Source organism: Brassica napus, chromosome C9 (assembly GCF_020379485.1).
Source record: "Brassica napus cultivar Da-Ae chromosome C9, Da-Ae, whole genome shotgun sequence".
In the NCBI taxonomy this organism is placed as follows: Eukaryota; Viridiplantae; Streptophyta; class Magnoliopsida; order Brassicales; family Brassicaceae; genus Brassica; species Brassica napus.
The window spans coordinates 4,429,105-4,491,289 of record NC_063452.1 but is presented as its reverse complement, the minus strand read 5'-3'; the positions used below and the strand labels follow the sequence as shown (position 1 = coordinate 4,491,289).

Below are 62,185 nucleotides of genomic sequence, written 5' to 3'. Positions count from 1 at the left end.
TTAGAATATATAAGAAATATTAGTTTACGCTATATACCCTGGATATATCTATGTATAAAACTTAGTATCCGATTTCTAAATTAAGTAGATTACTAGAATGTGTTTTCTAATTGTAGCTAGAAAATAAAATAAAATATGATTCAACTTTTTTCAAAAAAAAAAAAATTAAGCATATATATTGTCATACTTATGTTTCCAATAGTCTTAATATTTTTTTACATTTTTAAAATTCAGTTTACTATTTTTCCCATAAAAGAAGGGTAAAACATGTCTAGAATTGCCAAAAATATCAGAAGTACTAAAAGGACAAATAAAAGTTGAGAGTGTCTCATTTTTCCAATTTTCCCTTAAAATAATTCATGGGACATAAACCTGAAAGGATAGAGATTGTTTTGGAGACAAACGAGCAAAAAAAAAAAAAGAGAAACCATAAAATTAAAATGCAACGATTGTGTTCTTTACTGGCTTACATGTAAAATTTCATGTTTATCAATATTATCAAACCTATGACTGAAAAAAATAGTTGATTGCTTTATATCCTTGTGCATATACTAAACATTCGACTACAATTGTCTTCTCCAGCTGTAGCGTTTTGTCTTCTTTTTTCTTGTATCCAACCCTACCATTGACGGCTATGAGATAGAAAAGAGAGACACCTAATGAACTAGTGAGTAATTATACTTTTGCTTTATATAAAGAACCGGCTTTAGCACATTTCAAGTTTTTTTTAAAAAAATTCTATCTATTCTACCTTATTAAATCTTAATATTAAAAATGGGATTCTTAAACTTTTATGTGGGTTATTCCTCGAGCCCTATTCAACTCAAATCTGAAATCTAGGCATTACTCTTGTTATGCTAAGAATCTCTCTAAAAATAGTTCAAGAACACTAAACTCATCAGGTTTTCATGAATCTTTCTAGTTTATCAAACTATGTATGATTAAAAGACACCAATCTATAAACAATCACATAAAACAAAAAACTATGAATTCAAAACACACAAAATCATAATCAGTTGCAGAGCCTTGGCCACTTTAGGAACATATAGTAACTTGATGAAGAAGTTAACCGGTTTTCTTGGGCTACTATTCCATGGGCCTTGTTGGTTCATGTTGGCTTAAGAAAAGTGTTTAATCAATCACAGAGCGACACGTGGTGAACTACGTACGTTAGATAACCACCACTCAGATAAGAACCAGAGAGAGCAAAAGAAAATGTGGCGGGAGATAGAGAGAACAAGAAGAACAGACTTCAATGGCGTCTCTGAAACTCTGTTACAGTTATCTTGTCTTCAAAATCCTCTGTATCTCCATTGCTTTTATCCCCTACAAATCAAGCCGCGGTAAACCTTACTTCATTCTCCGTTCACTTAAGCTTAAGAGTGTTGCTTGCTAATCACGCAACTAAAAAATTAGGGTTTCTACTAGGAACGAGACAGACTCTGTTAGAGACCAAAGACGGTGAAAACACTTGGGGTCCACGTTCAATCCCTTCAGCTGAAGAAGAAGACTTCAACTCAATCAGCTTCAAAGGCAAAGAAGGATGGATCATTGGCAAACCTGCTATCTTATTGTACACTGCTGATGCTGGAGAGAGTTGGGATCGAATTCCACTAAGCTCTCAGCTTCCTGGAGATATGGTATTTATTAAGCTTATTTCCTCAAAATGGTTTCAGTCTTTCAGAGCTTGTAGATTAAAATGGTGTTGTGTAGGTGTTTATGAAGGTGCTACATATGTTAACTAGTGATGCGAGTTGAGTCTTGCCTAGATATGTCGGATGATGAAAATGGCAGCAACATTCTATTACATACACATAAGAGAACACATAAACTGAATGTTTATAGCTCAACTCTGTTTTGTCTTAAATTGTAGCTTCAGTTTATTTGTTAATCTGTTATAGTTTTATATCCACCCGGTTTTATTTTTATTTTAAATTATAGCTTTAGCATTCAGCAAAAAAATTTCCAGCATTTTATAGAATGCTGAAAAAGAAGTAGAGTGTAGATTCAGATGTTTGCTCTCAAGTCTCTCCGGAAACCATTACCTGGGAGATATCCTCCTTCTCCATGCTTATCTAACTCCATCTTCAATCGTGGGTACTTTTGATCCTCTGTTTTTACTTGGATTATTTGTATGCTAATTTAGATGGCCTTAAAGTCTGTGACCAGTTCAACAAGCAGTTGTTGTAAGAACAAAGGAAATGCTAACTAAGAGTTGTTTCCGTTGGATAGTGCCCAAGGAAAAATGGTAGGCAGCAAACCAAAGCGGCTACAATTTCAGATTCTATTTTCATCATGTTACCAAAATACTGGAATTTTGTAAACTTGTTGCCTCTTGCTTTTCTACAGGCCATCAACTTTACAATCTCAGTTTACAATAATATTAATTAGTCATAGAATCTATATCTTCCTCAAAATTTTGCCACCTCAGTGTAAGAATGAAGAGAAGAAAGCAAGCCGATGAATGAATCTATTGGTTTTGCATTAAAGGGCATCCACATATCAAGTGTTAGCACTGAGACTCAAAGCAGCCTAGAATGTTACTTAGGAACCTGGCTCTGATACCATGTCAAGAAACCTAGAATATGATAATGGTTTTCTTGTATTGATCAAGGTCAAAAGACCAAATTATATATACATACGAGGTTTCCTAATAACCGAGGATATGCAAATCTAGATTACAAGAATATTAACATATTTGGATATATCCGAGATTATATTAACATATTCGTCTATATCCTCCAATAAAGCAGAACTGAGCACTGTGATGCAGGTCTTGCAATTTATGATATTATGCAATACATTCGTTCTCCCATAAGCACAGTCGGTTTAGGACAGCCTGCATCAATGGATTCTATCGTCTTAGCAGCGGGTGCCAAGGTATTTGCTATTTTAAATATATTTGACATTTGATTTGTCTTGTATGAAAAATAAATTGGGCTTGGTACTTCGACTTGTTATTTCGAGTACTCGTTCAAAAATGAGTTATTTACAAAATTTTTTGTCTGAGTCTATTACTTGCTATTTTCGAGTATCTATGAATTACTTATAAATTTTTTGGAGTATTTAAGAATTATTTGCTACATAATACTCTACTAAATATGGATATGAAAGTTTATTTTGTTTACTTTACTAAGGAAAAAACACGAGAATTACTAAACATAATATTTGCACATATTATAAAAAATGAACAAAAACATAAATATCTCGATATAGCAATATTATTTACTTCTCACAACAATAAAAATATTTTCTCCAAAGTAACTGGTAATATCAAGCCAAATAGCTAACTTTTTCATATTTGGTATTTTTATTCAAGTATCTAAATTCTATTAATTTGATATTCGATTTGACAACGATGAGTACTTAAAAAATCAAAACAACGATGAGTAACGAGTAATTATGCCTATCCCTAGAAGCTAATGCCTTTTGGATAATCGATGAAGTAATTGATGAAAGACTGTTGGAGTTTGTGAAAGATGTAGTTAGAAATGAAAGCAAAGTAAGATTTCGAGTTAGGAAGTAATTCTAGTAATCAAAGTAATAAATTTCTCTTTTCTTCTACCAGTTTTGCTTTGCTTCATTTAGATCACACTAAATGAAATTTTTGGTCTGCGGGATGCAATCTCTTAAACTGTTTTCGTTCTTAAATATATTGATTTGAACTATCCATAATTATCCAAAAACTCTAGATCTGAATTTTTTTGGATATTATCCGGTTTAAAATAACCTAACAGTTTCTACATCTTTCATTTCTAGGATTAAATTTTGTATTTCACTTTGGATCGGATGATGCCATTGTCTCAGGCTGCAAGGGCACAACTCAGTACAAGATAAAGAGCCTAAGAGACTCAGGAGTTAGAGCATCTTTATCCGACGAAACCCACTTATTTTTTATTTATTTATTTATTTATTTTATCTGATTTAAAAAAAAAAATTAAAAAGCGAATCAATCGTGGGCTGCTACGTGTCAGTGGGACATGCGAACAGTGCAAGGAACCCACTTAAATCGGTGCTTATTTGGGAGCTTTAAGCAACGGTTTTTCTCCTTCTTTGTGAGGCCTACACTAAAAAAACCCCCCTCAATTCATGCGATAAAGATGACCTTAAGGTTGTTGAGTCACCAGTGCCGTACACATGTTCATCGTACAGGGTCACGTGCCCCGGTTTAGTTTCGATTTTCAAAAAGTAGTTTGTTCAAAGCTCATAAAATGCCCCTGATTAAGTTAAGATTTATGACAGTGATCCCGATTAAAAATCACCTTAGATCCGCCACTGAATTAATAGCTAAAATTGGTGCGGTTATGTTTAAAACTAATTTTTAAGAATTTTATTTATAAAATACAACCTATTGATCAAAATATCTAAAACAATACTCATCATATCAACAAAAATTCTTGTTATCCTAGTTTCTAATACACGATCCTAAAACTAAAATATTTCTCTATAATAATGAAAAATTTCCAAAAATAGAATTTTTGAGAATTTTATTTTCAAATTACAACCTATCGATCAAAAAATCTAAAACAATACTCATCTATCAAAACAAAAAAAAAAAATCTTATTTTCCTAATTTCTAAATCACAATCCCAAATCTACAAGATTTCTCTATAAATTTGACAATTTTTTAAAAATAGAATTTTTAATAATTTTATTTATAAAATACAACATATTGATAAAAAAATTAAAACAATACTCATCTATCAATAAAAATTCTTGTTATCCTAGTTTCTAAATCTCAATCTCAAATCTATAATATTTCTCTACAGAAATGGAAAATTTTGTAAAATAAAATTTCTGATAATTTTATTTTAAAAATATAACATATTGATCAAAAAGTATAAAAGAATACTCATCTATCAACAAAAATTCTTCAATCCTAGTTTCTAAATCACAGTCTCGAATCTACAATATTTCTCTATAGAAATGAAAACTTTCCAAAAATTGAATTTTGAGAATTTTAAATAAAAAATACAACCTATCGATCAAAAAAATCTAAAAGAATACTCATATATTAACAAAAATTCTTCTTATACTACCGTCTAAATTACAATCCAAAATCTATAATATTTCTCTATCAAAACGATAACTTTCCTAAAACAAAATTTTTAAGAATTTTATTTATAAAATACAACCTATTGATCGAAAAATCTAAAAGACTACTCATCTATCAACAAAAATTTTTGTTATCATAGTTTCTAAATCACAATCTCAAATCTACAATATTTCTCTATAGAAATGAAAACTTTCCAAAAATATAATTTTTGAAAATTTTATTTAAAAATAAAACCTATTGATAAAAAAACTAATAGAATACTCATATATCAACAAATATTTCTATTATCCTAATTTGCAAATCACAATCTCAAATCTACAATATTTCTCTATAAAAATGATAATTTTCCTAAAATAGAATATGTAACAAATTTTATTATTCTAGTTTCTAACTCACAGTCCCAAATCTAAAATATTTCTCTATAGTAATGAAACTTTCCAAAAATAGAATTTTTGAGAATTTTACTTTAAAAAATACAACCTATCTATCAAAAAATCTAAAAGAATACTCATCTGTCAACAAAAATTCTTGTTATCCTAGTCTCTAATTCACAATCCCAAATCTAAAATACTTTTATATAAAAATGAAAAATTTCCAAAAATAGAATTTTTGAGAATTTTATTTAAAAAAATACAATTTATCATCTATCAACAAAATTTTTTGTTATCATAATTTCTAAATCACAATCCTAAATATAAAATATTTCTCTATAAAAAGGTCAATTTTCCTAAAATAGAATATTTAAGAATTTTTTTTTGCAACAAACAAAAAAAAATTGTTAAAAAATTTATTTCTCTATAAAATGAAAACTTTCCAAAAATAGAATTTTCAAGAATTTTAATTTTAAAATATAACATATTGATCAAAAAATCTAAAAGAATACTCATCTTTCTTTTTCTTTTTTTTTGTCATCAACTATACAGACTCATATTGACTCTGTAAACTTAAAAGAATACTCATCTATCAATAATTTTTTTATTATCCTAGTTTCTAACTCACAATCCCAAATCTAAAATATTTCTCTATAAAAATGATAATTTTCCAGAAATAGAATTTTTGAGAATTTTATTTTAAAAAATACAACCTATCGATAAAAAAATCTAAAAGAATACCCATCTATCAACAAAAATTCTTGTTATCCTAGTTTCTAATTTACAATCCCAAATCAAAATATTTCCATATAAAAATGAAAAATTTCCAAAAATAGAACTTTTGAGAATTTTATTTAAAAATACAGCCTATCGATCAAAAAATTTAAAAGAATACTTATCTATCAACAAAAATTATTGTTATCATAATTTCTACATCACAATCTCAAATCTACAATATTTCTCTATAAAAATGTTAATTTTCCTAAGATAGAATTTTTAAGAATTTGAAATATTAAGCTTGCTTAGATTTAATCTTCTTCTCTCTCTTTTTTCTTTTTTTTTTAAATTTCATTTGATGCTTTATACTTAGCTATTAATTACTAATAGCTGAATTGCAGATATAACCATATAGATATTTGTTTGGATCAAAATACTAAGTTTTAACTAGGCCAACTATCCGATCTTCGGCCTTGGTAGCTCTTGTACACATATAAAATGTGTAATTTCTTTGCGATTAAGGCTTTTCATATCATGTGTACCAATTTCGCATCTCACCGAGCTAAGCTAAATTGGTAAGTTGTTCTCAAGCATATTTCGCCTCTAGTCTAGTGATTCTACCTATATGATTATGATGTTCTAAAGCAATTATCTATGTGCTTTTACATGTTATTTGCTCTTGCGCTTGATCTTAAAGTTTCAGATCTGCTTTTATCTCCTTCTGTTTGCGTTAATCTACATATAGTGTATGATTTTAACTAGATTCATGTCATTGTTTCTTACGATTTGCTTAGTTTTTTTTTAATCTAACATTGTTACAATGTGTTAGATGTGATAGATGATGTTGTTGCTTTCATTATGTCAGGAAATGGAACTTAATGTTGAAAAACCTTCCGGCAGCCGGAATGATTATGAATCCTTCACTCTCAAGAATCGTTTGCAAGTCATTGTGATAGCTGCCAAAATGTCACTAAGTCTCACCTCTCATTAGTGATTAGAGCTGGTTGTTGGGGTTGTATTCAATTTCCCATATGAAATTGTTCGAACTCGTGCTGGGTTGTACACATTGTTGGTTCCAACTTTGCCAGGCACACTGGTCGTGGAACTTTTGTTGTGCATGGCGGTGATGAAATTTTGTTCACTGAAGGAGCCAATAGAAGTCCCGGAGTGATGTTCGATCGCGGTTCCTATTGGAGGTAAGGTGTGTTTCTACTATGATGCTGACATGATGGCTAGTTTTATCTCTAGTAACTACTAAATGATGTTTATCAAAATGCCTTAATAGCTTTATTTGATTTGAGGCTTGTGTGAAAGAGTCTCTTTGATTCATGATTAACATGCGATCATGAATGGAGCTTTATTTGATTGCCATCTCTACTTCTTGTATCGGTATGATATGGTTATTGAGATGAAACAACAGAGCTAGCTGATCGGTACTGAGATATTGTGCAGGAGAGTAGGCAGAGATGGTTAGTCATGAAGGTGCTATTTATGTTGCTTCTAACAAGGGATATAACTGGAAAGCTGCTGTTCAAGAAACAGTTTCGGCTACTTTGAACAGGTTCTTCATTGTGTTTCCTCTCCAAATTTAATAGAGACCAGACAAATGTCGAGAGTATCTGATTCTGTTTTCTTACAATGGTGTTACAGAACAGACTCTACTTGGATCAGTGGTGCTAGTTGCTACACTGGAACCTTCGGATCAGTGGTGCTAGTTGCTACACTGGAACCTTCAGTGCCGTTAATTGTGCACATGCTCTAAGTACAATCAGTTTTCTCATTTTAGCTGATTATTTAGCATCAGTTAGATCGAATGTCGATAGGAGTATTAGCATGTATAACAATGAATCGACTAGACTTTTGATCAAAGTAACTAGTGATAAGAATGAACTACTTCTTCGTGTGCGTGTTTTTGTGTGGTTTGGTTGGTATTTGAAACTTTCATAGACCATAATAGTATTGATACAATGCAATCTTACTGGCAACCAAGTAATAGAGCTGTTGCTAGAAGAATACAGAACATGGGATGGAGAGCTGATGGACTTCTTTGGCTTCTTGTTCGAGGTGGAGAATTTATCTTAGCAACGGCACTGGGGTAAGTACTACTGCAACGAGACACTGTCTTCTTATGATTCCAGTGTTCCAACCAGTTCTCCTTTGTCTAGATTTCAGAGGAGTTTGATGAAGTTCCAGTACAAAGCCGTGGCTTTGGCATACTAGATGTTGGTTGTCGCTCAGAGGTATACATGATGTGTTGACGCAATCATCGTTAAATATTTGTCAGATTCTTACACCAACTCTTTTGTTGTTGTTGTTGTTGTGTTGTGTAATTGCAGGAAGAAGCATGGGAAGCAGGAGAGAGTGGGATTCTATTGAGAACAAGAAACGGAGGCAAGTCATGGAACCGTGACAAAGTTGCTAACAATATCGCAGCTAATCTATACGCAGTCAAGTAAGAGTGTTTCTAACCAAACATAAAAAAACGCTTCGCTGTTGTGAACAAAGGTGAAAATCGTGTGTGTTTTTCTTTTCTCATTACTCAATCAAAGTGCTCCCTTATATAGGGGTTACAAGGAATAGAGAAAAGAAAATTATCTAAAACCTAATACAACATGAAATAGGAAAAGATCTAAAACAGATAAATGAAAACCTCCTAAGACTAAAGGCGGCCGACTCTCTCTCCTCTTGGGCCGCCGACTCTCTCTCCTATTGGGCCACAGTTTGGCCTTTGGTTACTAGCAATCCACATTGTTCATAACACTCCCCCTTGGATGCTATAACCATATGGGCTCGTATCATGCACGATGTTGCCTCATTAAAACCTCTCTAGGAAAACCAAAAACCCAAGGTGGGAAAAAATGGAAACCGTAGACAGGAAAAAGAGTACAAAGCATGATACTCCCCCTGATAGTCGTGGGTGAAAAAGAACTTGGGCAGGATGTGCTTGGTCCTGTCTCTTTTGATGTATCCTTCCTTGAGCTGAGCAATGCACGCTGCATTGTCCTCGTAGATGATCATTGGCTCCTCCTTCTCTTGTCCCACGGCCAGACCACTCTCTCTTAAGACATGGCCGGTCATGTTCCTCAACCAGACAAGCTCTCGGCTTGCCTCATACATGGCTATGATCTCGGCGTGATTAGATGATGTAGCAACTAAGGATTGCTTTGTTGAACGCCAGCATATTGCGGCTCCACTATGTGTAAACACATATCCTGTTTGAGATCTAGCCTGGTGTGGGTCAGATAAGTACCCAGCATCTGCATATCCGACCATGTTCTCTCATGGTCGGTTGGTGTAGAACAAACCGAAATCTTTTGTCCCTTGCAGATACCTGAACAGATATTTCACTCCGTTCCAATGCCTTAAGGTCGGACATGAACCAAATCTAGATAGTAAGCTCACGGCAAAGCTTATGTCCGGTCTAGTGTGACTAGCTAAGTACATTAAGGCCCCAATGGCACTTAAGTAAGGCACTTCCGATCCGAGTGCTTCCTCGTCCGGTTTCTTAGGTCCGAATGGATCCTTCTCCAGGTCTAAGAACCTTACGACCATAGGACACGGCAATGGGTGTGCCTGGTCCATATTAAACTGCTTGAGTATCTTTTCTGTATAAGTTTCTTGATGCACAAGGATGCCATTTGCTTTATACTCAAACTGTAATCCCAAACAGAACTTAGTTTTGCCTAAGTCTTTCATTTTGAATTCTTTCTTTAGACATTTGACGGTTTGGGAAATCTCTCCAGAGGTTCCTATTATGTTCAGGTCGTCCACATAAACAGACATTATAACATAGCCCTTGCTGTTGAATTTCTTTATGAATATACATGGACTTATTGGATCATTCTTATAACCCTCTTTGGTTAGGTACTCGGATAATCGGTTGTACCACATTCGACCTGATTGCTTTAAACCATATAAGGCTTTATTTAGCTTAATGCAATGTTGTTCTCGAGAACCTTTCTTATCTTTTAGCTCAATACCCTCTGGAACTCTCATATGTATTTCATTATCCAGTGGTCCGTACAGGTATGCAGTCACTACATCCATTAGGCGCAAATCAATGTTTTCTTTCACGGCCAGACTGATTAGATATCTTAATGTAGTCGCATCCACCACAGGGGAATAAGTTTCCTCATAGTCTATTCCTGGTCTTTGTGAGAATCCTTGTGCTACAAGCCGTGCTTTGTATCTCACTACTTCTCCTTTCTCATTTCTCTTCCTTACAAAGACCCATTTATATCCCACTGGTTTGACATCTCTAGGTGTCAAGATTATAGGGCCAAAAACACCTCTCTTTCTTAATGATTCTAACTCCACGTTTATAGCTTGTTTCCATTTGATCCAATCTGATCTTAGCATGCATTCTTGTATGGACGTGGGTTCTAGATCCTCATCTTTATCCATGATCTCAAGTGCTACCTTGTATGCAAATAAATCATCAACGTTGATATCTTTTCTGTTCCATCGTTTTCCAGACATTACATGGTCTATAGAGATCTCTTGGTTGTCCGGCTCTTGTGTCCCGTGAAGTCCAGCGTCCCGGACCTCACTTTGAGGGACGGCCGGATCATCGGGTGTGGTCGGTACGCTTGGCTCGACCATTCATGGTCGGCTCGACCGATCGGACTATGTCTTGGACGGTTTCCTTGATGCTCTCGGATCCAGCACCTTTCTTGGATTTCCGAGGCTGTTTGTCTTTGGAACCAATTGGTCTACCACGTTTTAAACGTTGCTTAGACTCTGTAGCCACTTGACATTGTCCATCTTGGACGTCTAATCTTATAGGTGCATTACAAGCCGGGATGTGTGATATTGTCACTCTATTTGGGTCAGCAAATGTATCTGGCAGTCTATTAGCTAGCTCTTGAAGATGTATAATCTTTTAGACTTCTAAATCACAATCTTTAGTCCGAGGATCTTGCCAAGATGTTGATGGTCTAAACCATTCTAAATCTTTTGTTATCAACCGGCTGTTATCTCCCCCTAAGGACGGATATGTGGACTCATCAAACTGTGAGTCTTCGTATCTGGCCTTAAACAAATCACCGGTTGTTGGCTCAAGATACTTTATAATGCTTGGGGATTCATATCCTACGTATATTCCCATCCTCCTCTGCGGTCCCATCTTAGTTCTCTGTGGTGGAGCAATTGGAACGTAGACGGCACATCCAAATGTTTTGATGTGGGACACGTCTGGCTCATGACCCGTAAGTAGTTGGGATGGTGAATATCTATGCTCACTAGATGGCCAGATGCGAATCAGTTCCGTTGCATATAAAACTGCATGTCCCCAAGCTGATACCGGAAGTTGAGACTTCATTAGTAATGGTCGGGCTATCAGCTGGATACGTTTAATGAAGGATTCGGCCAAGCCGTTATGTGTATGGACATGTGCCACAGAGTGTTCTACTTTTACCCCCATGGTCATACAGTATTCATTAAACGCTTGGGACGTGAACTCACCAGCATTGTCTAGACGTATAGTCTTAAGTGGAAAGTCTGGAAAATGTGCTCTCAGCCTTATCATCTGAGCAAGCTGCCGTGCAAAGGCTAGATTCCGAGTGGATAATAGACATACATGCGACCATCTGGTCGATGCATCAATGAGGACCATGAAGTATCTAAACGTCCCACAAGGTGGGTGTATTGGTCCACATATATCTCCTTGGATCCTTTCCAGAAAGTTTAAGGTTTCTTTATTAACCTTGGCTGGTGATGGCCTAGTTATGAGTTTCCCTTGTGCACATGCTGCACATGTGAGATTTCGTGGGATCACTCCTTTAAACGTGTGCCCTTGTGAATTCATCATCAATTTTTGCATCATTCCTGTTCCGGGATGGCCAAGCCGGTTATGCCATAAAGTGAATAGCTCGGAGGCATTTGCCTCGACCATACTGATCCTTGCATAGTATAGACCAGTAGACATTGCGAGCATAGTCTCTAGGATCTTTTTATTGCCTTTGGTGATCAAAGTTATGTTAAGGAATTCTTTGTTTCCTTCTTCCCATGTTTCAAGGTGGAAACCATTCAATCTTATATCCTTGAAACTCAATAAGCTTCTTCTAGAGCTTGGGGAATATAAGGCGGTTTTGATCTCTAGGTGAGTGCCCTTGGGAATCATCACATAGGACTGGCCGTGACCTTCAATCAGGCTAGCCTCACCCGCAATGGTTTGTACCTTTGCACTTTGCATTGTGAGATTCATAAAGTACCTTTTGTCTCTAAGGATTGTATGACTTGTGCCACTATCTACCACAAGTATACTCATCTCATCATTCATTTCTATAAATAAAATTTTCTAAACTTTAGAGACTTTATAAGATCTTTAAAACTCTTATCATTATAAATGTCATTACATAAAATAAAAACACCAAATCAAAGACATAAAGCAATAAGACAATGTGATTCGAAAAAACTAGTCCTTTAGACAGTCGGATGTCTCAAAATCCATCTGGTCATCTTTGTTGTCCCTGTCGGATTCATTGTCAGCATCATATCCATATCCTTTGTCATCCTGGCCATTTTCTTGGATCATGTTTGCCTCCGGGTTCTTGTTTTTGAGACTCTCTTGATAGAGTTCGAACAAGTGTTTCGGAGTCCTGCAGTTCTTGGCCCAATGGTTGTCCATCCCGCATCTGTGACACAATGACTTGGACGTGTAAGATGGTTTGGATATGCCACCTCGTCCACGGCCATAACTGCCTCGGCCCCGACCGTAATTGGAACCACGACCACGGTTATTGTGGTTTCCTCTTCGGCCGGTTGAGTAGTTGTCTCGACCGTTATGATTGTCACGCCTACGTCCCCTGTACCCACCACGGCCATTGCCGTATGGTTTCCTGTTGTCTTGGGTGTAATAGGTCTCTTTGGGATCTTTATTTTCAACCTCATGGGCTTCGGGTAATGGTGCTGTCTCGGCCGGTCTGGCTCCACTATTCTTCATAAGGAGCTCATTGTTTGCCTCGGCCAAGAGTAGACATGAGATCATATCAGTATATGTGGCAAAACCTTTTGTTCTATATTGCTGTTGCAACACAGAATTCGACTGATTGAAAGTCGTATAGGTCTTTTCAAGCATCATCACATCGGACACTTCTTCACCACAAAGCCTTAGTATTGAAACTATCTTGAACAAGGCTGAATTATACTCATCCACCGACTTATAGTCCATGAATTTGAGATGCATCCAGTCGTGCCTTGCCTTTGGAAGCAACACCATCTTTTGGTGATCATATCTGTGCTTTAAAGCATTCCAAAGATCCAATGGATTCTCAATTGTCATGTACTGATCCTTAAGACCTTCAATGAGATGATGGCGCATAAAGCTTATGGCCCTGTATCTATTCTTTTCATTCTCATTGTTGTCCTCAATGATAGTATCACCGAGTCCCTTGGACTTTAGACTTATCCTTGTATCTAGCGCCCACTGCAAGTAATTGTCTCCGGAGAGATTAAGGGCTGCGTAGTCTCTGTTTGCTATTTTCGACATCCGATTCACATTATCATACAAGATTTTAGATTCATAATGTGATCACGTGGCCGCAGGATATAAGCAAGCTCGGCCACAACACGTCTTATGCATTTATGATGTTCAAACAATACTAATCGACCATGGTGCTATCAATCATGAGCCACACGGCCCTATAGGTTTACTAATGCAATCAACCTAAGCTCGTGTGATCTATATGCTGCCCGATCTTGTTTTAATCAGTTATGAATGCAATATCATGTTCAGATTCATGCAAAACTATTTAAACACTTCTTATGATACCTAGGGTTTTCAATCTTTAAATTCTATCAACTTATGATTAAGGTTTCAAGGCCTTATGTATTTGTATGCTCGGTTAGATTAATTCAAGCAATCTATTCAATCCTAAACCTCAAATCAAACAAGAAATCAAACAAGCAAGATCAATCTTAAAATCGGACACTAGCTTCTTTAGGGTTTAGGGTTTTCGATTCCTTAATTAGGGTTTGCCATGTTTCAGATTTAATCAATCAACATACAATCAAGTTCTAATTGGAATCGTTTATGTTTCTAGTTTTAAGACTTGTCGATTTTAATCTTATGGTTTCTTTTAGGGTTTCATCAAGACATTGTTTCCATAATGATGGAATTAAGGTTCTTAATTGATCTAGGTTCTCAGATTATGTTTATACCTTTGTTTCGTAGGGGATTAAGAACCAGACCACCTGAGAATGGATGAGACTTCGAGCTGAGAAGAACGGACGCTTGCTGCCTCCTATCGGGTCACGGATGGAGTCGATCGCGGGCTGGAGGCGTCTCGACTGCGAGCTGTTCGGGGATCGGATCGTCTCGGGTCGGTCGCGGACTTCGGGTTCGACCGCGAGCTGGATTGCGGTCTTTCTGATCTGGAACGTGATCTGAGAAGCTTTGGGTTTTCAAGATGGATCTCCTGAGTTCTTGGATGAACTAAGAACAAGATTAGGATTAGGGTTTAGGTTTTGAGTCGCCGGTTTAGGCTTTTAGGTTTCGATTTTGGTCTCAGGGTTCAGAGGCTATCGTGCTGATAACGTGTTGTGAACAAAGGTGAAAATCGTATGTGTTTTTCTTTTCTCATTACTCAATCAAAGTGTTCCCTTATATAGGGGTTACAAGGAGTAGAGAAAAGGAAATTATCCAAAACCTAATGCAACATGAAATAGGAAAAGATCTAAAACAGATAAATGGAAACCTCCTAAGACTAAAGGCGGCCGACTCTCTCTCCTCTTGGGCCGCCGACTCTCTCTCCTATTGGACCACGGTTTGGCCTTTGGTTACTAGCAATCCACATTGTTCATAACATTCGCAAAATAATCAGCTTTCAAAAAAAAAAAAACTAATCAGCTTTCTAACTCATAACTGTGTGTTTTTGCAGATTAGAAAGGGTTTGTGCTTGGAAAGATGGAGTATTGCTTCGATATGTCGGACGAATAAAATGACTGCCTTTTATTACACAACACATTAGAGAAACATAAACTAAATGTTACTAATTCAACTCTGTTTTGTCTTAAATTCTAGCTTCATTTTATTTGTTAATCTGTTATATTATATCCACCCGGTTTTATTTATTTTTTAAATTATAGCTTCAGTATTCATCATTTTATTGAATGCTGAAATAGAAGTAGAGTGTATCTTCAGATGTTTGCTCTCAGGATACCATTACCTGGGAAACAATCCTCTTTCTCCATGCTCATCTAACTCCTCCTTCATCATCATCCTCTGTTTTTACTTGTAAGCTAATTTAGATGGCCTTAAAGTCTGCAATGACCAGTTCAACAAGCGGTTATTGTAAGAACAAAGGACATGCAGTGCTAACAAAGAGTTGTTTCCGTTGGATACTGCCTACGGAAAGATGGTAGGCAGCAAACCAAAGCGGCTATTACTGACCCTTGTACATGAGCAGATTCTACAATTTCAGATTCTGTTTTCATCATGTTACCAAAACTAATACTTTTGTAAAATATGCCATCAACTTTACAATCTCAGTTTAGAATAATATTTGATTAGCCATAGAACCTACTTCCTTTAAATTTTGCCACCTCAGTGTAAGAATGAAGAGCAGAAAGCAAGTCAATAAATGAATCAATTGGTTTTTGAATTAAAGGGCATCCACATATCAAGTAACCCTATATATCTCCATGATTGATATAATATGAAATCTTCTTGCCGAGCGGATTGTTCTGAGAAAGCTTCATTTTCAGCAGCAAGCAATGGCAAGCTCCAAGAAGTATTTGATTCCTTCCAGTCTTTGAGGCTGAAGCCATCAGAAACAAATATCTCTCCAGCCATGAACTCCTTGCAAGGCTACTATGGACTGAAACCAACAAACAGAAGAGCATCTAAAGGTTTATAGATGACAGCTTACAAGAAAGAAGCTTCTCATCTCCAAGCCAATGCATCAGTACCTCACACCCTTCCCATCCACTAATACTCGCTTATAACCTGCATAGAATCCAGAAGCTTGGTAGATGCAGTTATCTCCGAGTTCAACCAATCATCCAAACCGTCCAAGGAAGTGAGATGTGATAAGCCAATGAGAAGACCCCAATAATCTTAAGCTGATTTCAGTTTGAAGGAAAGCAGAAACAGCAGTAGACTGAGACCCAAAGCAGCGAGTAGAACTAACCTGTCAGCAGGTACAGAAACCTCTAATTCTAATCCCCTACCAAGCAGTTTGATGAATGCTCCTGTGGCCAGGGTGGAAATCGATTAGCGCTTTTAGTATGCAATAACAATAACATTTATCATTTAATTAGGCATGTTACTTGATAAAAACTCAATAGTTACTTACATACATCTCTTATATACGTATTTGTATGCGGTCAACAGGATGCAGAAGAGTGGGATAGCTGGAATGACGAAAACAGCCTTGGACCCAACTGTTCCTCTCTAATAATTAGTTACCTAATTTAGAAACCATAACATGTTTCCTGTGAGTCTCTGACAGAACAAACGAGTTCTCTCTCGACCTCCTTAAAATCTGTGACACAAAATTCAAAGGAAAAGACTTTTTACTTCACAATTTAAATGGATTGATATTGTGATACTATCGTGTATATATATATTCAGTTACCAAGTTAGTGTGATACTATCGTATATATATTCAGTTACCAAGTTAGTGTCTATTGCTATGAATAGATGCCAAAATGTATAGTGTATTAGATAAAATTTTTTTTTTGTAACAGTGTATTAGATGATCTAGCTTATCGTAATAAAAGAGATATCAACAGGCGCTTAGAGCATGATTATTGGAAGTTCTTAGGATGAGGTTCTTAGCGGAATATAAGAATCCGTCTCTTAATTTTTAACTTAAAAAAAGCTAAGAGTCTGCTTTTAAATATTATTCCGCTAAGAACCTCTCCTAAGAACCTCCAATAATCATGCTCTTAGACCATGATTATCGCAAGGATCCTTAAGGTTTTTTTTTTTCTAAAAAAAATAAAAAATAAACCAATCACGAGCCGCCACATGTCGGTGGAGCCCACAAACAGTGCCAAAACCCCCCCAATTACTAATCCTTATTTGGTGATTTTGAGGAGTGGTTTTTAATTTTTTGTGGAACCACGCGTCAGTGGAACCCACATTTTGTCAAAAAACCTCCCTAACGACCTTCAGATGTTCATGCTCTTAGGATGTAGGTAAGAAAAATATAAAAAGTCACTTTCAAGTATTGTTACATTTTGTCCTTTGGCTTACTCTCTCTCTCTTTGCCTTTTGCCATTTGTGGTAACTTTGTTTTCCTTATAACATATTTTCATGAAATTTCCATTTTGGATTCATTATACGTGTTGCGTCATGCATGGCAGATCAAATAATATAGTGGTCCAAATTTGATTATAAAGGGATTTCTCTGCTAAAAAAATTACCAAAAGTGTCATTACATTAAATACAACTTAATACTTAACTTGTTTAATTTTTTATAGCTTAACTTCTTTTATATATTACTTGCTAGTTAAGTGTTGGGTATATTGCTTGGTTAATTCACATTGCTGTACATATATAAAGTTTATGTTTAGGATATATATTTCTTTTGGAACAGGGTTTTCATTTATGTTTACGATATTAGCGCGCACACATAGTTTGAAGGTACAAATTAAGACATATCACGAGACGAGGATAATGCTGAGCATAAATGGTTACTGCATAAACGCAACAACACTAATTGGCCCTAAGAGATTGTTGATGTTGAAATACGTAAGCTTTATATATAAACATTAATTGCACTCTCAAATTAGAAAAACTTATGTAGTAAGAATGGAGAAAAGAGAGAGAAATGAAATTAGAAAATGGTGAGCTGAAAACATACGCTACACACAGAATTTATATAAAGAGAAACGAGAAAGTCTGATTAAGCATATTATTCCCCATTAACCTCTCTCCACTTTGTGTCATCCTACTGATCTGCATTTCCAGATCATCCCCAAGAACACAGCTCAACAAGTACTTTAAAAAAGACTCTCTCTTCTCCTGTTTCTTTCTTTTCTCTTTCTCTAGATCTATATATCTACCACTCACTCACACGTACTCTCGCTTCTCTCTAATCACACATCAAGATTCAAACTATTATTGAAATGAATCCTGTAATTACCTCTAGGGCTTTAGATTCTTATTTGTTGTTAGTTTTGTAGTTTTTTTTTTTTTTTGCAAACACTTCGTTTTTTAGTTGACTAGAGATTTATTCTTAGTTGATCTAACTTCCACATCACATATATATATTGAATCAGGAGGAAGAGGACGGGGGAAATAAGAGGAAGAGGAGAGAGATGGGAAGAGGGAAGATCGAGATAAAGAAGATAGAGAATAAGACATCGAGGCAAGTGACCTTCTCCAAGAGAAGAAATGGTCTTATCAAGAAGACTCGTGAGCTCTCTATTCTCTGTGATGCTCACATCGGTCTCATCGTCTTCTCTGCCACCGGAAAGCTCACCCAGTACTGCTCCGAACACTCTAAGTTAGCTCCTTCTTCTTCCCTTCTCTCTCTCTCTCTCTCTCTCTCTCTCTCTTCTCTCTCAAATTAGGGTTTCAGAGATCTATACATACTTGTGATCTATTAGTATCTTTTTCTGTCAACTGTAACTGAACTAATTAATGAGCACGGGAGACATACAGCTCTTCGTGCTTGTGAAGTGAAGAAACAGTTTTCATCATTAGTTTCTGAAGTAGCAGGTACCATGAATAATGTTTTAAGAATTTAATTTGGCCCAGAAGTTAAGAATCTCTCTGATGCTATATTTTTATTATTTATTTTATTTGTATATATAATTTTATTATTGGTTTATAACTACATATGGGTTATAATCTATATTTTCCTCACCAGTGAGCAAAGAGATCTACAAAAATTTGACATTTGTTGAACAACTTTCTCATAAAAAGATTTCAAGTTGTGTTTGTAGAACACCGCGTATAACCCCTTTTCAACCTATATATAAGTCTTTTTTTTAGAAATATATAAGTCTTTTTTAATTATTCGATTTAAGAATATTTAATTTTAATGCTGTGTTAATTAGATCGTTGTAGATATAAGTCAAACGAGAAGATAAACTTATTCACATGCATCGTTCTCCTTATAATATGAGAATAAAGGTATGCTATATTATTAGTTCTAAGTTTTCTAACAAAATAAAGAAGGGGAAACACCTTTTCATTTTAATTTTTTGTATCAGTTCTTTTGGACATCCTTTTGTTTGTCAAAGTATATATAGATCATAATCTAGAGAATTAAATTCGTTTTTTTTGAGTTTTGTTTTCCTCCATTGATTATCCAATTAGTCTTGACGTTGTGAGATTGAAGATACTAATTTGATCACCTTTCATAATTACCAATATTGAACAGTATGCCTCAGCTCATTGACAGATATTTGACAAAAGAAGGATTGCAACTTCCTGACCTTAATGACGACCGGGTATAACATATATACTTTGGTCTTACCAATTCAAAACAACAACAAAAATAGTTTTCGTTTATATATATAGGATGACCTGCGCCATGAGATTGAAATACTAAGAAGGGAGACATGTAAGCTTGAGCTCCGTCTGCGTCCATACCATGGACATGACTTAGCCTCCATTCCTCCACACGAGCTCGATGGGCTAGAGCATCAGCTCGAACATTCTGTCCATAAAGTCCGTGAGCGTAAGGTAGCGTCATATATGCTTACAAAAATGTATTCTCTTTAAACTATATATCGTTACAGTTTGTTTGATTTCTCCCTTTTTCTATCTCTAATGCTAATTTATTGAAGAAGGAGTTGCTGCAGCAACAGTTGGGGAATCTTAGCAGAAAGGTCGCTTCTCGATTCACTTTTTTTTCCCTTATATTTCTTCTATAAATGATAGTCATATGGCGGGTTTAATTAATATTCAATATCATGTTTATGCATATTGTAGAGGCGGATGCTAGAAGACGATAACAACAATATGTACCGTTGGGTAAGTTTGGTTACTAGCTAGAGAATGTTAATTTGTTTGCACATTTTGGATTAAATGACATATTTTACTATCCATGCCGTATGGCTATATTGCAGCTTCATGATGAGCATCGTACGGGGATTGAGTTTCAGCAAGCTGAGATAGAGACCAAACCAATGGAGTATCAACAGTTTCTAGAGCATGTTCAGTACTATAATGATCATCATCAGCAACAAAGCAGTGTTCTTCAGCTCCCTACGCTTCCTTCAGAGATTGATCTTAGTTACCATCTCCAGCTTGCTCAGCCTAATTTTCAAAACGATCCAACGATCACCAAGGTTGATTAATCCATCAACCAGTTCTACTCTCTCTTTATGGAGACAAATGAATGAAGAAGTACCATTTCTGTCTTTTATTACCTATTCTGATTAGCCAATGTCTTCTTTTGTGTCTATTTGGTGTGGCCATGGAACCTACTTTAAAGTACAATATTTCATTTGAGAAGCACAATGGACTTTGATTATATTAATCATAATAATCATTCATCATGATCACACATTTGCCAACTAGAGATCAACTGTTTAGGTAAACGCAGATGTGTTCTATGTCATGTTTCTCTGGAAATAAGGTTTATTAACATTGACAAAAAGCTGTTGTTATGGTGTTCCAAAGCTATCGGGGTATCTCCAACTCAACTCTATTTTTTCCTATAAAATAAAGTTTAGAGTAAAAATACTCCAATAATACTTTATTTTCTATTCTATAATAGTGTAAACCTATTTTTTACTCTATATATAGAGTAATTTTATTATTTTTTGTTCATCACTATATTTTTCACTCTAAAATAGAGTACCATTGGAGCAACATTCAATTCTATTATATAGTTACTCTATTTTAAAGGAAATAATAGAGTAAACCATTGGAGATGGTCTACCGTCGATAATAATACATTTTAGGTTCTAAATCAACTTATGGTCTACCGTCGATAATAATACATTGTAGGTTGTAAATCAACTTTCCTAGATAGAGATAAAGTTGTGTTAATGACATTAAAAATTCCCAGATACGATTACCTCACAATTCACTTCATCACAAATATTTTGGTGACAAATTTTTATTTAAAGAGGTTTCCAAAATTGTTTAGTTGGTAGTTTTAAACAGATTAGTCTTTAGTTAATGAGATATTTCATTAAAAATAATTAAAACCGAATTGGCATTTAAAATAGATTGGCAAATACTCAGTGTTTTAATCTAACATAAGTTGTCTATTATTATCGGTCTTATTCACTCCAACACACATTTGTGTTAGATTGGGTGGGTCTCAAGTTAGCGGTAAAGTCTTTACAGAAACGAAACACATACATAGCTCAGGATTGCATTTGCATTGGTTCACGTAAACTGTAAATTAACAATAAGAAAATCCGTTTAATAAAATGGAGTATTTGTTTAAGGTGCTCGGTGCAAGTGGTCTAGTGGTCATGAATAAATTATTGTCACGATATTAATGAAAAGAAAATCTCGGTGAGACAATCAACATAGCAAAATCTTGCGTATCCGCCAAGTGGACTAATCACTTTTTCTCGCTTGACGGCGACTAATCACTTCTTCTTAAGGTGTCAGACTCAATGGGAATTAATTAATATGTATATTAATTAAATTACTTCAGTCATATTTATATTGCAATTTGAGTATAACTTACTATAAAGTTTAATGATAACTTAATATAGTACTTATATTTTTCACTTTTTTTAACATGGGATGTATGTTATTGTAATTATACATAGCTTCTCCAACTTAAGCCAGTTTCCAAATCTTTATTTTGAAATACGGATCGAGCAAACGCAACTAATTTGATTTTTTTTCTAAAGGGTATTGATTGGTTTCTCCGTTACCACCCGTTAACGCAGACGATTGGTAACGGTTGTTGGCGTTTTGCAACAATCACTTAAACCGTTTTAAATTTCATAAATTCAAAAACTGGTTCCAGCTAGCGTTTGCGGTTGCAGACGGTCGCGGAAGCGGGAAGATAATTTTTTTTGAAAAACAATGTAAATACAAAATACAAATTTAAATATTAAATAAAAATTTTAATTAGAATTATAAAAATACTAAAATATATAAATTATATTTTAATTAATATTATAAATTTTTAAAATAAAAATATTTTCTATAATTTTTAAAAATTTAAAACTATAAAATTTCTAAATCTAATTTTTATATTTATTATAATATTATGATTTTTGATATTTTTATAATTATTGTTAATTTATTATCAAACCGCTGCTGCATTTGGTAATTAACCAGTCATAAATATTTCACAAATGCACTAATTTCTAACCGCAAAACTAGTTTTACAAATTTTTTAAAACCGCTAAAAATTGCAGCGGTTGCGGTTGCGTTTTTTGAGTCAGGCCCTTGCTGTCCACAGAGGAATTTTGGACATTTGCTGCTGCACGTTAAACACGTGATACCTGCGGATATTATAATTGAATGGCCAATAATTTTTCCAAATATAAATAAACATATAAATAAAAACTAATAAGTTTTGATGTCAAAGTCTACTTGCCAATCAATTACCTCATTGATTGTCTCCTTTTTCAATCTTTTCTAGATTAATCGTCCCAGATTAATCAGTAATAGTTTACTGTAAACAACTTACCAGATTAATCGTCCCAATTTTTTTTTTTAAATAAGGTATATACCTTTTATCCAGTGGATTCATGACTCTGCTAGCATCCATATCTCAAACCAAAAAGAACAATCACTCAGTAAATAGTAAAAAGTAGGGGTGGGCGTTCGGATACCCATTCGAATTCGGTTCGGATCTATTCGGGTTTCGGATTTTTGGATTTTCGGGTTTTCGGGTTCAAAGATTTCAGTCTCATTCGCGTATTTCTAAATTTCGGTTCGGGTTCGGTTCGGATTCAGATAACTCATTTAAATTATTTTAAAATTTTAAAATTCATTATATACTTTAAATTTCTCAAAATCTATAAACAAAACAATATATTACATATAAATTTGAATAGCATATGTCAAAGTACCTAAAATTAACACATAAATTAGTTTGGTTTGGATATTTGGATTGAGAATCAATAGATATTTTAAGTATTATTGGTATTTTTAGTATATTTTAGCTATTTTAGATATGTACTTTTGACTATTTGTATATATTTATAAGTATTTTGGACACCTTAAAAGTATCTTATATATTTTGATGTTCTTAATATATATTAAATCTAAAAATAATTAATATATATAGCTATATAAATCAGTTTCAGATATAATCGGGTACCCGAAATACTTCGGTTCGGGTCGGGTTCGGTTTCGGTTCTCTAAATACCAAAATTTTGAACCCATTCGGATATTTAATCAATTTCGGATCGGTTTTGATACTACCTTTTTAGATCGGGTTCGGTTTTGATTTTTCGAATCCGGATTTTTTGTCCAGTCCTAGTAAAAAGATTAAAAATTACCTCTTGTAGCACCTTAGCTTAAATTCCATTAACCTAGCGTGGCCCACACGCTAGGTCTTCGCCGGTGGTCAAGACTCAAGAGCGTGAACTCCACCGCGTCGTGACAAAACAAAAATGTCCCCTAAGAGAAAAGAAAAATACAGAGTAAGTGAGCTGTGAAGAGGACCCACCACCCACATGTGTTATCCTTCCTGTCTCCACCAGCTCCTTCCTCTCAATCATTAGCTTCCCTCTCCTCCCTCTCCTCCTCCTCTGAATGTGTTTCAGTAACAAGAGAATCAAGAACCACTATTCTTCTTTCAAGAATCTACTCCAAACATGTCTAACAACAACGACGGAGCTCTTGTCGTGAAGAAACCTCCGGCCAAAGATAGACACAGCAAAGTAGATGGAAGAGGGAGAAGGATACGTATGCCTATCATCTGCGCAGCTCGTGTCTTCCAGCTAACAAGAGAGCTCGGACACAAATCAGACGGTCAAACCATCGAATGGCTGCTACGTCAAGCTGAGCCTTCTATCATAGCCGCGACAGGAACCGGCACAACTCCGGCTAGTTTCTCCACCGTGTCAGCTTCACTCCGAGGAAACTCCACCACCACGAGCTGCAACTCGTCCTCGTCTCTAGATCATAAACCTTTGCTAGGTTCATCACCGTTTATACTCGGAAAACGCGTGAGAGCCGACGAGGATACATCGTCTGGGTTCTGGGCGGTTCCGGCGAGGCCAGAGTTCGGACAGGTATGGAGCTTTGCCGCAGGAGCTACACAAGAGATGTTCTTACAACAACAGCAGCAACAAGCAGCTGGACTTTTTGTCCACCACCAGCAGCAACAGCAACAAGCTGCAATGGGTGAAGCTTCGGCGGCTAGAGTTGGGAACTATCTTCCGGGTCATCTTAATCTGCTTGCTTCTTTATCTAGTGGAGCTCCCGGGTCGGGTCGGGGAGAGGATGATGACCAGCGTTGATGCCTTGATGGTGAAGTTAAACCTTTTTTTAGTTTATTAATCTATGTTTCTCTATTGTCATCGATCAATCTCTTACATTGTTTACTCGAGTAGCTTATTTCTCTATGTGTGTGTTTTAGTTTTTAGAGATCGGTTGATTGATCCCACGAGTTATTGGAGAGTGTTTTTAAGATTAGGGTTAGGGTTTAAGAATCTAGTCTAAAGAGATCGATATTTCATCTGAACCAAGATTTACTTTAGTACATCATGTAGGGTAATTACGAAACCGTGGAGGTTTTTTACCCCTTTTGTCTGTTTTTTTTCGGCTAAGCAGAGCCGTTGTCAAGATTCCAGATACTAGTTTGCTAATTGTGTAATGTGTTACAACAATTGTGGTGAGAACATTTGCGCAAGCTGTTAAACCACTTTGTTTCTTAATAAATGTTATAGACTTCGTATTGTTTGGTTTCTTTCAATGTATATATCGAGAGACAAAAGCTTATATGTGTGTGAGTGTGATTGTTTCGCTGAAATTGAACTTGGAGAATGAACATGCTATAGTAATTTTTTTCTTTCAGAAAATATATGTAGTTTTTGGTTTCAGAGGATTATTTTTTTTAAAATAAGACAAAGCAGATATGTCTGTCTGAAATCTCTTCAAACTTTTATTGCCTTAGAATTTATGTCACGTGTTTGGATGTTTGGATGTTTGGTTTGTCACGTTAGTCAGATAAAAGATTCGATTCGGACCGCGTTTTTTCAACTGTTGAAAGTTAAAACCAGAGGGTGACATGATATATTTTAAATCAGGTTCTCTATATTTTTGTTCTAGAAGCTTGCTTTTGAGTTCTAACAAGACTGAACTAAAAAGAGTTATAATGTCTTGTCTGAGATTAGCTATTATCACTGTGTTTATATGATTTAAATCGGAGTTCTATTGTATGTTTACCGGTTGATTACTATTGTAATGTAAATCCTGGTAAAGGACAAAGTTTTAATCCATGTAATAGTATGTTTAGAGCTTGAAAGTATAGTAAAATTTCTCATGCAACGCATATACAATTATAGAATAGTAAACTAGTGCTATATAACAGTCGATGACTAATGCGTAGGCAACTTTAGCTGTATAATTTCATATCTTCTATCCATCCTCCATCTGCAGAATTTTATATACAAATTAATAAACTCTTTGATCACAATTCTACTTTGATGAATAATATCAAATTGAGTAGATGGGTCTCTGTAGACAAAGAAACAAGATTAGTTATGTTCATTAGACAAATTAGGTTGCCACTAACCAATCAAATAACTAAACCAAATTTTGCCAAGAAAATAAGAATTCCATTAATGGAAAGATCTTAACTAAAAGTTGGTGTTTTTATTCCTTAATTAAGCACTAGAGGAATTAACACTCAACTATACAATATAATGCAAATAATTACAGGTGGGGGATCTTACTAATCAACCCGTATCAAAACATCCCGTACCTTTTTAATTGTCGAATCATCTAAAATGACCCCAACCCCAATAACTGATATGGTCCCATTCTTGTCTACCAAAAATAATTTCTATCGATTGGCAGAAAGAAGTGTTTTTTTTTTATATTTGGCATTTTGGACCGACACACGTAAGTAAATAGCTTCACTCTACCAACTCTTTGCCGTATTAAATGTACTGTCAAATAGTTTACCTGTAATCTTACAAAGAAAAATGAGAAGGAATTGATTACTAAAATTCATTATAGAGATACTCCGACTTTTTGATTCTACGGATATATAATGGCCCTCGCACATTTAAAGAGATGAACCCCCAAAATCTAAATCGACGTGTATAAACATTCGACACGTAAGCCGAGATGGATTTATATCGGCCTTCTTAGACCATTTCTAATAGTTCAGTTCATTTTTCACTCGGGCACTCTATTTTAAAGAGCGAAAAATAGAAAAATATTTTTATTCTAAACTCTATTTAAATTGAAAAATATAGTGGAGTTGGAGATGATTTTAGAGATTAATGGACCATATTTAGTCTTTGACTCTCTGACGCTAACTCTACTTAGTGGCGCAAATTAGTTAAAACCAATGTTTTTAAAATCGAATTAGAAACTGAATTGAAAAATATTTGGGTCACAATTTAATATAGTTCGACCGGATCAAACCTGATTCAATAATTTGGTTTGATATATTGTAATACTATATAAATTTTCAAGTAATTTTGGTAAATATGATACATAATCAAAATATAAATAAATATAAAATATACAACATTGTAAATATAAACTATTTTTTTTGTTTATATAGTTGGTTTACGAATTTTTGATGGTTTTAATAGTTTTTATTCAGTTCAATAGTTTTGACACCTAATCCAACTACGTGACCGGTCCATGGTTGAACCAGTTATTAGACTTATCAACTGGCGGTCGGTCCGGTTTTAAAAACATTAGTTAAAACTTAAAAGCATACCGGAGGGACTTATATGGGCCTATATACGGATATTAATGGGCCAGACTTCTTCTCTAACACTAACTCCACTTAATGGGCCACACTTCGTCAGACAAAGTGCATTCGCCGCAGAGCTCAGCCGACACGGAGGAGACGCGACTGAGAGAAAGAAAGAGAATGGCGTCATCATCATCGGCGAGAGGAGAACTGGAGAAGATGGGAATCGATCAGCTGAAAGCGCTGAAGGAGCAAGCGGATCTCGAAGTGAACCTCCTCCAAGACAGTCTCAACAACATCCGCACAGCCAACGCCCGCCTCGAGTCCGCCGCGGGAGCTCTCAACGACCTCTCGCTTCGACCTCAAGGCAAGAAGATGCTTGTGCCGCTCACCGCGTCTCTCTACGTGCCTGGGACGCTTGATGAAGCTGACAAGGTTCTTGTTGACATCGGCACTGGTTACTTCATCGAGGTACATTAGAATCTGTTCAGTGTTTGTTTTTTTGTGAAGAAGCTCAAGTGTTTTAATATGTGTAGAAAACAATGGAGGATGGTAAAGACTATTGTCAGAGGAAGATTAACTTGTTGAAATCTAACTATGAACAACTCTTTGAGGTAATGTTCAATAGTATATGGTTTAAAGGATGTAACTTTAATGGCTGCTCTGATCATAGGCTAGTTAAGCAATTGGTCTATTGACTCCAAAATTTTAAGAAAAATTTATATTATGCATAAGCCCCAAATTTATAAGAATTTTTTTTTTTACATAGGGCCACCCCCTACTGATTGTGAATGATATAGTCAGAAAGCCCTTTGGTTAGTCTGTTGCTGCACATTATTAAACACTCCTTAAATAGAGTAATTTTTTTTATTTTCTCTTTGGAGATGCGGTTAGAGCCATACATTCTACTAAGTTAAGTAGTGTTGTTCCAGTACTTGTTATTAGTTCTTGAATGTTGTTTCCGTATCAAGCATGGTCTCTCCTTCCTATTTGCTTTGTCTTTCATAGCTTCAATGAGTATTTATTAATGTTAATCTTTGCATTAGTGCCAAATTGTTTCAGTACCCTTTTGTTTTGAAGACCTATGTTTACAGCTATAGCTAAGCTTTCAAGAATTGTTTGTTCAATGCAGGTGTTGGCTAAGAAGAAAAGCGTGGCAGATGAAGCTGGGATGGTCTTGCAGTCTAAAGTTAGACAGTTACAAGCTGCAACCACGTCCTGAAAATTCTTCTTCTCTAGTGGCTTTTATTAGTACTATTGACGTTTTGAGATTGTGTCTGATCAGTTTTGTTACGACGCTTATGATCTCAACTGGGTTTGTGTTTTGTGTGGTAGAAGAACTTGTGCTGTAATATTAAGAGAAGAACTGATAAAAAGTTAAAAACTAGTTACAATGAGAAAAAAAAAAACAAATGTTGCTTAGTTATTTCCCCATAAAACAAGAAGAGCCAATGATGTTATTGTGTATGTAGAAAGAAACAACTGAATCAATGTTTTGGGAGTAAGCAAAGGAGTCTCATCTCCTCTGTATTTTGTTCTTGTTTGTGTTTCATCATCTGTGATCTGCACCAATGGCTTCTTGAATCGACTTGAACCCATCCCTTTTTAAGCAACTCACCAGTTCTTCCTATTGCCACCAAAAAATGACATGAATATTAGTAACTATGCTTATTAAACTTCCCTGATTCAAGAAAAGACCAGTACAAACCTTTATCAGTGGGATGAGAGCAGGTCCACCATAGGCAAACCCAGTGTAGAGCTGAACAAGAGTAGCTCCGGCTCTTATCTTCTTATAAGCATCTTCACCACTGAAAAAAAAAACACAAAAAGTTCATCTGACTCTAACTCTTGTGTTTTGTTTTCCTCACAATCTAAAAACATGTTGAGATGCTTACCTGCTAACACCACCGCAGCCTATCAGTGGAATCTTACCCTAAGTAAAGAGGTCATGAAAACAGTCAATAACCACAATCAGAAACGTTTTAGTTCCTTGGTAAACAGTTAATCATCTCTTTCTAGATAAAAAAAAACTTACTCGCGTCAAAGTGTACATCTCTCTTAACATGTTGGTGGAGAGATTAAAGAGCGGTTTCCCACTCAAACCACCTGTCTCTGTTGCCACAGGGTTGTTGCTTACAGGATCTGGCCTCGAGACTGTTGTATTCGATATGATCTACAGGAGAATTACAAAAAACATTATCATCAACACATGAAGCTTTGAATGAAACAGAAGTTTAGTTCATGAATAGAAAATAACTTACCAGCCCATCCAACTTGAGAGCAAGAGCAACCTACACAAACCAATAACAATACAATGTTGTAAGAGCCATTTTACTTGGAGAGTATTTGAGTTTTGTTTTCTCTAACTCACAGCTGCAATATCTTCAAGCTCTCCTCTGGACAGATCAGGAGCAATCTTCACAAGAAGAGGAGGAGGACCATCATCACCCCACTGCATCTCATCCCTAGCAGCTTGAACCTTCTTCACAAGATCCTTCAACTGTTTCCTCCCCTGAAGCATTCTCAGCCCTGCCGTGTTGGGTGATGAAACATTAATAACCTGTAGAGAGACAAAAAAAAGAGAGAAAAATTAGTAACAAATATGGTAAGACTGGAATCCAATGTTCTTACCAAATAATCAGCATACTGGGATAAGTTATGAACTCCTTGGACATAATCAGCAGCTGCATCTTCACTAGTCTTGTTCTTTCCAAGGTTAACCCCAAGTATACCCGGTCCAGATTTGCCTCCCGGTTTAGCTTCATCGCTTGGAGATGACGAAGTGCCTGACGTCTCCGCCAACATTCTTTTACCGTGCTGAGCACCTAACCGCTTAGCAACAACAACAATCCCTTCACTGTTGAACCCACACCTATTGATAATGGCTCTGGAAGTACAAGAACACATCAAGACATGAACCTTTGATTATAGGTAAGTGTGGATATGAGATTCTCTCACCCATCTTCACGTAATCTGAAGATGCGTGGTTTGGAGTTGCCTTCTTGTGGGACTGGAGTCACAGAGCCTACCTCAACGAATCCAAACCCAAGTCCTAGCAACCCTTCTGTGGCCTCAGCGTTTTTGTCAAAACCAGCAGCGAGGCCTATTGGGTTTGAAAACTTCCTTCCCCAAACTTCAAGTCCCAGGATCTGTGGATCAGGCCTCTTCTCTCTAGGCACCCAACCGCGTGACGCGGCCGTGACAGCCAGCTTATGAGCAAACTCAGCGTCCAGAAGAGCAAAGAGAGGGTTAACAACCTTTGTTGCTGAGAATAGCCACCCACTGTTCAGCACACAAGATGGAGTAAAAGGTTTTTATAAATGTGATTATGTAAAATAATGTTCAAGAAATCGTTAGGCAGCCGTTAGATTTTTTATATGAGATTTTTGATTAGGCGGACGTATACGCCGATTTTTTTTTCAAAAGTTGGTATAGAAAAATTGTTTCGGTTCGATTCGCCAACTAGGCGCCGCCTAAACCGATCTTTAGAACACTAAATTAACAATGAAATTAGAAATGAGATCAAAAGACAAAGACATATAATGTGTCAGACACAAGTACCAGAAGGTTGCTTCATCTGCAGTACTCACATAAGCACCTCCAGCTATAGCCAGACCAATGGTAGCTCCTGTCAATATCCTTCCCTAAAGATTTCAAGCCAAGACAAACTGATCTAACTCTACTACACCAGATATAACTAACTATATAAAGCATTTGATTATAAAAAGAGATTAATTTTAATAAGAGATTATTCCATCAAAGTTGCTTACTTTCTTGGAAAAGTGAGGGACTTTAGGTGTGGAGGAAGCCCCAGGAGCTGAAGAAGAACAGTTTCTAATCGCTCCACCAAGAGGATTTGGAGAGACCCTTTTCAATAAAAACTCTCTCGCCCATTTAGCCGACGATGTCGCAGCCCTTCCGGCCATTTAGCAAACCGAATTCAAAAAGGATTTTGACTTTTTCAGACAATCTGGATAACTGTAAGAAGATGGTTTTAGCTTTTAAGCTCACGGCTTGAACAGAGGTGACGCTATGCGTTGGTCTGGTTTCAAAGAATCTTTCAGTGTTTGCTAAAACCCTCTTGCTCCGTAAGCTGTTGCATAGCTTCCTTCCGGTTTATTTTGGTTAACCGGTGGGGAAAACTTGTGGGCAATATTTTAAAAACCGGATCCGTAACTAAACCGAAAAAGTTTTATATCAAAAGTTACTATGATTCGGCCCGATTTGATTAAAGAAATACAATTAAGTTCATTTATAGAGTAAATATATAAATAAATTAGATTCTTACCTAACTATTTCACTAATATTTTATAAATATAGTTAAATTTAATTATTAAAATTTGTATATAAAATAATTACGAAATAAAGTTTAAGTAAACCCCAAAAAGAAAATTAAATATAAACTAATATTTTAACTTTAAATATATCATTAATTTTAAATATTTATCATTATGAGTTATAATTTTTTTTAAAAGTTTAAAAATGAAAAAGTTATTTGTTATGGTAAATTATAAATAAAACCAGTTTTTATCCATCTGATCTTTACAGTTGACCTCGGTCCAACCGCCGGTTCTGTTAGTGTTTTTATAGTGTATAACATTAATCGGATCGAACCAACAGATTGATAAGGTCTCCATAGCAGAAGCGTGATTCTGGCGGCGATAGTGAGGAAACTAACAATGGCTTCTTGTCTTGTGACGACAAGCAGTTTCTGTACTGTTTCAGATTCTAGTATACGTTTGAAATCCTCCAAGCTTGTCCATCTGGTTCGGTTCCTTACTGAGACATTGAAACCCCCTTTGGTTTCACTTCATATTGAATCTGTTATCAAGCTTTTGAATTTTCATTCTTTTTTGGTTTCTGTTTAGAGTAATCAACGCTCTCTTGGTTCACGAGGTGGTTTAAAGGTTGAAGCTTACTATGGCCTAAAGACCCCTCCTTATCCTCTTGTAAGTTTACTATTGGTCTAAATATATCTCATTGCATATAGATTCTCAGTTTAGTTTGTGTCTAATGCTTCTGTAATACTTCTGTAGTACATTTGATGTTCTGTAATAAGCACATAAATGGTGGAAAGTTGGTTACTTGGGGTGAACTGTCTTAGTAATCTTAGGGAAAATTGCATCTTGATCTGAGGGCCTCTTGTGATATCCCAAAGAACATGTTTGTGTTAGATATTCTAAAAACAATCTTCTAAAATCGGTTTAGACCTCATAGTCGGCAAATTGGGTCTGAACGAAACAATCGTTCAAACCTATTTTTAAAAAATCGGTGATAATAGGTAGGAGCATAAACTGAAACATTCTCGAGCTACAAAGATAGTTATTAAATCGTTAGCACCACATAAAAACATTCCTCCTAGAGTAGCTGTTAATACAAATAACAGAAACTCTGTTATAGCCATTTCTGTACATTCAATGTACTCTACGGATAGAGGAATACAGAGAGTTGAACATAGTAAAATCAGAAACTGTTTTATAATTATACTATGTTCGAACGTGGAATTCATCATCCATTTAGTCATTTTCAAATCCCTTTTATTCGTTTTAATAGTCGAAAAGAAAAAAATAGAGCGTTCAAAAAATCGGTTTAGGGCTCCGCCTGCTATAAAGCGCCTAGCCACTGCCTAGCCCTTGTCTAAAACAATATTGTGAATTAGGATGCTTTGGAACCGTACATGAGCCAAAGAACACTAGAAGTGCATTGGGGTAAACACCACCGAGGCTACGTGGACAATCTAAACAAACAGTTAGGGAAAGATGATAGACTCTATGGATACACCATGGAGGAGCTTATCAAGGCCACATACAACAACGGGAATCCTTTGCCTGAGTTCAACAACGCTGCACAGGTTAATAACTTTTACTTTCTTAACCTGTTTGGTTGTACACATCATCCCCAGGCAACAAGCTCTGATGTTGGCAAGGTTTGTTTGTTTGTTTTTTTAAAGGTTTATAACCATGATTTCTTCTGGGAGTCTATGCAACCTGGTGGCGGAGACGTGCCTATAAAGGGTGTTCTTGAGCAGATTGAGAAAGATTTTGGGTCGTTTACGAATTTCAGAGAGAAGTTTACTAATGCTGCTCTTACTCAGTTTGGCTCTGGCTGGGTTTGGCTTGTTTGTGAGATTCTCTGCAAAGCTTTTCACTTTGTTGTAAATTTACTATAGAATGACCCTGAAAATGGAAATCTTGATTTTCCTTTTGTTCAGTGAAGAGGGAAGAGAGAAGGCTTGAAGTGGTGAAAACATCAAACGCCATTAACCCACTTGTGTGGGACGATATTGTATGTGAAGAGTCTCATTAGTTTTTCTTGTTATATACTCTGATGTTTCTACTTGATCACATCTCTTTTTTTTGTTGTTGTTTACAGCCAATCATCAACTTGGATGTGTGGGAGGTAATAATACTCTCTCCTCTCTATTACCTTATACTCATAAGTAACACTTTGAAAACAAAAATGAATCTTCTAATTACTTTCGTTTTCATCTTTTACTTTGCAGCACTCTTATTATCTGGACTACAAGGTAAAAAAAAAAAACTAGCTTCAGTTTTGTGTTCTTGATGTTCGTTCAAAAAAAGGCTAATGTGTGTTTTTATTTTTATTCTTGGGGTGGTAGAACGAGAGGGGTAAGTACATAAACACGTTTCTGAACCATTTGGTGTCGTGGAACGCTGCCATGAGTCGGATGGCACGTGCTGAGGCCTTTGTGAATCTTGGCGAGCCCAACATCCCAATTGCTTAATAAAAGATCAACCACCAAGAGGAGCATCAGAGACTTGTTACTCACGGTGTGCGTAGACTAATGAGGAATCCGAGTTGCTGCGTAGATAAATACAGTATGATGAGTATTTTCTGAAGCAGTTTTTTTGCAGTTGAGTAGAGTATGGAGAGAGTGTTGCTTCTGGTGTTGTTGTTTTTTTTTGTACTCTTGAGACTTAAAAACATAAAGAGTTGTATTACAACACTTCTATTAGAAAGGTTCTTAGCTTAGGTATCTCAGTTGAGATGTTTTTGAATGATTATCTCAACATTTGAGAACCTTATTTATTTACAGAGAGTGTTGCTTCTGGTGTTCCACTTGTACACTAGCACTTGAATCATTTTGTTAAATATATGAGAGTAAAGGTGTGGTATGTGATACAAAAAGATTTGAGGATACAAGAGTCACTCTTTCTGAGAGAGAAGGTTTTGACGTGGACATGAAACTTACCACAGGGTTGACTGTTGAGCAGGGCACCAGTAGTAGCCAAATGCGATAGGAAACGAGTGTTTTCCGCTTGGACACCATGTTGTAGCAACGTAGCACCAGTAGAGTTTGAGATAGAACTCGCCAGCGTTCGACATCTAAACCCACAACAGTCTGCGGAGAACTTTCAAGTCAGCTCAGAGTCTGTGGAGTTGTGGCAGGCGAAAATTACCGGTTTGGATATAAAGCCTCTCTCTGGTGATGCCTCTGAGCTTGTGAGGCTATGCTAAGAGTATTGGTATCAGCGCCTAACATCATTAACTCCTTGATGGATAAGAATCAAATCTGTGGAACTGCAGAGACAGAGGAGGGTTCTCCAAGTCAAAAGAATGGTTATTTTAGAGGGAAAGACAAAGAGACAAGAAGCAGTTAAAACAAAAGCTCTCAAGAGTTGAGACTTGAGGACCTTTGTGGTAATGGATGGGTCATCAAGTCTCATAGATAAAGCTACTTTCTTTGGTGTTAAAAGCAATTAGAAGAGATCAAGCATATGCTTGCCAGATTTGCTTTTTACAGTAAATACGTAAATAAAGGTATATTGAATGATTGATCGTTTAAAATATCAAATCACATACCAAAGTTATAATTTTAGAATTAAAGATAAAAAAAAGAACAGAAAGTATTAAAGAAAGCAAAAATGATCACACGGTATGACGTTAGATTCCGACAAGCTTTTTTTTTACCTACAAGTTGGCCACATAGCAAAAGCTTTTTTAACCCTAACTTTCATTTTTGTAAAGATATCTAAATGGCTAAATAGTTATATAGAAGATGCGATATGTTTTTTTTTTTTTTTTGAAGAAATACGATATGTTTCTTTGTTAACTAGAACATTCATGAAGCAATAAAACATCAAATCAAATATTACGTAACGCTTTATGAATCTGTCAGAGAAATTGAGTCATGCAGAAGTGGACGTGTTGTGGTTTTGGGAGCTTTCTTCGTTGGCATTGTGTCTTTCTGATGTCTTTATTTGTTTAATTTCATACTAAGATAATAAAGTTTTTTTTACCATTTTTGTTTCTTGTAAACGTTTGGACTAACTAAAAACTAACAAGTATGAAGTATATAGCTTTGTTGTATCTTTTTTTGCACGTTAACTGTGACTTTTTTATTTTACTCTTTCTAAAAAACCAACTTTTTTTATTTGGTCAAACAAAAGTTTCCATGATAACTGCAATAGAATCTTGAGATTAACTTTGAGTTTCTGATGGAACAGTCTTGTTCGAAAACTCTTGGAATCTTTAGATAGGCCTCAAGAACGAACGTGATTTTGTTTCAATTATTAGAAAGTGGCTATACATATTGCTATGTCTTAAGTCCATTCATCAATAACATTAGTAGCTAGCTAGACATCGATAAATTATCTACATATTTTGAGACGTTATAGTTATTTTTCATCTCCTAGGTGGTTTTAGAGTTTTGTTACAAATGACTGACTGTCAAATGACTGTTACAGCGATTAAATTTAGTTTTTTAATCTGTAAACTTGAATCTTAGTGACAAAAAAAAAGAGTAGTGACAAACTAAAATTAGAGATACATAGTAAAATTCGTGGTAGGCTAGTCAGTGATATTATGAATTTATGAACTGGTTTACGCATTAATTTCACATTTAAACTCAACGCATACGGTGAACGATGGGACTGAATTAAGGAAAACATATGATAATCAGTAAATATATTCGATCTCTTGCTCTTGTGATCTTGTCAACAATAGATAACAAAATGATTAAATACTTCAAAAAAAAAGAGTTTGTACAATATTGTCTGAATTTTCTAGGCTTTCTCCTAACATTCTTGGATAGAATATTAATAGGTTAAATTAGAAATGAAATATTTCCTCTTCAACCTTCTCCTTGTTATTGCTCGAGTGAAAGCGCTTGCTCAAGACAGTTGAAAGCTTTCTTGTAGCTCAAGAATCCCATGAACCAGAAGTCAAAGCCATCCACCGTGACTACTTCAAGATACTTCTGAGATGGTTTCTTCGTGTTCATACTTTGGTTCACTCCCTTGGTCTTACACAGAGGGATAGACACTTTGTAGTGAACTCTAGTGAGATCTCCCTGAGGTGAAGCCACTTTGATAGATCTCTCGCTGCAGAAAGCAATCTTCTTTGAGGAGATGAAGAGTAACCCTGCGATGGGACCTGCTGTTGTTGATAGGTAACATTGATAGGCCTTGAAGAGTTTCTCTTCATCATAGACTTTAAAGAGCCTCTTGTAGATCTTCTCTAAGCCTCCCATTTGAATGATCTTAGCTCCTAAGGATAGTTTTCTCTTGACTGTTTCCGTAAGTTTTGGTCCTAACTTGCTCTGATCTCTAGCTCCATCCGTGAAGCTATTGGTCCGAAGAATCGATTTTCCCTTACTTTTTTCAGATTTCTTGGAAGGAGTTGGGATTTGGAGCTTGTTGATGGACGCTGGGTCAGGTAAGTAACGTGTGGGAGCAGTCTTGACTGCAGGAAATGCAAGAACTTGTTGGACTATGCTCATTGTCATCTTGGATGCTTGAGTTACAAGTATCTTGATATTTAATCTTGATCTTGAGAGAGAGAGATATAGAGAGAGATTGTGAGTGATGGTGATGATGAAACGGTGTGGTGGGATGGTTATTTAAAGGGAGAGGCAAAGAGACAAGAGGCAGTTGAAACAAAGCTCTGAATCGTTGAGACCTTTGTTGTAAAGGATGAGTCATGTATGGGTCATCACATAAAGCCACTTTCTTGGAGAATGAGATGAGATGGTCAAGCATATGTTATGTTTTGCTTTTTCAAGAAAAATAAGCATATAGTTAAAGTAGACATAAACAAATAAATAAGAAATAAAGTTATGTAACTACCGAATCCTTGTAAGAACACAAAATGGTGAAGGAATCTCAAGAACTGGTGAAACGTTTTAGGTTTTTGATTTTGATTTCCAAATAACAAAACAACGTCTTAGAAGTGCAATTTTATTGTTCCTCTTCAAATGTCTCAAAACAATTAAAGTTTCAAATTTAGAGGATGCCATATCAAATCAAATTTTTAAGTTTTGATATTAAAGATGCCCAAAAATGTTTAAAAAAAAGGAGAAAGGTTAAAAAAAAGAAGAAAGAAAGAAAAGCTTTTTTTACCTACAAGTTGGCAAAATAGCAAAGCTTTTTTACTTTTCTTTTCTCTCTTTTTAGTCTGATTTTAAATGTTCACATATATATATGTATAAGAGATAAGATATGTTTCCTAATGAATTGGAACATAAAAAGGGATAAAATAAAATGAGATATATATTACGTAACATTCTTAAATAGGTGAGAGCAAATTGAGTCATGCAGAAGGGTATGTCGTGGCTTTGGAACTTTCCGCGCTGGCATTGCCACTTTCTGATGCCTTTATTTCTTTAGTTACATGCTACGATTAGAAACATCGGTTATAATTTATTTATTTAGCATATGAAAAGCAATAAAGAAGCAAGAACATAGTTAAATAAAATCACAAAAAGAAGATCCATTTGAATTGGATCCCACCATATAAAATAAATGTTGTTTCATCAAATCGTCACCCATGGGATATTCACATGGAGTATGTACCATACTGAATATATATGTATGATAGATACAATTTAGCGGACATTGTATTTAGCTATAGATGATTATAAATAGGTACATGTATTTCGAAAAGTATAGGTGAATGATTAGTTAGTTGTTAAGATACGAATGATTTGGTAGTTGATTTTTTTTGGTGAAAAAAAAATATATGTCACACGACATCTAAGATTCATACATATATTTTAGAATTTTGAAGTAGGTAATGTCGATTATACAAAGCCTGAATAATATTAGGTGTCTTATGCTAAACTTTAGTACCTTTAAACTATAATCCATCATAGTATTTCTACCGTCACAACCAATTAGTATTCATCATTTTCGGGGTCCATGACCTTAGTCGGATAAGATATTTCGACTATAATATACGAGCAGACAAATACGTATGTCGACACGTAATTATGAGTAATATACATGGTGGGGAAATGGTTGATTGGTCAAAGAAAAGATTACAAATATATAAAAGCAAAAAAAGAGAGAAGAAGATCCATCAAGACACATGACAGGTCACATTCAAATATGTAATTAAATAGTTTCATGTAATTGTAAATTTTCTGACGTGTTGTAATGGAATTTGACATTAACAAAAGTATATACATTAGGAAATATAAAGGTGAGAGATACAATTTGCCTTAGCTTACAAGAAATATTTGGTCACCGGAGGATACCAGGCTTTTCCGGCATGTAAATGAGTTGGCCTTGCTATGCACTACACTCTTGAATCTTGATTATGCTTTGTCAGTTCCGCGTAGATTTTCTTAACTACAAGAAAATACGTTGATATTAAATCAACAAATAATTATATACTATAAACTATACACTATGAAAAAATATGTTGACAAAAAAAAAACTAAACACTATGAAAGAAATAAAAAAACACTACACTATGTAGACTTTGTCGTATCTATCATAATATCGCATGTATCTTAGAGGGAGGGAAGGAGAAAAAAAGATGTACATATATAATTCTTAAAAGGAGAAAACAGTGCACATATTCAAGATGGCTTTATTTTTAATAGATTGTTCTTTGTTCTTACTTCTTACTCTATTTGATAATTGTTGGACAATTAAGAATTGATAGTTCCAGGCTTCTAGTTCTTTCCAGATCAGATTATTTCATAATAATTTGTTAATTGTATATGAATAAATTAACACACTTCCTTTAAACACATGTTTACACTCCTAAAATACCTCTAGTCAACACCAAAACCTTCCTATAACACTTAGATCCTCACACATCCTAAGCATTTTTCTGGAAAGTGACTAATACGGCAAAACTTTAGCATCCAGAACGTGTAGTATTTTCCCTAAGAGTACCTAAGAGCATGATTAACCCGAGATTCTTAGGATGAGTTTCTTACCGGAAATTAAGAAACCGTTTCTTAACTTTTTACTAAAAAAAGCTAAGAATCAGTTTTTAAATAAAGACTTTAATAACCGATTCTTCGCTTTTTTAGTTAAAAATTAAGAAACAGTTTCTTAACTTCCGCTAAGAACCTCACTCTAAAAACCCCGGGTTAATCATGGTCTAATAGTTTTAATATTAATTGTTGTAATATAATTTAATTAATAATTAAACTGTAAATCACAAAAATACAGGAAGCCAATCAGAAAGTTACAAATGTGACTAGAGTATCAGACTTTTTCTTGAGGTTCTCAAATAATTTTTTTTTTGAAAAATGTTCTCAAATAAGTTTAAACATAAAATCACGTAAAAACAAAAGTCAACATTTAGTATAAATAAAATCCAGCACATAGTATGTCATCACATACCATGTAACGTAAGAGTCCGCACTAGAAACTAAAACCACACATGTTATTCAATATGTTCTTTCCTATATCTTACAAATTAGTATCATATTTTTTTTTCTTTTTTTTTTGAATTGAAGTATCATTTTCTTCATTGTGATTTTTTGAAATTATATTCCATTTCGTAAGAAATATAAAACCATATATAACCCGTAAATATTTTGAATTTTGATGAAGTTATACATAGTCAACTATTCTGTTTTTATATTTAAATAATAAATAGAAAAGGAAAAATCTAAACAAATAAGGAAGAAAAAAATAAGGTCCACTGATAATAAATGGTAATAAAACTAAATACAGAGGTCAATATTAAGAATAATATGGAAAGATAATAATCTTTAAAACTAATTTTGTTTTTTTTCCCTTGAATTATTTTGTTACCTTCTTTCACAGTTTCATATTTATTTAGAGGTTTCATTTTATCTCCTACTCCATTTTTCATCTATCTCTGTAAAAATCAGAAATCATTTCTTAAAAGTTTTTTTTTGTTCACTAATATTTACTTCTCTGGTGAGAAGAAAATGTCCTCAAGAGTTAATTCTAACTACCAGAGCTTTCTCGCACATACTTCACCTCTTGTCCCTGTTCATTATCATACGCAGGTAACGTTCGTAGCCTTTTCGTCAAATCTAATACGAAGCTTTGCAAGAAGCTAGAAGAACCGACGATATGATGATATATTTGAATCGAGACAGAACCGTATCTGAACTCCTCTACTCTAGCATCAATATTCGAGATTAAAAATTATGAGTATCAATTTATAAGAAATGAAATAATACGAGGGCTAATTAAGAAAATAAGAGATTAGGTTTTTCCCCAGTCCGGTTAACGTTAAACCATTCAATGTGTGCAGCCAAGTGGAGCGTCATCTTTTTCAACGGTAGCTTCAGGAGCTGAAGCAAAAGAAGTGAGAAGGCCTCACATCGTCCTCGGAGATATCTGGTCTGCTTATGAAGAGTTTAGCTGTTATGGTAATGAAGTTCCTCTTTCTCTGGAAGGCATCGACGAAGATGTTACCTCGTACTATGCTCCTACACTCTCAGCCATGCAGATCTTCACCATCAAACCCTTCGCTGATGACGGTGGTTCTTCTTCAAGGTTAGGTTTCTCTTGTCTCTCCCCAGCATATTGTGCGTCTTATTTTTGCTTCTTGGTTACTGGGTTATAAGTACATATTGTATGTCTTGCTACTTGCTAGTGTTAGTTCTTTCAAGTAACTGCTTCTTCTTTTTTCGTTTTGTGAACGTAGGAGTTCGTCGATAGGAACAAATGATAGCTCAAGCTACCTTTATTTTCAATACAACGAGCTAGAATTGCCGCACGAGAGGCATCCACTGACTGCAAAGGTATCGTATACTTGTCTTGTGTTATGATTCTGGAGTGAATTAAATCTTGGTGCACCAGTCAAATGGAAAGATTCATTGGTAGTCTAGTAGATATGGATGTTTTCATAAAGATAAAATGAATATTCGGAGATTGGAGGATATATAAATACATGTTTAACTTGTTGTAACTTATTCATTCACACTTATACAAATTCTAAAACGGGTATTTGCTTCAATTGTGTTTGTTCCTCTCTAAAGTGTTCTTACTTTCTTGGTGTTTTGATTTGCGTTTGTTCACAGCATCTTGTGTGTTCCCTTGTATTTTTTTGCTTATATGTATGTTCTGTAGATTGAGCAACTGGCTGAGCAGCACAGTGGGTTGCATAGTCTGACAAGTTCAGATCTTTCTCCAGATAGCTGGTTGTCCATAGCATGGTATGTCTGAGTTCTCAATCATCTTATTCAGTTTAAGCCTACTTATTATATCTTGAATATGTTGCTTAGTGAGTCTCCAAAACATAGAGAACTTGCTTTCTTCTCATGATGTTATATTTGATGATAGTTGCTGTCTTACTCCAAATATATTAACTTAGTTCTTGGAGGTTACTTTAGGTACCCCATCTATCAAATTCCATCAGTGAAAAGCATGAAGAAGGAGTTATCTGCTGCGTTTCTAACGTACCATAAATTGAAACCAGACTTTCCAGGTACTTTGATCATTTGAGAACTAACATTACCTTTATATTGCAATAAGCTCTACTAAAGTAACGTCCCCTAAAACTATACATCTTGCACATATAATTCGTGCACTTGGTTTTTGTTAATTAAGCTGTATGCTACTTTAGCCAAGGAGGCTAGATCTGTAGTAGTGATACAGTGATCTTTTATATGGCAACCACATTGTATAACTAATAGAATATGCAGTTTGGTAGATATTTTAGCAATGGTTTGGTGAGAAGATGGACTTATTGAGATTGATTGAGTTGTATTATCTTAACCAGGAGAAAAATTAAAGGATCATGATTGTGTTTACCTAATTTTGGTGTTTCTGTTATAAAGTTGTTAGTCTTAAAAGATGACTTAAATCTCGATGTAGTAGTAAAAGGCCACCATTCTAGGTCGAAATAGAAATCATTTTAAGGCTTATAAATATGGATATAAGGGTTTATAACTTATTATTCATATCATTAATAAAGAAATCTTAATATCCGTGTTTGCCTCGATCTAGTTTCTCTCTAGTTATCTTGCTTTCTTCCAGTTTATTTTGTTGGTTATTCAAAAGCTTTTGGTATAACAAATCAACAAGCATTGATTGATTAAACTAGTTTTTGATTGTGGTTTCTCAGAAACATTTGTTGAGGATGATAAGAAGGTGAAAGAGAAAGGAAAGTCAAGTAGTGAAGAAGAAGTTGTGTTTCCTCCATTTGGAGCAATGACTTACAAGGCCGTTGGTAACGTGTGGAACATGCCTTGGACATCAGATCATGATGATAGAGATAGGCATGAAAAGGCTGCTTCCTCGTGGGTGGAAAAACTCGGCTTCGCTCACAGTGATTACTGGTTCTTTTTCAGATGCAAGTTCTATTGTTACCCCCGTTAGTGATGCGGTGCTGCTGGTATTTATCTCTCTCTATCTCTCTCTGATCTAGAAGATGGACCTTATCTTTATCTTTCTCTCAGACAAAACTGCATGTTATTACTCTTGAGTTTGAGGTTTTTAATTTGTTTCTTTACATTTTCAAGAGGAAGCTATTGGTTAATATTTTGGCTCAGCAAAACTCTATCCCGATTTAAATAGATTCATCCCAAAAACATTTCTAAAATGCTCGAAGGATGAATGTGTTCTCTAGTCTTGATAGTTCAATTCTTAACATGAAAAAAAAAGCAGAAATGATAATGAATTATCAATCAAGAAATGTTTGTCAATTATAAAGTCTCAATAAGAACTGGTTAAAATTTGTCATATATCAATATGAATGTCCCTATAATTGTTTAAAAAAACTAATTTATTTAGTGCATAAGATTAAAAAGAAAAATCTGTAACCAATGTGGAACTTCAGTTTCACATACATATATATATCTTACAACTTATAATCTAAAACCATATCTGAGAACTTTCAATGAAGCTATATAATCACGTACGAAAAAAAAATCATTCTTTAAGATCTTTTAATTTGTACTGCAATCATTTACGAATATGGTTGATGAAACAAAATTTAATATTAATGTAGACAACCGTATTAGAGTATGCATTCATTCAAATGTTGTAAGAGCATCTCCAATATATTACTCAATTTTCTACTCTAAAATAGAGTAACTCCAAAATAGAGCTGAGTTTTGCTCTAATGTATTACTTCATTTCCTACTCCAAAATAAAATATTTTTAGTATTATGTTTTATGTTATTAAAAAATTAGTAATATCATCTTTCATTTATATTATTTGAAAAATAGTCTATTTTCATATGTATGATCTTTTATGTTTTATATTATATAATTTTTATATGGTGCTTATCTTTTATTTTTTATATGTATGGTCTTTTATGTTTCATATTATATATATTTTGTTGCATAAAATAGTTCACTAGATGGATATTTATATAATTAAGAAATATTAGCAGTAATTTTTATAATATATATAGTGAAATAATATTTATATATTTATTTATAATAATATTTTATTAAAAACGAAAATATTTAAATATGGAGGACCATTTCATAAATAAAAAAGTTCAACTCCATTTTGGAGTAATGAGTTGGTTTACTCCATATTTGGAGTAATCATATCTATTACTCTATTTTGGAGTTGATTTTGGAGTGGGGTTAGAGATGATTTTACTGTAAAATGGAGTTTGGACTGGGTTTTGGAGTAGGGTTGGAGATGTCCTAACTATAATGTTTTGCAGTGAAAAGTATATATGAATAAATTTATTTAACTAATTTTATCCTCGCAAAATAGTATGTTTATGTATTTTAAGTTAATTATGTTTCATCAAAATGAAGGTCACTTGATCATGAGTAATAAAAATTATAATCTTATTTATAATGATAAAATACAGAAATTTTGAAATAATACATCTGGATTAAATCTTCATCAATATAATCATTGCATATGTTATAGATTAGTTATGTAAATCATATTGTTTGTTGCTGTTTTGAATCTTCAGAATCTTTGTCCTCACAGATGGTGGAGATTGGTTACAATTTTTGTGACAGTCAGAACATTCTCCTGCTGATGATGAAGGTTTGCAGTGAGGACGGCAAATGACATTGCATTCTGCCTCCGATTTTGCTTCACCTCCAATAACAAACACCGCTATGATCATAATCATTATGCATACCACGTTCAAAATTTTACCCATTTTTCTATATGTTTTGTTTTCTGTTTTTCTTCTGTATATGAAACTAAGAATGAATATGTCATAAAATGGACTTACATCTCTATTTATAAATTTGATACAATGATGTCTACAAAATTTGCAGTTAATAGAATTTAATTTTGTTTATTACTCATTAATGTATAGGTTCAATATCTTGGTGGAATTATTTTATATTACAGCAATAAGATTTTACTAATATATTTATTCCAATTCTTTATATCTATTAAAAGGAATCATATTTTGTATATTAAAATATTTGCTACCCTTCTTAGCAAAGAAACCAAATCATAAATACAATAAATACAATATTACATGATCTAAGTAGATTTTCAGAAATTTGTTTGCAGATTTTATCTTTAAAATTATCAAATTAGCACTAATTCATTGAAGTATTACTATACTTTTTTTTTAAAGAAGAAGTATTACTATACTAATACCTACTAAACAACACTTACTAGAATAACTTAAAACATATTATTTGATGTCTACATCGGAAGATTGGAAAAGATCTTAACTACTTCCTTTGTCTTTTTATGTAATTAGTTTTAGTTGAATGCACAAATATTAAAAGAAATTATTATTTTTTTCAAAATACAGCATTTGATATATAAATTAGATGCAATTAAATCAATCAAAAATAAGTATATATTATTTGATTGGTCACACTATACCCAATAACCCAATAAGAGTAAAACTTACCTAAAATTATGAAAACTACTTATGTTTTGAAACATTTTTTTACTTAAACTACTTATAATATAAAACAGAGAGAGTAATATATAGTGGATATGATTCCATCCATCAATTACTAATATCTTGTAGATTTGAGGATTATCTAATTTAATATGGTGTCAAAACCCGATCTATGCAGTTCAACCTGATCGAAAATTAATATGATGCAAAAATGCGTCCATGTCCGTATATTCTGAGATTGAGGTCAAAGAACCATCATATTAAAGGGCATATTGTGGACAAATTTCCGCATCAAAAAGTGCAAAAATATCATACATGATATATAAGGGAGATGAGCTAATTCATTTATCTCCAATTTATTTTAGCTTGTAAACTCATCTAATTTACTATGATATCAAAGCGGATTTATGCTATTCAATCGATCCATAATCGATCCATTCCAAAATTATATCATTGATCTATTCCAAATATTATGAGATTAATGATCAACAAATCATTATTTCGAGTGAAAATATTAAGATCAAAGTTTCACAAAAAAAAGTTAAAAGGGATCCTAATTAGTATATAATGGATATGCATTGTACGGCCAATTAATTTTAGGTTGCAAGCTCATATAACTTATTACTACGTATATAACCCAACAAAGGTTTTACTGTTGACACTCCCATCCTATTTAAATTTACTTGTAATATGGAGTATCCATGGCATTTCAGGCATGTAAATGAGCACTCTCGAGTCTCGCTTTTTACTTTGTGATTTCCATATAGATCTTCCTCTTTTCTCTTTCCTTCGCGTGCAAGCTTTGCAAGTTATTGTGAGATAGATCTTCTTCTTCATTATCCAAGCTTTGCAGTTTATTAATTAGAAGTTAATCAATAAATGTGTATTAAGGGTAAAGATTTGTTTCTCCGCTACCACCCGCAAACGCATTTGCGGTTGGTAGCGGCTGTTGACGTTTTGCAACAATCACTCAAACCGCTCTTAACCTCATAAATTCAAAAGCTGTTTCCAGTTAGCGTTTGCGGTCGGCGGTTGCGGGAGGATAATTTTTTTTTAAACAATATAAATACAAAAATAAAAATAAAAATTTTAAATTGGAATTATAAAAATATTAAAAATATATCTATTATATTTTAATTAATATTATTAAATTTAAAATAAAAATATTTTCGATAATTTTTAAAAATTTAAACCTATAACTTTCTAAATATAATTTTTATATTTATTATAATATTATGATTTTTGATATTATAATGCTAATGCTAATGATCTACCAATCAATGCCTCATACTCTTGGGAACCCGAACCAGGTATCAGCTCCGCCTAGGGAACTCCTGCTCATCACCAAAACCGGATCTAAAACTTAAAAGATTATAATGGTTTTAAAGTTAATTTTTAGGTTAACTTTTTTAGTTGATTTGTAGCGCATACATACATGTTGTTGGATCAGTGGTCAACATATATATGCTCCTATACAAATTATTATAACATTTGTGTGTTATATCTATATATATAAAAAAATGTTTGCCTCTCTCCTGTGCTGCCACCTAGGATCTAGGTCAGAAAATCAGGCTTCCAAGAGCCAGCACGTGTCCAGTCGATCAAAACTCACCGTTTCATTTACACACTGGTGTCTGATGGGCTTTGTTTGTAACATGTGTGTCTCGCGGGTTTGGGCCTAAATCTTAGGATGGTGTATGCGGTCCGAGAGGCACAGCTCTCAACCTGCGTGTCTTCATCCCGTATTCCCGTTGACTTGAGGAATCGACTCGATGTTTCATATTATATATATTTTGTTGCATAAAATAGTTCACTAGATGGATATTTATATAATTAAGAAATATTAGCAGTAATTTTTATAATATATATAGTGAAATAATATTTATATATTTATTTATAATAATATTTTATTATAAACAAAAATATTTAAATATGGAGGACCATTTTATAAATAAAAAAGTTCAACTCCATTTTGGAGTAATGAGTTGGTTTACTCCATATTTGGAGTAATGAGTTGGTTTACTCCATATTTGGAGTAATCATATCTATTACTCCATTTTGGAGTGGATTTTGGAGTGAGGTTAGAGATGATTTTACTGCAAAATGGAGTTTGGAGTGGGTTTTGGAGTAGGGTTGGAGATGCCCTAACTATAATGTTTTGTAGTGAAAAGTATATATGAATAAATTTATTTAACTAATTTTATCCTCGCAAAATAGTTATGTTTATGTATTTTAAGTTAATTATGTTTCACCAAAATGAAGGTCACTTGATCATGAGTAATAAAAATTATAATCTTATTTATAAGAATAAAATACAGAAATTTTGAAATAATACATCTGGATTAAATCTTCATCAATATAATCATTGCATATGTTATAGATTAGTTATGTAAATCATATTGTTTGTTGCTGTTTTGAATCTTCAGAATCTTTGTCCTCACAGATGGTGGAGATTGGTTACAATTTTTGTGACAGTCAGAACATTCTCCTGCTGATGATGAAGGTTTGCAGTGAGGACGGCAAATGACATTGCATTCTGCCTCCGATTTTGCTTCACCTCCAATAACAAACACCGCTATGATCATCATCATTATGCATACCACGTTCAAAATTTTACCCATATTTCTATATGTTTTGTTTTCTGTTTTTCTTCTGTATATGAAACTAAGAATGAATATGTCATAAAATGGACTTACATCTCTATTTATAAATTTGATACAATGATGTCTACAAAATTTGCAGTTAATAGAATTTAATTTTGTTTATTACTCAGTAATGTATAGGTTCAATATCTTGGTGGAATTATTTTATATTACAGCAATAAGATTTTACTAATATATTTATTCCAATTCTTTATTATTAAAAGGAATCATATTTTGTATATTAAATATTTGCTACCCTTCTTAGCAAGGAAACCAAATCATAAATACAATAAATACAATATTACATGATCTAAGTAGATTTTCTGAAATTTGTTTGCAGATTTTATCTTTAAAATTATCAAATTAGCACTAATTCATTGAAGTATTACTATACTTTTTTTTAAAAGAAGAAGTATTACTATACTAATACCTACTAAACAACACTTACTAGAATAACTTAAAACATATTATTTGATGTCTACATCGGAAGATTGGAAAAGATCTTAACTACTTCCTTTGTCTTTTTATGTAATTAGTTTTAGTTGAATGCACAAATATTAAAAGAAATTATTATTTTTTTCAAAATACAGCATTTGATATATAAATTAGATGCAATTAAATCAATCAAAAATAAGTATATATTATTTGATTGGTCACACTATACCCAATAACCCAATAAGAGTAAAACTTACCTAAAATTATGAAAACTACTTATGTTTTGAAACATTTTTTTACTTAAACTACTTATAATATAAAACAGAGAGAGTAATATATAGTGGATATGATTCCATCCATCAATTACTAATATCTTGTAGATTTGAGGATTATCTAATTTAATATGGTGTCAAAACCCGATCTATGCAGTTCAACCTGATCGAAAATTAATATGATGCAAAAATGCGTCCATGTCCATATATTCTGAGATTGAGGTCAAAGAACCATCATATTAAAGGGCATATTGTGGACAAATTTCCGCATCAAAAAGTGCAAAAATATCATACATGATATATAAGGGAGATGAGCTAATTCATTTATCTCCAATTTATTTTAGCTTGTAAACTCATCTAATTTACTATGGTATCAAAGCGGATTTATGCTATTAAATCGATCTATAATCGATCCATTCCAAAATTATATCATTGATCTATTCCAAATATTATGAGATTAATGGTCAACAAATCATTATTTCGAGTGAAAATATTATGATCAAAGTTTCACAAAAAAAAGTTAAAAGGGATCCTAATTAGTATATAAATGGATATGCATTATGTACGGCCAATTAATTTTAGGTTGCAAGCTCATATAACTTATTACTACGTATATAACCCAACAAAGGTTTTACTGTTGACACTCCCATCCTATTTAAATTTACTTGTGATATGGAGTATCCATGGCATTTCAGGCATGTAAATGAGCACTCTCGAGTCTCGCTTTTTACTCTGTGATTTCCATGTAGATCTTCCTCTTTTCTCTTTCCTTCGCGTGCAAGCTTTGCAAGTTATTGTGAGATAGATCTTCTTCTTCATTATCCAAGCTTTGCAGTTTATTAATTAAAAGTTAATCAATAAATGTGTATTAAGGGTAATGATTTGTTTCTCCGCTACCACCCGCAAACGCATTTGCGGTTGGTAGTGGCTGTTGACGTTTTGCAACAATCACTCAAACCGGTCTAAACCTCATAAATTCAAAAGCTGGTTCCAGTTAGCGTTTTCGGTCGGCGGTTGCGGGAGGATAAATTTTTTTTAAACAATATAAATACAAAAATAAAAATAAAAATTTTAAATTGGAATTATAAAAATATTAAAAATATATCTATTATATTTTAATTAATATTATAAAATTTAAAATAAAAATATTTTCGATAATTTTTAAAAATTTAAACCTATAACTTTCTAAATATAATTTTTATATTTATTATAATATTATGATTTTTGATATTATAATGCTAACGCTAATGATTTACCAATCAAGGCCTCATACTCTTGGGAACCCGAACCAGGTATCAGCTCCGCCTAGGGAACTCCTGCTCGTCACCAAAACCGAATCTAAAATTTACAAGATTATAATGGTTTTAAAGTTAATTTTTAGGTTAACTTTTTTAGTTGATTTGTAGCGCATACATACATGTTGTTGGATCAGTGGTCAACATATATATGCTCCTATACAAATTATTTTAACATTTGTGTGTTATATCTATATATATAAAAAAAATGTTTGTCTCTCTCCTGTGCTGCCACCTAGGATCCAGGTCAGAAAATCAGGCTTCCAAGAGCCAACACGTGTCCAGTCGATCAAAACTCACCGTTTCATTTACACACTGGTGTCTGATGGGCTTTGTTTGTAACATGTGTATCTCGCGGGTTTGGGCCTAAATCTTAGGATGGTGTATGCGGTCCGAGAAGCACAGCTCTCAACCTGCGTGTCTTCATCCCGTATTCCCGTTGACTTGAGGAATCGACTCGATGTTTCATATTATATATAATTTGTTACATAAAATAGTTCACTAGATGGATATTTATATAATTAAGAAATATTAGCAGTAATTTTTATAACATATATAGTGAAATAATATTTATATATTTATTTATAATAATATTTTATTAACAACAAAAATATTTAAATATGGAGGACCATTTTATAATTAAAAAAGTTCAACTCCATGTTGGAGTAATGAGTTGGTTTACTCCATATTTGGAGTAATCATATCTATTACTCCATTTTGGAGTGGCTTTTGGAGTGGGGTTAGAGATTATTTTACTGCAAAATGGAGTTTGGAGTGGGTTTTGGAGTAGGGTTGGAGATGCCCTAACTATAATGTTTTGCAGTGAAAATTATATATGAATAAATTTATTTAACTAATTTTATCCTCACAAAATAGTTATGTTTATGTATTTTAAGTTAATTATGTTTCACCAAAATGAAGTTCACTTGATCATGAGTAATAAAAATTATAATCTTATTTATAAGGATAAAATACAGAAATTTTGAAATAATACATCTGGATTAAATCTTCATCAATATAATAATTGCATATGTTATAGATTAGTTATGTAAATCATATTGTTTGTTGCTGTTTTGAATCTTCAGAATCTTTGTCCTCACAGATGGTGGAGATTGGTTACAATCTTTGTGACAGTCAGAACATTCTCCTGCTGATGATGAAGGTTTGCAGTGAGGACGGCAAATGACATTGCATTCTGCCTCCGATTTTGCTTCACCTCCAATAACAAACACCGCTATGATCATCATCATTATGCATACCACGTTCAAAATTTCACCCATTTTTCTATATGTTTTGTTTTCTGTTTTTCTTCTGTATATGAAACTAAGAATGAATATGTCATAAAATGGACTTACATCTCTATTTATAAATTTGATACAATGATGTCTACAAAATTTCATGTTAATTGAATTTAATTTTGTTTATTACTCATTAATGTATAGGTTCAATATCTTGGTGGAATTATTTTATATTACAGCAATAAGATTTTACTAATATATTTATTCCAATTCATTATATCTATTAAAAGGAATCATATATTGTATATTTAAATATTTACTACCCTTCTTAGCAAGGACCCCAAATCATAAATATAATAAATACAATATTACATGATCTAAGTAGATTTTCATAAATTTGTTTGCAGATTTTATCTTTAAAATTATCAAATTAGCACTAATTCATTGAAGAATTACTATACTTTTTTTTTTGAAAGAAGAAGTATTACTATACTAATACCTACTAAACAACACTTACTAAAATAACTTAAAACATATTATTTGACGTCTACATCGGAAGTTTGGAAATAATACAGCATTTGATATATAAATTAGATGCAATTAAACCAATCAAAAATAAGTATATATTATTTGATTGGTCACACTATACCCAATAAAAGTAAAACTTACCTAAAATTATGAAAAATATTTATGTTTTGAAACATTTTTTTTTACTTAAACTACTTATAATATAAAAAAGAGGGAGTAATATATAGTGGATATGAGTCAATCCATCAATTACTAATATTTTGTAGATTTGTGGCTTATCTAATTTAATATGGTGTCAAAACCCGATCTATGCAGTTCAACCTGATCAAAAATTAATATGATGCAAAAATGTATCCATGTCCATATATTCTGAGATTGAGGTCAAAGAACCATCATATCAAAGGGCATATTGTGGACAAATTCCCGCATCAAAAGGTGCAAAAATATCATACATGATATATAAGGGAGATGAGCTAATTCATTTATCCCCAATTTATTTTAGCTTATAAACTCATCTAATTTACTATGGTATCAAAGCGGATTTATGCTATTCAATCGATCCATAATCGATCCATCCAAAATTATATCATTGATCTATTCCAAATATTGTGAGATTAATGGTCAACAAATCATTATTTCAAGTGAAAATATTAAGATCAAAGTTTCACAAAAAAGTTAAAAGGGATCCTAATTAGTATATAACGGATATGCATTATGTACGGCCAATTAATTTTAGGTTGCAAGCTCATATAACTTATTACTACGTATATAACCCAACAAAGGTTTTACTGTTGACACTCCCATCCTATTTAAATTTACTTGTAATATGGAGTATCCATGGCATTTCAGGCATGTAAATGAGCACTCTCGAGTCTCGCTTTTTACTTTGTGATTTCCATGTAGATCTTCCTCTTTTCTCTTTCCTTCCCGTGCAAGCTTTGCAAGTTATTGTGAGATAGATCTTCTTCTTCATTATCCAAGCTTTGCTGTTTATTAATTAGAAGTTAATCAATAAATGTGTATTAAGGGTAATGAACTAATGATTGGTTTCTCCGCTACCACCAGCAAACGCATTTGCGGTTGGTAGCGGCTGTTGATGTTTTGTAACAATCACTCAAACTGCTCTAAACCTCATAAATTCAAATGCTGGTTCCAGTTAGCGTTTGCGGTCGGCGTTTGCGGGAGGATAAATTTTTTTTAAACAATATAAATACAAAAATAAAAATAAAAATTTTAAATTTTAATTATAAAAATATTAAAAATATATCTATTATATTTTAATAAATATTATAAAATTTAAAATAAAAATATTTTCGATAATTTTTAAAAATTTAAACCTATAACTTTCTAAATATAATTTTTATATTTATTATAATATTATGATTTTTGATATTATAATGCTAATGCTAATGATCTACCAATCAAGGCTTCATACTCTTGGGAACCCGAACTAGGTATCAGCTCCGCCTAGGGAACTCCTGCTCGTCACCAAAACCGGATCTAAAATTTACAAGATTATAAAGGTTTTAAAGTTAATTTTTAGGTTAACTTTTTTAGGTTAACTTTTTTAGGTTATTTGTAGCGCATACATACATGTTGTTGGATCAGTGGTCAACATATATATGCTCCTATACAAATTATTTTAACATTTGTGTGTTATATCTATATATATAAAAAAAATGTTTGTCTCTCTCCTGTGCTGCCACCTAGGATCCAGGTCACTAAAATGATATGGCACTAAAATGTATTTTGATTGGTGGATTATTTAATCTGATGTGGACATCTTAGGTGTTGAGCTTATTCTACTTTTAGGTGTTAAGCTTGACAACGATCTTACTTAGGGATTAACACATTTCATCATAATACTAAAAGTAGAATAAGCTCAACACCTAAGATGTCCACATCAGATTAAATAATCCACCAATCAAAATACATTTTAGTGCCATATCATTTCAAAATTTACTCTTTCTTCAGTCTCTCAAAAGCTTCCTCTTCCCATAGCATGTCTCCTCCTCCCCCTCACCAAACTCGAGCCCTACTACCGTTTATATGTTTGGCTCATATCCCAACCCTGATTTTCTCTCTCACTACCGCGATAGTAGAGATGACACCAAACTCTCGATTCCTTCTCCTCCATGACTCTAACTTCCGAAGATGCCAATCGAAATTCTGATCAGATTTTGGATACCAACCTGGACGGTAATATTAAACGCCTATTTATCCACATTTTCCCGAGTTCACTGGTGACGCCTCCTCCATCGCTGCTCCGGCTCCCCTACAACCAAGACACATTTGCTTCTCTGCCGGCACGACCACGGCTTCCAGATCCTTAACTATGTTCCGTTTAACTAGATTTTTCCATCGTGATTTGGATCGTGGCGGTGAGGTCACCGTCATGGAAATTCTTTTCATATGCAATATACTGGCCTTTTTAGGCGGTAGATCATGCATGATTCGGGACGATCACCAAAGCCGATGTATCGGCGAATTCTCCTTCAGGTCCGACGTTCATGGACCGCAAGTTGATGCATCGGATTGAGCCCATCGCAAACGGCAAACCCTAAGCTGTGTGCCGTCTCTCTCAGGGTGTTGGTTCTATGGTATTGGTATCATATGGTATGTCAATGTTTGACAAAGTTCGGATCAAGCTCTACGCCTCTTAGCGGACCAAGTTCATCATGGCTCACTATTCCAGGATAGCTTGATTCTCTCTCACGCAAGATGGACAATTGTTGGCCACAGCCAGCTCCAACGCAAGAGGTTGGGATTATTTAATCTGATGTGGACATCTTAGGTGTTGAGCTTATTCTACTTTTATTTAATCGAAAGGTGTGATCTTTGTGGAATAGTTAGATCGCAACTCTGGTTGTTATAATTTTTTTTTGTGGATTCCTTTCGGTTTTGCACCTCAAATCCCAAATTTTTAGGTGGTACTCATGAGGAAATGTGTTAATCCCTAAGTAAGATCGTTGTCAAGCTTCAACTCCAACAATCTCTCTGTAACGGCTTCATGTGGACTTTTGCTCACATGGAGAGATCACAACAATGAGATCTCATTGGCATCGAGGAAGCTTTTGATAAGTACTGTCAAGGCTTATATGTGTACGGTCCTTATCTGAATGATCCTTTGCGAATCCTTGCTATTCGCTTTGGTACTGCTTTTTTTTCATTATTATCATAACAATGTCCATTTCAGATCTTTTATTTGGGTTCTGTGATTATTCTACTGCCATAACATGTGCTAGATTTGGTTTTATTCTGGATGAAGAACTGAAACAAGCTGCTTCAAGTGAGGAAGTGAGGGTAGCTCTTGGCAAAGAGGGGATTGGCAATGAAGTATGTATCTGATCTTCGTGCTTGCTGGATATAGCTGATTCCGCTGCAATCTTTATTGTTAGAGGTTTAGCGTTACACAACTTGATTTCTTGGTGCAGATTGACTTGATGATATCTGGCGATGGAGCAGTTTCAGTAGTAATGAATCTTTCTGACATGAAGCTGTTTGGGGTTGTCTTTGCCTTACCATCTTCATCCGAGCCTGCACCATCAGAAAAGTTTAGCAGGTACATCTCATTTCTACTCTTAACATTCGGGAACTTAGCAAATCGGGTTCCATGACGCTGCTATTGCACCTTACATGGATGTAAATGTGTGTGTTTGTCTGTTTGACGGCTTAGCTTGCGCTTTTCATAACTAATTTGAAAGCTACGGCTCTGAGCCAGCTGTTTTGTTCACTAGCATCAACCCCAAAGTAGTTGGAGGTAAGGAAAATACTTTTTTCTTATGTGTCCCACGTTTAGACATGACTTATTGCCCACAAAAAGGAGAAAAACAGTTGCCATAATGAAGAAGCAGAACCACCATGCAAGTTAAGCTCTTCCATTTACTATGGAGGCCAAGAAAAAAATTCTTCTACACCGACTACCACCAAAGATACTATAAGTCGTAGTCCCACCTATCATACACATAACACCTACGTGAGTAACTTAACAAAACTTATATTATTTTCTTTACATGTATGTGTAGTCCCTATATGTATTAGTAGTTTCAAGATTCTGCGCTTCTTCTTTATCTTTAACTTATGCAGTACAAGAGAGATGGAGAGGAAGGCGATTCCAAAAGCGCATCACGAGGAGACTGGTGAGAAGGTATCATTGTTTTCCTATCCAAATTTTAAGATTTATTTCGTGACAAGGTTCGTTTTACCACATTGTGCAGAATTTATTAGTTTTCTTTGCAATAAAAATTATTTTGGTAAATACAGGGTTGCTTTATTACTAACATGCACTGCATGTCATGCAATCCTTAATTTGAGCAACTATTACGGTATTTACATATATTAAATGAAATGGATGCTCCATACGCATTAAGATCCCATGCTTTGTGGCAATTTCTTCACCTAAAGATATAAAAAATGAAATCTAAATATAGTGGATACAAATGTCAGCTTATTAAATCACCCCAAGGCACCTTTTTGTTGGTGTGTAGTTAATATTTTCTTTTAGGCACACAAATTATACAAATGTATCTATGATCCAGTCTTTGTTACCATTTTGTAGGGAATTATGAGACATCATGGTATAATATAATATGAAATTTGAAGGATCGCTATGAGATAAAAAAAAAAAAAAGAGAGTATATATAAAGAGCGTAGCATACTTTATAAAAGAAGAGCATCTCAACTCTCTCTCGAGTACATGTTGATTTGGTTTGTTTACGACGAACGCAACACTAGAGACAAGCCTATTTCTGATGACTGATGATATTGTTTTGTCTAATATTTGCCTATGTGAAACAATGCTTTACGAATAATCGAATTAGTACTTTATAATTAAATCATAATGAAGAAAAGCTCAAAAAAGCGGGTAATTGTGTTAACGCAAGTGGCAGATTATCGCCTCATAGTCGCGCCGCTCACTGACCTCACGTCGGTGGTCGAAAAATCCTGTCGTCGGCTCCATGAATCCAAAATCGATTTCCCCTTCTGGTGAACCACCTACGGCGGATCCCAAAAGAAAATCTTTCTCCTCGTCAGAAATTCGCGTGTCAAACTCGGTCCTCGATGCAAAGCTGCAGTCTTCCTCAGATCAACCCTCGCTCCCGTCAGCCTCGGCTCCTTCCTACGCCCAGAGACTCAAGTCCTCTCTGAGAAATCTAAGGAAAATCTCGAACCCTACCTTTTTGGTAGACGGTACGCCGGTGGTTCAGGCTCCAGCCTCTGTCCTTCTCAAGACCGCTGAGCTTTGGAAATACCATATTGTGGCTCATTTCCACGGAACTTGCCCTCCTCCAGACAAGATCTTCGCAGATCTGAACCCGGTGTGGGGTAAATTTGGGGATATTACCGTAAGGATGGTTTCGGAAACTTCATGTTTGATTTTCGTCCCAAACGTGCAGTCGAGAGAGTGGGTATTGCAGGTAGGCTACTGGCAAGTCGACCATTGTGCAGTTTCCGTCTTCCCTTGGTCTGTAGAGGGGTCTCTGCAAGATTTGGAGCTGAAGTTCGCTCCAACTTGGGTGATCCTCAAGAATATTCCGCCTCAGTTATACTCCCTAGATGATATAAGTGTTGTTGCAAGTGCTGTTGGAGAACCGCTTCATACGGAGAAGTCAAGGTTGGATCCCTATCATTTTGGCGACACCAAAGTTAAAGTAGAGATTGACTTATCGGTGACTCTCCCGAATGTTGTTGAGGTGAGAGACTCAGAGAACAATTCGGTTAGAATCAAGATCGAGTACCCGAAGCTTCCTCCCAAGTGCTGCAACTGTGGGAAGTTTGGGCATCTGATGAATCGTTGTCCTAAACCCCCAATGAAGAGAAAACCGCAGCTTCAAACTCAGGAGAAGGAACAAGAGAAGGTTAAAGTGGCTATGGCTCCACCTTCAGTTTCGGTATCGGCCGTGAGTGCTCAGATGGACTTTGCGAACACGACGTTGGCACAAGACAGTGAAGCTACTCATGTGCAATCCCCTGGTCCTTCTCCAAGTACTCAAAAACGAGCCAGGTCGAGGTCCAGAGCCAGGGAAAGACGTAGACGCCTCTCAGCGTTACCTTCACACCGTATCTTTTCTTCTTATAGTGAAGGGGAAGAGGGAGAGATAGTTGAGGTCTCGAAAGCAGCGGAAGTAACTCTTTTGAGACAGGAGAGAGCGAGAGATTCGGGAAAGAAGGCAGAATGTAAAAATGATTTCGGTAGCAAGGAAGAGGAGTATACTTATTCGGACCCCCCGCAGGAGGAATGCATTTGGTTGAAGCCAAAAGCGGCAAGACGTGCTCAGAAAATAAGAGAACAGAGGGCTGCTTGGAATGCTTCAGGAGGTCGGCTGTTAAAGCAAAAGATTCCATTGTCTCTGAACCGAGGTGGTACCTCGGGGAGGAAACAAAACCTCTGATTTTGAAATTTGCGGTTTATCCCTACAGTTTAAGATTATGAAGATATTTAGCTGGAATGTAAGGGGATTAAATAACACAGATCGTCAAAGAGTTGTTAAGGATTGGGTTCGGAATGGTCGTTTTAAAGTTGGAGCTTTCCTCGAAACGCTTGTTAGGGAGGAAAATGCTGCTGCAATTCGTGAAGCAGTAGTTTCAGGCTGGAGGTGTGTTACTAATTACGCGGGTTCAGAAGGAGGCCGCATTTGGGTGGTTTGGGAGCCATCGGTGTCGGTCATGGTTTACAGCAAATCAGAGCAGATGGTGGTGTGTGGGGTATATGAACCAGAGACAGGTTTATCGTATACTGCGATATTTGTTTATGGGTATAATACTGAAATTCAGAGAAGGAGACTTTGGGAGGACTTGGTAAGGGTTTCAGAAATGAGGTTAGTTAAGGAGGTTCCTTTAATTGTTTTGGGAGATTTTAATCAGATTAGAGCTGCATCAGAGCATTTCTCGATTGCATCTTATCTGCTTCCTGTGAGTGGAATGGGGGAACTACAGGAGTGTCTACTAGAGTGTGGATTGGATGATCTGGAAACTAGAGGAGTGTTCTTTTCTTGGTCTAATGGAAGGCCAGAAGATCCTATTTTGAGGAAGCTTGATAGAGCATTGGGTAATGATTCTTGGAGAAACAGGTTTTCGGATGTTGTAGCAGTTTTTGAAGCGCCAGGAGATTCAGATCATGCTCCTTGTGTAGTAGATTTTGAGGTGTCGCCTGAGATAAGGAAAACGAGCTTCAAATACTTCTCCTTTTTATCTTCTCATCCAAGATATCTGGGAGATATTCAAGCAGCATGGAATGAAAATATTTTAACAGGGTCAAAGCTGTTCTCTTTGAAGCAAAAGTTGAAAGCGGTGAAAAAGGCTTGCAGGGAGATTAATAGAGTGGGTTTTACAAATATTCAGCAGAGAGCCAAAGAAGCTTTGATGAATCTGAAAAGTGTACAAGAGCGTCTTATGACTGCGCCCACGGATTTGCTATTTCGGGAAGAGTTTGTGGCTAGGAAGAAATGGAAGTTTTTTGAGGCTGCACAGAACATTTTCTTCATTAGAAAATCACGAGTCAGGTGGCTTAAAGACGGAGATGCAAACACCAAGTTCTACTTCAACTCGGTGATAGCTCATCAAGCAAGAAATGCGATAAGATATCTTGTTGATGCGCATGGAATCAAAATCTTCAACAGAGCTCAGATAAAGGATATGGTGGTGTCATATTTTCAGAACCTACTTGGGACTGTGAATGGAGATGTAGTTCCCATGTCAGTGGAGGAGCTTAGTGGGTTAGTGGTATTTAGATGTACAGATGGGATTAAGGAGGCCTTGATCACGATTCCTTCAGAAGAAGAGATTAAGGAGATTTTTTTCTCTATGCCGAAGAGTAAGGCTCCTGGGCCAGATGGTTTCCCAGCGGAGTTCTTCTGGGAGTCCTGGAGTGTAGTTGGGAGTGACTTGGTGCAAGCGGCACAAGAGTTTTTCAGGGGCGGTAGGATGTTTAGAGGCTTTAATGAAACAGCCATATCCTTAATTCCAAAGGTAGTTGGGGCTGATAAGCTGAATTTGTTTAGGCCCATTGCTTTGTGTTCCACAATCTATAAGGTTATAGCAAGGGCAATCAAGAAAAAGCTCCAGCTAGTGGTTGATGGCATTGTCCAAAGAAACCAAGTGGGTTTTATTCAGAAGAGACTCTTATGTGAAAACGTCCTGTTAGCTTCAGAGTTGGTAACCGATTTCCACAAAGAAGGTGAGACGAGAAGAGGATGCTTGAAAATTGATTTGACGAAAGCATATGATAACCTTCATTGGGAGTTTGTGATTAATTTGCTTAAATCGTTTGACATGCCAGAGCAGTTCATTGGATGGATAAAGGAATGTATATCAACGCCAACGTACTCTGTGATTGTTAATGGAGAATTAAATGGTCATTTTGAAGGGAAGAAAGGCTTGCGGTAGGGAGATCCAATCTCTTCATTACTATTTGTAATGGCTATGGATGTGCTATCTAAGATGCTGGATAAAGGGGCTGTGGATCAGGTCTTCAGACCTCATCCATCTTGTGAAGATCCTCTTATCACCCATCTCAGTTTTGCAGATGATGTCCTAATCTTTTTTGATGGGTCTGAAGAGTGTCTAGCCGGGATTATGAGTATTTTGGAGGAGTTCAAAGCTGTCTCGGGATTAAGAATTAATAAGGAGAAGACTGAGTTGTTGTTGGATGGAGGATGTTCGGCTAGATGTCAGGAAATGGCAGAGCGCTTGGGGATTAAGCAAGGGGCACTACCCATTCGATACTTGGGTTTGCCTTTGTCGGCAAAAAAAAATGAAGAAGAGTGATTTTCAACCTTTGTTGGATAAGGTTATTCTCAGATTTAACTCCTGGACAGTCCGTCATCTATCTTTTGCTGGTCGGTTTCAACTGATTCAAGCAGTAATCTACTCCACCATTTCTTTTTGGGCCTCGATCTTCATTATCCCTAAAGAATGCATACACTTACTCGAGTAGATGTGCAATGCGTTTCTGTGGAGAGGAGCTCCGACGACTGCTAGAGGAGTGAAAGTGTCTTGGATATCAGTATGCACTCCCAAGGAGGCGGGTGGACTAGGGTTAAGGAGGTTGAAGGAATGGAACCGTGTGCTCGGGCTAAAATTGATTTGGTTGATTTTCGCAGCAGGTGGCTCTTTATGGGTTTCTTGGGTTAGAAGGCATTTGATTGCAGACAGGAATTTTGGGATATTCAACCACAGAGGCGTGATAGCTGGATTTGGAAGAGTCTTTGCAACCTGCGGCATATTGCTCGCCCTATGGTAATATGCGAGGTTGGTAATGGATCCACTGCTCGTTTCTGGCATGATAACTGGACGTCTTTGGGTCCTTTGATTGATATCACTGGTCCTAGAGGACCAGGGGTTACTGGACTACATGTGGATGCAGTTGTAGCGGAAGCATTGAGAGATGGTGATTGGTGGGTTAGAAGAAGCCGTAGCAGAAACAGACTCATTACTATGCTACGGGAGTGTTTACCTGAAGCTGCCCCTATACTTAATTCAGAAGCGGAAGACATTTATCTCTGGAAACCAGGGAACAGAGTAGCTTCTTGTACCTTCTCTACTGCGGATACTTGGGAAGCTTTGCACCCACAGGGGGAAACAGTTTTCTGGCACCGCCAAGTTTGGTTTCAAGGGAGGATACCGAAACATGCTTTTATTACTTGGGTGATTGCTCGCAACAGGCTGGGAACAAGAGACAGAATGCGGAGTTGGGGCGTGCAAGGGCCGGCAACTTGCATTCTATGCAATGCGGCGGATGAGACGAGGCAACACCTCTTCTTTGATTGCCCTTATAGAACTGAGGTGTGGACATTTTTTTGCTCAAGATTGAATCTCCACCCTCCTGCTTTGTTTGAAGATGGACTTAGATGGCTTAGAAACCCATCGCCTGATGAGTTTGTGAAGCTGATCGCTAAGCTTGTGTTCCAGGCAGCCTTGTATAGTATTTGGAAGGAGAGAAATGTTCGAATTCATAATCAAGCTTTCCGACCAGCCCAAGCCGTGATTCTTGAGATGAAGCAAACCATACAAGCCCGCTTGGATCCCTTGTCAAGAGCTAGCAACTCTAGGAGGACTGATACCACCTTATTAGGTACTTGGTTTAACTTTTTCTAGCAGGGGAAAAAAAGAAGAAGTAGAAGAAGAAGGTGAGGTATTTTTGAATTTTAAAGATTGGTGGAGAGTTGGAGCGGTGAAAAAGTGAAGAAGAGTCGACGTAGTTCAGCATTTTCTTTTTCTTTCTTTGTATAGTTAAGGTTTTGAAAGTTTTATCCCGGTTTGTGGGCGCTTTATAGGTGTAAAGTTGTAGCTCTTTCTTGTTCTTTAAAAAAAAAAAAAAAAAAAAAACTCAAAAAAGCTCAAAAAAGCAAAATATAGAAAATCTCAAAAGAGCAAAATATAGAAAAGCTCAAAAAAAAACTTACACTTTTAAAAATAAAAAATACATTTTCAAATAAATTATATTCTTTTACTGATAATCAAAAATTGAAACATCATACATTAATTTCAGTGATTTAATTTTAGTATCTATTAAATCATTTTTTTATTTTCACAACAAAAAAGTGACGACAAGTAAAAATACAATATATATATATTTACATCTTATTTCGTTTAGAGAATGAAATGCCATAAATTAACAAAGTTCAAAGTTTACTTTATCGAACCAAAACAATATTTAATTTTATTGAAATAGTAAATTGTAAACAATATAAAATATCAAAATAAGAAAACAAAATTAATTGAAAATTACATCTAAAGCATTAATAAAACTTATAAGAACAATAAATCAGCAACATATAGTTATTAAGTCATATAATATCTATTTTCAATATTATTAGCGTTTGCAC

At 34.9% G+C, this 62,185-nt stretch overlaps 11 protein-coding genes and 1 pseudogene across 16 annotated transcripts; 7 read left to right on the top strand and 5 right to left on the bottom strand.

Annotated features, from left to right (window-relative positions):
* The first annotated feature begins 8,111 nt into the window (after positions 1–8,111).
* LOC106358724 lies at positions 8,112–8,600 on the top strand (annotated as a pseudogene).
* Positions 8,601–17,890: 9,290 nt separating this feature from the next.
* On the top strand, positions 17,891–20,607 carry LOC106359505 (protein TRANSPARENT TESTA 16-like). Of its 6 annotated transcripts, none has more exons than XM_022709013.2 (7): positions 17,891–18,228; positions 18,373–18,599; positions 19,482–19,551; positions 19,622–19,786; positions 19,891–19,932; positions 20,036–20,077; positions 20,173–20,607. In XM_022709013.2, the coding sequence occupies exons 1-7, from the start codon at positions 18,220–18,222 to the stop codon at positions 20,401–20,403; spliced, it is 786 nt and encodes a 261-aa protein (XP_022564734.1). In that variant the 5' UTR covers positions 17,891–18,219; the 3' UTR covers positions 20,404–20,607.
* Positions 20,608–23,708: 3,101 nt separating this feature from the next.
* On the top strand, positions 23,709–24,935 carry LOC106366054 (transcription factor TCP7). Its single transcript, XM_013805605.3, has one exon. The coding sequence runs from the start codon at positions 23,851–23,853 to the stop codon at positions 24,496–24,498; it is 648 nt and encodes a 215-aa protein (XP_013661059.3). The 5' UTR covers positions 23,709–23,850; the 3' UTR covers positions 24,499–24,935.
* Positions 24,936–27,020: 2,085 nt separating this feature from the next.
* LOC106360528 (probable prefoldin subunit 5) lies at positions 27,021–28,337 on the top strand. The gene is made up of 3 exons (XM_013800141.3): positions 27,021–27,386; positions 27,452–27,529; positions 28,048–28,337. The coding sequence occupies exons 1-3, from the start codon at positions 27,096–27,098 to the stop codon at positions 28,135–28,137; spliced, it is 459 nt and encodes a 152-aa protein (XP_013655595.1). The 5' UTR covers positions 27,021–27,095; the 3' UTR covers positions 28,138–28,337.
* LOC106360527 (dihydroorotate dehydrogenase (quinone), mitochondrial-like) lies at positions 28,265–31,002 on the bottom strand. The gene is made up of 10 exons (XM_013800140.3): positions 30,686–31,002; positions 30,477–30,559; positions 29,874–30,197; positions 29,547–29,802; positions 29,287–29,475; positions 29,177–29,206; positions 28,951–29,088; positions 28,811–28,848; positions 28,624–28,723; positions 28,265–28,542 (listed from the first exon to the last, which is right to left on the bottom strand). The coding sequence occupies exons 1-10, from the start codon at positions 30,839–30,841 to the stop codon at positions 28,468–28,470; spliced, it is 1,389 nt and encodes a 462-aa protein (XP_013655594.2). The 5' UTR covers positions 30,842–31,002; the 3' UTR covers positions 28,265–28,467.
* Positions 31,003–31,506: 504 nt separating this feature from the next.
* LOC106360530 (superoxide dismutase [Fe] 3, chloroplastic) lies at positions 31,507–33,986 on the top strand. Its single transcript, XM_022709192.2, has 8 exons — positions 31,507–31,681; positions 31,784–31,864; positions 32,575–32,766; positions 32,866–33,037; positions 33,127–33,200; positions 33,288–33,314; positions 33,418–33,441; positions 33,535–33,986. The coding sequence occupies exons 1-8, from the start codon at positions 31,595–31,597 to the stop codon at positions 33,658–33,660; spliced, it is 783 nt and encodes a 260-aa protein (XP_022564913.2). The 5' UTR covers positions 31,507–31,594; the 3' UTR covers positions 33,661–33,986.
* A 1,840-nt stretch (positions 33,987–35,826) lies between these two features.
* LOC106359506 (putative GEM-like protein 8) lies at positions 35,827–36,856 on the bottom strand. Its single transcript, XM_022709191.2, has one exon. It carries the CDS (start codon positions 36,661–36,663, stop codon positions 36,025–36,027), a length of 639 nt encoding a protein of 212 aa, XP_022564912.2. The 5' UTR covers positions 36,664–36,856; the 3' UTR covers positions 35,827–36,024.
* A 3,218-nt stretch (positions 36,857–40,074) lies between these two features.
* LOC106358725 lies at positions 40,075–42,982 on the top strand. The gene is made up of 6 exons (XM_048767103.1): positions 40,075–40,160; positions 40,412–40,717; positions 40,803–40,899; positions 41,228–41,313; positions 41,491–41,585; positions 42,225–42,982. Exons 1-6 carry the CDS (start codon positions 40,075–40,077, stop codon positions 42,476–42,478), a joined length of 924 nt encoding a protein of 307 aa, XP_048623060.1. The 3' UTR covers positions 42,479–42,982.
* A 911-nt stretch (positions 42,983–43,893) lies between these two features.
* On the bottom strand, positions 43,894–44,305 carry BNAC09G04880D. Its single transcript, XM_013799192.3, has one exon. It carries the CDS (start codon positions 44,236–44,238, stop codon positions 43,999–44,001), a length of 240 nt encoding a protein of 79 aa, XP_013654646.2. The 5' UTR covers positions 44,239–44,305; the 3' UTR covers positions 43,894–43,998.
* A 2,920-nt stretch (positions 44,306–47,225) lies between these two features.
* LOC125593316 lies at positions 47,226–47,637 on the bottom strand. Its single transcript, XM_048769772.1, has one exon. It carries the CDS (start codon positions 47,568–47,570, stop codon positions 47,331–47,333), a length of 240 nt encoding a protein of 79 aa, XP_048625729.1. The 5' UTR covers positions 47,571–47,637; the 3' UTR covers positions 47,226–47,330.
* A 2,891-nt stretch (positions 47,638–50,528) lies between these two features.
* LOC125593315 lies at positions 50,529–50,940 on the bottom strand. The gene has a single exon (XM_048769771.1). The coding sequence runs from the start codon at positions 50,871–50,873 to the stop codon at positions 50,634–50,636; it is 240 nt and encodes a 79-aa protein (XP_048625728.1). The 5' UTR covers positions 50,874–50,940; the 3' UTR covers positions 50,529–50,633.
* Positions 50,941–60,153: 9,213 nt separating this feature from the next.
* On the top strand, positions 60,154–61,638 carry LOC125593314. Its single transcript, XM_048769770.1, has one exon. The coding sequence runs from the start codon at positions 60,594–60,596 to the stop codon at positions 61,452–61,454; it is 861 nt and encodes a 286-aa protein (XP_048625727.1). The 5' UTR covers positions 60,154–60,593; the 3' UTR covers positions 61,455–61,638.
* Positions 61,639–62,185: the final 547 nt, after the last annotated feature.

Excerpts from the sequence above, each read along its gene's own strand:
- LOC106359505 (XM_022709013.2), top strand. Across the intron at positions 18,600-19,481 it reads TACTGCTCCGAACACTCTAA|TATGCCTCAGCTCATTGACA; the intron begins GTTAGCTCCTTC and ends AATATTGAACAG. Across the intron at positions 19,552-19,621 it reads CTGACCTTAATGACGACCGG|GATGACCTGCGCCATGAGAT; the intron begins GTATAACATATA and ends TTATATATATAG.
- LOC106366054 (XM_013805605.3), top strand. The coding sequence starts at position 23,851 with ATGTCTAACAACAACGACGGAGCTCTTGTCGTGAAGAAACCTCCGGCC.
- LOC106360528 (XM_013800141.3), top strand. The coding sequence starts at position 27,096 with ATGGCGTCATCATCATCGGCGAGAGGAGAACTGGAGAAGATGGGAATC. Across the intron at positions 27,387-27,451 it reads GCACTGGTTACTTCATCGAG|AAAACAATGGAGGATGGTAA; the intron begins GTACATTAGAAT and ends TAATATGTGTAG. Across the intron at positions 27,530-28,047 it reads ACTATGAACAACTCTTTGAG|GTGTTGGCTAAGAAGAAAAG; the intron begins GTAATGTTCAAT and ends TGTTCAATGCAG.
- LOC106360527 (XM_013800140.3), bottom strand. The coding sequence starts at position 30,841 with ATGGCCGGAAGGGCTGCGACATCGTCGGCTAAATGGGCGAGAGAGTTT. Across the intron at positions 29,476-29,546 it reads CCCAGTATGCTGATTATTTG|GTTATTAATGTTTCATCACC; the intron begins GTAAGAACATTG and ends GTCTCTCTACAG. Across the intron at positions 29,207-29,286 it reads AGCTTGAAGATATTGCAGCT|GTTGCTCTTGCTCTCAAGTT; the intron begins GTGAGTTAGAGA and ends TGGTTTGTGTAG.
- LOC106360530 (XM_022709192.2), top strand. The coding sequence starts at position 31,595 with ATGGCTTCTTGTCTTGTGACGACAAGCAGTTTCTGTACTGTTTCAGAT. Across the intron at positions 31,682-31,783 it reads CCTCCAAGCTTGTCCATCTG|AGTAATCAACGCTCTCTTGG; the intron begins GTTCGGTTCCTT and ends GTTTCTGTTTAG. Across the intron at positions 31,865-32,574 it reads AGACCCCTCCTTATCCTCTT|GATGCTTTGGAACCGTACAT; the intron begins GTAAGTTTACTA and ends ATTGTGAATTAG.
- LOC106359506 (XM_022709191.2), bottom strand. The coding sequence starts at position 36,663 with ATGACAATGAGCATAGTCCAACAAGTTCTTGCATTTCCTGCAGTCAAG.
- LOC106358725 (XM_048767103.1), top strand. The coding sequence starts at position 40,075 with ATGTCCTCAAGAGTTAATTCTAACTACCAGAGCTTTCTCGCACATACT. Across the intron at positions 40,161-40,411 it reads CATTATCATACGCAGGTAAC|TGGAGCGTCATCTTTTTCAA; the intron begins GTTCGTAGCCTT and ends TGTGCAGCCAAG. Across the intron at positions 41,314-41,490 it reads AGCTGGTTGTCCATAGCATG|GTACCCCATCTATCAAATTC; the intron begins GTATGTCTGAGT and ends AGGTTACTTTAG.
- BNAC09G04880D (XM_013799192.3), bottom strand. The coding sequence starts at position 44,238 with ATGGGTAAAATTTTGAACGTGGTATGCATAATGATTATGATCATAGCG.
- LOC125593316 (XM_048769772.1), bottom strand. The coding sequence starts at position 47,570 with ATGGGTAAAATTTTGAACGTGGTATGCATAATGATGATGATCATAGCG.
- LOC125593315 (XM_048769771.1), bottom strand. The coding sequence starts at position 50,873 with ATGGGTGAAATTTTGAACGTGGTATGCATAATGATGATGATCATAGCG.
- LOC125593314 (XM_048769770.1), top strand. The coding sequence starts at position 60,594 with ATGGTAATATGCGAGGTTGGTAATGGATCCACTGCTCGTTTCTGGCAT.